Raw genomic sequence first — 72,089 nt, 5'->3', positions numbered from 1 at the left:
GTCTGCTCTTCCCGTCAGGTGGCCAAAGTACTGGAACTTTAGCTTCAGCATCAGTCCTTCCAATGAATATTCAGGGTTGAGTCCCTTTAGGATGGACTGTGGTTTGATCTGTTTCTTATTGTGAGGCATATTTGCTCCCTCTAGAGAGCCCTTTACTTCTAGATGGAGAATTAGCACTTTCTACTGTTTCTTGATGAGCTTTTCTACAGTCTTGTCCTCAAGGAGAGTTAAACTTTAAGTAGATTTTGTGTTTCTGCAGTAGAGAGAACCTTCCCCTCATCATCCAGCCTCCTTTCCCTGATTCAGCCACTGGGATGTCTTTTGGACTTCTTTCCTGTTTTGAGAAGTTGGAGCCCAGTGGAAAGTGAGCCAGGCTGAACCTGGGTTCTACAGCAGAGGGTGCAGACCCCCATCATGAGCAGGGGGGCTCCTGGGAAGGAGGGAAGCTTGACTGCCCTCCACTCCCCAGCCATCAGTGTGCCCCTGCCCAGTTGTATTTCTCCTGAATACTCCCAGACTCTGAAAAGATTGCATTGGAAAAATTTCTTTACAGGTTCGTCCTTCTATTCTTGACAGGTGAACTTGCACTGACCTCCATGGGATTCTGCTTCTGGATGCTGGGCTAAGGCTGCCTTCTGCAAAAAACAGAGAATTGTTTCATTAATGACGCTGAAAGAGGCATCACCCTAATGCCTGATGTGCTAACAAGCGTTGGTTCTTGAAGGTGTTAATTTTCAAACTTCAGGGTGGAAAATGTTTTCATTTCCCCCAGAGATTCAACATTAGCCTTTTTTTTCCTTTGCCTAATCCTGATCTCAGTTCACATGTGGACTTTGGTCTAAATGAATAAATAAGCAATATATACATTTAAAAGTAAATACTTGTTTGATATTTCCCCTAGACTGTAATACTATATATTAAATACTATCTATATTAATATTATATACTATATATTAATACTATATACTATATATTGCACAAAATAGGTTTTTGATCTTAAAAACAGTGTTCCCTCTTTCATCTGTGAATAATAATGGCATGAATAGCTTTTATCACGTGTCTAAATGCCTTTTTATTTTAGGGTGAATTTGGTTTTTATTTATAATGTGCTGATCTTCATTGCTAATGTGTCCACATTTTTAAAAAAAATATTCTTTATTTTAAAGCAAAGGAAAAAAAGAAGATATGTAAATATGGACTTTTCCCTCTTTAATTCTTGGGTACATTTTGTTTGCCTAGAGTTACACTCAAACAGGAATTGCTTGACATCACCCATCTGCCAAGCATCTACTCTTCCAAAGGCAGCTGATTATTTCAAGTTCTTTTTATAAAAGCTAGAATATTCATTGGAAGGACTGACACTGAAGCTCCAGTACTCTGGCCACCTGATGTGAAGAGCTGATTCATTGGAAAAGACCCTGATGCTGGGAAAGATTGAGGGCAGGAGGAGAAGGGGGTGACAGAGGATGAGATGGTTGGATGGCATCACCAACTCAATGGACATGATTTTGAGCAAACTCTAGGAGATAGTGAAGGACAGGGAAGCCTGGCGTGCTGCAGTCCATGGGGTTGCAAAGAGTCGGACATGACTGAGCAACTGAACAACAACTTCTAAGATAAGGGGGAAGATGGGTACTAACATTCGGGGCAGATGGGGAGAAAAGTGATAGGATTAGGAATTTCAGAGCTTCCTCCAAGGGTTGTCAACCACAAATTGGCACTTGCCATCTACCTCTACAAGAATTACATCACATGCTGCTGCAGTTGCTGATTTTCAACATCCCCTGAAAGGACTTCAGAGCAGAGCAGAAATGAGGCACTCTGTGCTCAGCAGGAGTGAGGTGGCAGGGGAGGGGGTGCTGGGAGTGGGGGGAGCTGGGTGATGACTGGCAGGACAGGTCTTCAGATAAATATTTTCAGGAGCTCTTTTTTGTGAGGCCAACTCTTGTATCACCTTTTATCTACAAAAGCACTAAAACCCTTCATGGTGACAATTGCTCCTCGTGACTAGCAGAAACCTCCTGGGATGATACATGCTTGATTGCATGTACTCCCCCTTCACCAAAACCATATATATACTGCCCTTCCTCCCTGACCTTTGAAGCAGTTTCCCAGAGCCACCTGAGGTGCTGTCTCTTGGACTGCAGTCCTTATTTTGCTCCAAATAAAACTTAACTTGAAACGCTCGTGTTGTGCATATTTTTTAAGTTGATAGGGAGCAAAAGGAAGAAGTTTTGACAAATGAAAGTAAAGAAATTAAAACAAGAAGGAATGTTGGTGGTCAGGTGTTCCCATCTCATTTTAGCATGTTGGAAGCTGAGGATCAGAGTTGATCATTACTTACTCCAAGATTGCAACCACAGGTGATGGTCCAATCTGGAGTTCTATTCTACTCACGCACTATTTCAAAGCTTTGCCCCCCAACTCCACCCCCACCCAGTTTGGTTAGAATATGTTCCTGGAGCTACTGAGTATTCCTGCTGCTCACGACCCAGTCGAGTTCAATCCTGTTCAGTAATCACAGACTCAGTCTTATTGTGGTGCTCTCCTTAGTGCTGAGGGTGGGGGTTAGGCCAGCGGAGAGAACCAAGGCTTCAGACCAGCCAGATTCCACAGCTCACATCCCAATTCTACTGCCAACTGTTGAATCTTGGCCACATTTTAACTTCATGGTTTAGCCTCAGTCTTCATCTGGAATATGGGGATGGTCACCCTACTGTCCTGAAGGGCTACAGAGGGAATTAGAATGAACTTAAACAAAATGCTTAGCCTTCTGTGGTTACTCAATAAATAGTAGCTGCAACTACTATTACTTTCACCTCTAAGATGAAATAAAACATAGTCCTTGCCCTTGTAGGGAGCTTCCCTGATGGCTCAGCGGTAAAGAATCTGCCTGCATGCAGGAGAGGCAGATTCGATTCCTGGGTTGAGAAGATGCCCTGGAGAAGGAAATAACAACCTGCTCCATTACTCTTGCCTGGGAAATCCCCTGGACAGAGGAGCCTGCCGGGCTACATTCCATGGGTCGCAAAAGTGTGACACTACTGGGCAGCTAAACAAGACAACAACTGCCCTTCTAGGGCTGAGAGTCAAGAGAGAAGTGCCCTGGGCAATATGGCCCTAAGACATCTGCAATTGGGTTCCTGGGCCAGTTACCTGATTCGTTTGCAACTGGATTAGTTACAGCAGTCTTCTCAACCTAAACTAGTCTGTGGTGAGGAAATTACCTACACTTTCTATCAGAGATCCCAGGAGTGAAGGAGAGAAGAAAGAAGAGCCTGGAAATGTTGTAAATTAGACTTGATGCCCCGCAAATTTGTCTCATTAACCTGTAATCTGGTAGCTGGATAGCCCACTTATAAAACATGAGACATTTTTCCTGCTGATTCATGAACAAACCTCAAAATGGCAGAGATCCATCTGGAGCTTAGAAAGAATGTAACTACTTCCTCAAACCCTTTGTGTTGTGTGTATATCTTCCTGCTGTGCAAACACCCTGTTGAAAAAGCTAAATCATACTAAGAGTTTTCTTTTACATGACATACAGAACAATGCTTAATTTTTTTTTTTTTTTTTGGTCTATAACTTGGATGGAAATGACATGGAACTGATTTACAGTGGTTGAATTGGTCCCCAGTAAACATATGTTCCTGCCTAGAGCATAAAGCAAAGAAAACCACTTTTGTGCTTTTCACATTTTTAGTCTTACCAACCATTTCCTACTCTCTGAGTCTAAATAATACAGAAATACCTATGGGCAAGTCTACCTGTGGCTGGATGGGGAAGACCTCCACTGCACCTGGGGCCTACTTCCAGATCACAAGGCTGTCCATCAGAAGCACTATGCTGTATGCGCCTAGTCGTGTCCGACTCTTTGCGACTCCTTGGACTATAGCCCCCCAGGCTCCTCTGTCCAGGGATTTCCCAGGCAAGAATACTGGAGTGGGTTGCCATTTCCTTCTCCAGGGGATCTTCCTGGACCAGGAATGGAACCCACATTTCCTGCATTTACATGCAGAGTCTTTACCACTGTGCCACCAGGGAAGCCCACTTCCTTTTAGTATTTGCCTAGTATTTTATGGGGAGATGTGTCTCTATTCATCTTCCTGCCTGGCCCCAATGTCCACGCAATATTTACTGTCTTAAATGTTCATATCTTGAGTTTCCTAAGATCATCAGGAAGTTATGACCTGGTAGGTTTTAGGGACCACAGTGGTGATCCTTCCGAACCTGAACATGGCCAAGAGTCACTTTCTGGGAAGAAAACTACCTAGTGTTGAATTCGGTGGACTCATGCCCATGAATTACTTTGGAATCATCTGTTGGCGTTCCAGGAGGAGGACAGGATGAAATGGAACCCAAGCTCAGAGAAGGATTCTTTCACTTCTCCCAGGACCCTTCTTGCTTTTCACACGGGTGGACAGCCTTGGGCTACTATCACTCTGGGCTTCCCAGGGACTGGCTCTTATCTGAGATTGTTTTTCTTCTCCTAATTCCTGACCTTTCCAATTGACTTGAATTTGTTTCCCTTCTCAACCTTGCAACCACCCTCAGTCTTTTGAGGAGTGCTCACTAGGAAATGTTTGCTTTTCATTAACTCGTTCCTCTCTATTAGAGTCAACAGAAGGCAGAGGAGTGCAGCACACAGGGGTGTCTGTTCAGCTAACCTAAGCAGACTTCCCACTCCAGGCTCTGGGCAGCTCCGGTCAATGATGATGTAGAAAGTCAGAGTCATCTTAAGGCAGTGACAACATCACCACCGTTACATCATCACCACCATTACGTCACAAACCACAATGCAATGAACATGATGCAAACAATTGGGGATATGAAGACAGAGAACAGAGGCCAACTCTTAAGAGTCAATATATTTCTGACAAATAAAACAAGTACAATGGAATGAGTAATTAAATGCAGGTACAAAAATATCTTGTTTCAATTTGATTTTTATTCTTCTACAGAAACTCTGCAGATTGGAAGAATTCACTACATTACATTGAACAAAAATATGAAAGGAAATCCAACACCTAGAAATACCAGAGCCGACTTTTCCTTATAAAGAAAAAGAAGAATTCTATAAATAGCCGTTAAAAACTGGGTGAAGAAAGCAAAGAAATACGAATCTAGTGGGTTTTAGATTTCTTCTGTTTATGTCAAACAGCAAAAAAAAGAAAAGAATTGGAAAAAAAGAAAACAGTTTGATAACCCAGCATTGTAAATCAACTCTACTTTGATTTTAAAAAAAAGCATATTGAGGCAAAAGAATTGTGATAAAACAATGGCAAACTCTGCCATCTTTTTCTTTTATGAAGCGAAGTCGCTAAGTCGTGTCCAACTCTTTGCGACCCCATGGACTGTAGTCTACCAGGTTCCTCCATCCATGGCATTTTCCAGGCAAGAATACTGGAGTGGGTTGCCATTTCCTTCTCTATTTTCTTTTATATGTGAAGCCAATAGAAATATCACTGGTTATCTAAAGATTTAATATATTCCCAGGATATATTTCTTGAAAAAACAGTACTTGAAAATTCATTCCGCATGAAAAGGGGAACAAAATTAAATACTCAAGGTGAGGAAATCCTGTATAAAAAAAATTGTTTCTGAGCATTGAAACAGTTGAACATGGAACTAATTAAAAATATTTGTTGAAATAATAATTTAAAACCAACATTTATTTAGCACTGACAATGCCAGGCACTGTGCTAAGTATTTTCTACATGTTTGTTTATAAAACTTAATGCAGATGTCAAAAATTACTCTTTTTTTCTTTCTTTCTTTTATTGAAGTACACTTGATGTACAGTGTAGTGTTAGTTTCAGGTGTACGCAAAATGAATCAGTTTTCTTTTTCATATTCTTTATAGTTACTACAAGATAATGAATGTAGTTCCCTGTGCTACACAGTAGGTCCTGGTTGCTTAAAAATTACTCTACTAATAAATGATTTTTAATTTCAAAATAATAGCATAATGTAATCTGGGTCTAAATATTCAGATTTTATAACTAAAACCAGTCAGTGAGTGAAGAAGAGAATAAATATGATCAGCTCTGAAGATAAATATGATCAGCTCTTGATATGGAAAAGACATGGATTCAAAAGATACTGTTTCTTTTTTTTACTGACTTTGATCATTAATGGTATATTAGACAACATTCAGTAACAAAATTAGAAAAATTAAAAATTGTAAAAAAAATGACAAATTGGATAGAGTTTTTCTGGCAAAAATTGCAGAAAAAAAGAAATGATTAGCGTGTTAAATGTCTTTGTAAATCAAAAAAAGGAAGCCAGCAAATACATAGAAATAAAACAGAGGAGGAGGATCTGAACAGGAAATTGACAGCTATCATGTAAAAAATGTTAACATCATAAGTAATTTCAAAAAGCACAAATTAAAACAGCAGTGTCATGCCTCCTATGTTAAACCCATCAAATTGGCAAAAACTCAAAAGAAATCTAATCCCTGGGGTTAGCAGGATTGAGGGAGCAGGCCTTTAATATACCGCCAGCAGAAGTGTAAATGGGTAAATTGGTACTCTTGCGGAGGGGAATTTGGCAGCAAACATCAAAAGCTTTCTAAACACAGATACCTTTGGACTCAAGAATTCCGTTTCCAAAGGACGTGCTCAGAGGTGGCCACAGAGATTTAACTGCAAAGATGGGAAAGCTGTCCTCGTGCATGGAGCTTCTCCTTTGAAAGGAAGGATGATACTCAAGCCAGAACCAGGAAGAGGATGATAGCCGAAGATGAAAAGGCTGAGACTTTATGAGTGTTCCATCCTCTGCGGGGATGTAGCCCAGTGGCTCCTGGGAGCCACTCACTTCCGCTAAGCCTGGGCCCTGGGTTTGCAATGTATCTGTTATCACCCCTGAGTCTTTTCTAAAGCCTTGTTTCATCATTTCAAGTCATCTGCATCTCACTCCAGGCAACTAAGGGAGTCGCTACCCCACAGACTGTAGCCCACCAGGCTCCTCTGTCCATAGAATTCTCCAGGCAAGAACACTGGAGCGGGGTGTCATTCCCTTCTCCAGGGGATCTTCCTTCCCCAGGGATCCAACCCAGGTGTCCCGCATTGCAGGCACACTCTACCATCTGAGCCAGCATTCTCATAGGCCAGACCCCGATAAGTAATATTTCTAGTATGTACAAGAGATTGGGAAGGAGCTGAGGGTGACTTTCTCCATAACTTTCTTTTGTACAATTGTGTGGGGGGAAGAGAGGAAGAGGAAGCCAAGCACAGCTAATCCAGGGAGGTAAGGCTACCCGGGTCTGGGTCATCCTGTAAGGTGGGGGGCAGGTATCACAGTTTGGGCTAAACATTTTCCTTTTTTGATCACAAAGGGCCTCTGGGGACTCCGTCCAGCCAAGAGATGACAATGCATCCAGACACAGATCACTTTACAAGAAACATCTTTGACTAGGAGGTTAGCTTCGAGCTTTGTGTTATGAGCTTGAGTTTGCTGGTTCAACCTCAAGAAGGTCTGCCATGGTCCCAGGGCCATGAGTGGTGGGCTCGTAGGTCATCTGTCTTTCCAGAGACCAGCCCTGGACATGCGGAGCGCTAGGTGTGGGGACGCGGGGACTCAGCCTGGATGCAGCCCTCATGCTGGGGGAACAGATCCAATGATGACAGCTCAGGATGGTGGTCGTCCAGCCCTGGAGAATCACCTCAGAGCCTCAGTTGTTGTCACAAGTAGGGAAGTGTGCATCCCTCTTGGAGTGCCAGCCAAACCCCTGTGAACTTGAAAATACCTCTTGAGCACCCAAATAGCAGGTAAGTCAAACTAGAGATGGTCTTATTAGTTTCACCAAATAAAATGGTAAAAATGCAAGTTACCCCATGTCTGTCTAGATTTAGCAGTTTAACTGTCAGTTGTGTGAAAAGTAAATCCACTTCTGCATTTTCTCGGTACCACCTTTCTGCAATTTACTGGGAATAGAATTCGGAGAGGGTCTGGCATCGTCAGCCTTCTTACCCTCATCTCAGGAAAGGAGGGCTTCTTTCCTCCCAAAAACCAAGGCTCCCCAGGGACGTGCAGCTATTGTTCTTGCATTCTCTAATGGATGTGGGACAAGCCACTGCCTTTCTGACTCAGCTACTTTCAAAGAGAAGGAGAGAATGAGCTGGAAAAATTTGTGTGTATATATCCTTCTACTGCACCATCCCTAATGGCTAAATATTAGGATGCTGCAAGGTTGTACAAATGCTGAGAATGGAACCTAATCTCGGAGTCTTTGTTCTCAAAGCTGGGTGAGCAACAGCATCCTCTGGGATATTTTAAAAATACAGATTACTGGACCTCAGCCCCAGAATGTCTTACTCAGAAGCTCTGGAATGAGACCCTTGAATCTGCATTTCTAACCAAGTTCCTCCAGTATTCTGGCCTGGAGAACTGCATGGACTGTATAGCCCATGGGGTCACAAAGAGTTGGACACGACTAAATGAATTTCACTTTCCCAGGTGATGTTGATGATATTGGTTTGGGGGCCACACATTTTAATGCATCTTTTAGAGACAGATGGGAATTAAGAGAGAAGGTCTGTGATTTTTCAAATAGAGACACTTCAAGAAGCCGGGCTTCTCAGGTAGCTCAGTGGTAAAATATCTGCCTGCCAATGCAAGAGATGGGAGTTCTATCCCTGGGTCTGGAAGATGCCCTGGAGAAGGAAATGGCAACCCACTCCAGTGTTCTTACCTGGGAAATCCCATGGACACAGGAGCCTGAGGGGCTACAGTCCATGGGGTCGCAAAGAGTCAGTCATGACTGAGCTTCTGAAATGACAGTCAGAGTTCAGACTGAGCAACTGAATAGCAGGAAGCTGCTCCAATGCTAAGGAATCTAACTGTGTGTCTCTGACTTTAGCACCAAGGAGATGACCTTCTTAGAACCATAAATACTACTGCTGTGTTCTCCAGCAGGCAAAACTGCTATGACCTGGTACAGTACATCGCAGCAGCAGGCTGAGGCTACTGACATGGTCAGAAAGGAAGCAGAGACAGTCAGTAGTGGCCATGTCAGTTCTACATCCTCCCCACGCAGAGCCAAGTGTGTGGCTTGACAGACTAGGAATCAGGCAGCCAAAACCCTGAGCATGTGTGCTAAGTCGCTTCCGTCGTGTCCAACTCTTTATGACCCCTGGACTATAGCCCGCCAGGCTCCTCTGTCCATGGGGATTCTCCAGGCAAAAATACTGGAGTGGGTTGCCATGCCCTCCTCCGGGGGTATTCTCAAGCCAGGGATGGAACCCTCATCTCTTATGTCTTCTACATTGGCAAGCTGTCGTTGTTTGCAAATCTTTAAAGATGTATGGAGAAGGTTTCTCTTTCCATACAAGGGGGAAACAGAGCTATGGTCATCTGAGCAACAGCTGTGAGGAAAGGGTGCAGAAGATTTGAGGAAAGGGGTGAGAATAGGCAAAAGGGGTTTCCAGGCTTCTCCAGGCCCCAGGGTATGAGTTCCCTGGTCCTACCCAGCTCATTGGAAAGTGGATGAGTGGTCCTCTGTACCTCTACATGCTTCGCATTTTGATTTTGTTTACTTATCTCATCTTCCAGACTTGTCTCCTCCTCCTTCATTTCTTGGTCTCAGGGTGTCTACTAGACTGCCAGGCACACAGTAGATACTCAACAATTTTTAAGGATTTAAATGCGTCATAAAGAATCTCTGTGATTAGTATACCCAGTGAAAGACAAGGCCATTTCCTGGAAGAAGGTAAAGTATAGATCTGAGAGGCCTACTTCCTGGTTTTGCCGACAAGCGGGCTCCTACGCAGGCAAACTGTACTTAGTCCCACGAGGACCTCAGGGAGGGGGTGGGGGCCACACCCCAGGCTCAAACTGCACTGCAGACAAGAAAGTGGGGTGCCCACTCCCACAACTGCTCCATCCATTCACCAATGGGTGGGCATGTGCTTGTTTCGAGCTTTGGGCGATGATGAATGAAGCTGCTTTGAAAGGTCATGGGTTTGTGTAGACACGAGCATTTCTTCTGGGCACGTGCCTAGGAGAGGAATGGATGGGAGGGGTGTTAAGTAGTATGCTTCACTTCACAAGAAACTTGTTTTCCAAAAGCCAGCCCCTCCCATTTCACATTCCTACCATCCACCTTGGAGGGTCCAAATGTTACTGAAAAAGTGAGCCTGTGATTTGCCTTGAGATTTTCTTCACTGTGTGTTGTGAAGAACAAAAGCTTTAAATGGTGAAGGCCAACATGTGAGTTTCTTTTCCTCTGTGATTTGTGCTTTTTGTGTCAAAAGTTTTCTCCCACTTTTTTTTTCCTGAAGTTTTGGTTTTAGCTCTTTCACTGAGTTCTATGATCCAGTTGGAGTTCATTTTTAAGTATGCTTGAAGTAAGGATTGATATTTATCTATCTGTCTATCAACAATCTAGCCATCCCTCAATCTACCTACTTGTTTACTGGAATGAGTGCATGCATGCTAAGTCACTTCACTCCTGTCTGACTCTGCGCAACTCTATGGACTGCAGCCTGTCAGGCTCCTCTGTCCATGGGATTTTCCAGGCAAGAATACTGGAGTGGTTGCCATGCCCTCCTTCAGGGGACCTTCCCGACCCAGAGATCAAACCCACGTCTCTTATGGCTCCTGCATTGGCAGGCAGGTTGTTTACCACTAGTGCCACCTGGGAAGCCCATTTATTGGCATATGGGTAGCTAATTGTTTCAGAGAAGGAAATGGCAACCCACTCCATTGTTCTTGCCTGGAGAATCCCAGGGACAGAGGAGCCTGGTGGGCTGCCTTCTATGGGGTCGCATAGAGTCAGACACAACTGAAGCAATTTAGCAGCAGCAGCAGCAGCAGCTAATTGTTTCAGCACCATTTATTGAGAAAATTATTTTCCCCTATGAGTTACCTTGTTGATTTTACTTAAAATCAGTTGGCCACCTCTACTGGGGTCTATTTCTGGATGTGCCTCTGTTTCACTGGTCTCTAATTCTACCGTTGCTACAGTCTTGTTCACTGTAGCTTGAGAGTCAATGTGGAAATCTAGCAGTCTCTGTCCTCCAGTTATGTTATTTCTTAAAAATTTTCTAGGCTATTCTAAGTCCTCTACATTTACACATAAAATTAAAATCAGCTTGTCAATTGCCACCAAAACTGCCTGATGTCAGTGTGCTTGAAATGGTATAAAGTCTCTATGTTGGTTTTGGTATCACGACGATCTCAGTAATATTGAGTCTTCTAACCCATGTCTTTCTCTCAGAAATGTTTTGTATTTTTTAATAACCTCATTGTTACCTTTATTTTACTTTTTTGGCCTCATTATGCAACATGTGAAACCAGGGATCAAACTTGCTCCCCCTGAGTTAAAACATAAAGTGTTAACCACTGAACCACCAGGGAAGTCCCAGTGTTTTGCATTTTTAAATGTAGAAGTCTTTCACATAATTCACTAAGTTTTCCTATCTTTGGGCTATTGCAAATGGCATTGCTTTTCATTTCAGTCTTAAATTAGACTGATATACTTTTAAATATATTCATATACATATGATTATTACATATATTTCTCTGTTTACTTATTAATGCATTCACCTCTCATTCCAGAAAGGCTTTAGGGAAGCTCTCAAGAATATATGAAATCAAACCAAGACTTAGGAGAAGAGATGGAGAAGAAACATCGGGTGGAGCCAGTTCAGTCCAGTTGTGTCCAACTCTTTGCGACCCCACAGGGGTCTGCAGCACACCAGGTTGCAGCACACCAGGCTTCCCTGTCCATCACCAACTCCTGGAGCCTACTCAAACTCATGTCCATCAAGTCGGTGATGCCATCCAACCATCTCATCCTCTGTCGTCCCCTTCTCCTCCCACCTTCAATCTTTCCCAGCATCAGGATCTTTTCCAATGAATCACTTCTTTGCATCAGGTGGCCAAAGTATTGAAATTTCAGTTTCAACATCAGTCCTTCCAATGAATATTCAGGACTGATTTCCTTTAGGATGGACTAGTTGGATCTCTTTGCCATCCAAGGGACTCTCAAAGGTCTTCTCCAACACCACAGTTCAAAAGTATCAATTCTTCAGAGCTCAGCTTTCTTTATAGTCCAACTTTCACATCCATACATGACTACTGGAAAAACCACAGCTTTGACTAGACAGATCTTTGCTGATAAAGTAATGTCTCTGCTTTTTAATATGCTGTCTAGTTTGGTCATAGCTTTTCTTACGAGGAGCAAGCATCTTTCAATTTCATGGCTGCAGGCACCATCTACAGTGATTTTGGAGCCCCCCAAAAATAAAGTCTCTCACTGTTTCCATTGTTTCCCCATCTATTTGCCATGAAGTGATGAAACTAGATGCCATGATCTTAGTTTTCTGAATGTTGAGTTTTAAGCCAACTTTTTCACTTTTCTCTTTCACTTTCATCAAGAGGCTCTTTAGTTCTTCTTCACTTTCTGCCATAAGGGTGGTGTCATCTGCATATCTGAGGTTATTGATATTTCTCCCAGCAATCTTGATTTCAGCTGGTGCTTCATTCAGCCTGGCATTCTGCATGATGTACTCTGCATATAAGTTAAATGAGCAGGGTGACAATATACAGCCTTGATGTATTCCTTTCCCAATTTTGAACCAGTCTGTTGTTCCATGTCTGGTTCTAACTGTTGCTTCTTGACCTGCATACAGATTTCTCAAGAGGCAGGTAAAGTGGTCTGGTGTCCCCATCTCTTTAAGAATTTTCCAGTTTGTTGTGATCCACACAGTCAAAGGCTTTGGAACAGTCAATAAAGCAAAAGTAAATGTTTTTCTGGAACTCTCATGCTTTTTCGATGATCCAGCAGATGTTGGCAATTTGATCTCTGGTTCCTCTGCCTTTTCTAAATCCAGCTTGAGCATCTGGAATTTCACAGGCATGAAGCTAATATGCATACATGTTATACTGTGTAACATGTATGGTATATTTGTATTGGTATATTTGCTTGTTCCAAAAGGAAAAGTGAATCTGATTATTGTATAATTTAGAGCATTCTTAAGTAGCCCTCTTAAACCAACTATCCCCAGGAAGCACAACCATTTCCTATACTTTTCTCCAATAGGCCCTCAAAAACAGGATAGAACACATTTAATAGAACAAATAAAATCCTCAACATTGTCTTTATGGAAAGTATGTTGAGTTTTGACGTGCCATCCTTATGTCACTTAAAATACAGCCTAGCAATGCTGAAAACCACCCTCTCCAAGACAATTCCATTTGGGTGCAACCACACGTAACTGAGTTCATCGTGGACTCCTTACCCTCAGAAACCACCTGAGATCATAAATATTTGCTGTTTTAAGTTTAGGCAGTTTATTGTGCATAAATAGATAATGAATACAGATTTTGGTCCCAAGCTACCATTTAGTGCTTACTTCACGTCAGGCATTTTACTAAGCACTATGTAAATATTACCTAATTTTTTTTAAAAAAGAAACAACTTTTAATTTTATATGGGATTAGGACAGAGGAGCCTGGTGGGATAGAATCCATGGGGTCTCAAAGAGTTGAACACAACTAAGCGACTAAGCATGCACGCATAGCTGATTAACAATGTTGTGATAGTTTCAGGTGGACAGCAAAGGGACTCAGCCATACATATACATGTACTTATTCTTCCCTAAATTCCAATCCTATCCAAGCTGCCACATAACATTGAGCAGCGTTCCCTGTGCTATACAGTAGTTCCTTGTTCTTATCCATTTCAGATATAGTAGTGTGTACATGTCGATCCCAAACTCCCTTACATTCCTTTCTCCTCATTCTTCTCCCCTGGCAACCATACATTCATTCTCTACGTCTGCGAGTCTGTTTCTGTTTTGTAAATAATTTCTAATTATTACCTAGCTTAATCCTTATGTAACACGATGAGGAAGGAACCATCATTGGACCAGTTTACAAGTCAGGAAATTGAGGGCCAGGAGTACTTGTGCTAAGTCAATCCAGGATGTTTGAGTCCAAACTTTGGGGTCTTATTAGCTATTCTGCCTTCTCACTTATCTCCTCCAACTGGATCTTGCCAGTGGGTCCTTGATGGTATCTTTCTCACTGGGGACCATATTGCCTCCCAGAGGAGGAAAATAGGTTCTTGTAAAGTATGAAAATAATCTTAAATACCTCAGTGGTCTGTGGTTCTTCAAACTTCCAACCTCCCTCATGAAATTTTGTTCCTTACACAATTTAATTTCTTTTGGTGGGGGGAATTTAAATGAAGAAATTTATTCTTAAGGGATCAATAAGGACAAAAATATTGAGAAAGCATGCTTCATGACAAAGACCACCTCAGATATCTTCTCAAGGGCCCTTAGCCTCAGAATAAAAACCTTCCTTGCACACAGCAGATTCTTATTTAACACTGTTTGATGGATGGATTCTCACATACACGAGGCAAATCTACTTTGAAAATAACCACTACAGAAATAAATGACACAAGCCAGAGGGATGCTCTGGACACCACGGTAAGGCAAGTTCTCAGCAAAGACCAAAGGTACAGACACCCCTGTAGACAACACTCTTGGGAGTGAGGTTCAGAGCCAGCCAAGGTGAGTACCACCTGTGAGGAACTGTGAGGGAGAATATTAGTCTACTCTTTTCGATTCCTTGGCGACTGACCTTATTATGCCTGGGCAACATGCCTGACTGCACTTGCTAATCTGTGGATTTCTAAAAGCAGATAATGAGTCCAGACATCTGGAGCTCAAAATGAAACAAGCTAATGGTTTTCAGGAATTGCAGCAGGTGTTTGACAGGTCATCGATGGGGACCTGGCTCCCTCTCGCTATGTCTGGGGTAGAGCCCATGTGCTCAGTCTGACTGATCCATGGGCACATTCGTCCATTTACTCCCAAACTGAGAGCCATTCCGTTGGCAACCCTCCAGTCTGAGGTAAGGCAGAAAAGTGATGGCTGAGGCTTCCATCACTTCCCTACTAAGTGGGGTCCCTTCCCATCCTTCCCTACTAAGCATACAGATAAGTTCAGGGTTACAGAAATCTTAGAAAGATGCTAACAGAGGCTCAGCAAGGCTGACACCACTGCCCTGCAGGACTCAGCTGGTCTGTTACAGAGATGGACTGGGGACCCCGGGGACTGACACTCGACCCAGGGAGTTTCCCATCAGCCCATGCCATCTCCCCAGGAAGCCTGCTCTCTGAAGCTCATCTCTGGAGCCCCGAGCGTGAAGGAAAACAGTTATTTTCTCCTGGAAAGTTCATGGCTTCTCCCTCATTCTCTCTCCCTCTTCCCCACCCAACTTCTGTCTGGTTTGAGTTTACTGTCAAAACACACCCAGTCAAATTACTTGTCTGCAGTCGGTTCTGCTGGCCTTGGTGTATCCACAGGAGAGCTGCTAACGACCGTCCTTCCTGCCTGGGCTTCACTCGTCCTCAGAAGGAACTGTTCATTATCCTGCTCTGACGGCAGCCTGGACCGTCTGGAAGCAGTCAGTCAGGATTCCGGCCGCAGAGCTACAGTCCCGGCACCTTCCGTTGGGTCAGATCTCCCCAGGAGCAGCTCTCAGCTCTCGGGGGCCTGTGGACCTGTGGTCCTTCAAGCCAGGCTCCTCGGAGCTTGTGTTGGGACGGGGGAGTAGGTGGGAGACATTTCTGTCTGTAGATGACTTCCCACCAGGGCCAGCTACACAATTTTTAGGGTCCTGTCCAAAATAAAAATTGGGGGCCCTTTGTTCTAAAGGAAAAAAAAAAGTCCTTTCTCCTGAAGTATCTCTCTTGACTTGTCATAGTGTGATTGGCTATTTGTTGTTTAGTCACTAAGTCATGTCTGACTCTTTGTGACCCCATGGACTGTAGCCTGCCAGGCTCCTCTGTCCATGGGATTCTTCCCCCCATCTCATCTCCATGGCCACCACTCAGCCCAGACCCCCGCCTCTCTCTCCTGGGTCGCTGCAGTAACCTCTCACTGGGCTCCTTGCTTCCAGGCTTCCCCCACCCCCAATATTCTCCTTGAGCACCATAGTGAGAGTGATGCAGTTTTCAAATATAAGTCATAACACACCACTCCTCTGTTTAAAATCTGCCAGTGATGATTTCTGGGAGCCCATGGGCTTTCTATGACCTACAAGACCCTGCGTGGTTTGACACCATGTGCCCCTCACCACCATCCCCCAGCAGCCCATCTCCTGACAGTCTCCTCCTTCCTTTGGCTCCAGCTACACTGGCCACCTTGCTGTCCATCAATTATGCCTGACACCCTTGCTCGAGGACCTTCACAGTGGCTATTGACTCTGCATAAATCCCCCTTCCCTTTGCCCTCCCAACACCTCTTTCACATCTTTGCTCACATAGCACCCTCTCAATGAGACCTGGTTTTTTTCCTAAAATTGCAGTCTGCCAGCTCCCCTGCCCACCTGGTCTCTGCATTTCCCCTCAGCTGTGCTCCACTATTTCCCCATCTCCAACATACTGTATACTTAACTTACTAAACATTTTAACTCCTTATTATCTGTTTTCCTCCTTTAGAGTATCAGCTCCATGGGGGCAGGGATTTTCCCAAACACCTGTGTGCCTGGCACACAGTCCATCTTTCATCATTCTTAATGTGTCAGGGAGTATTTGAAAGCTCCTGCTGTTAGAAAATGTTGTAAAGGGAAAGATGGTGGAGGGCTCCTGGGAGCATGTGCTTCTCTCTCTCTCTCTCTTGATTAAACTTGCCTTTGGGCAATCTGGCTGCTCCACAGTCAAGGATAATTGATACGCCCCACTTCACTGCCTGAGGGTGCGACTTCAGATTATATTTCTTCCGTGTCCAGGTTACGACTCCCAGAGCTTATACCACAGATTGAAAGAAGGGCATTTTTTCTCTCCCTCCCATGGTTAAGTCCCCAAACCATGAAGAAATCTGCCTGCCGTAGAGGACTCTGTGCTGCTCACAAACGCCTCATCGGTAAGAAACCCAGTCCTGGACTGGGAGGTCCGTGGAGTGGAAGGGTCCTGTCTCTGGCTGGTGCAGAGCTGTTGCTCTCAGCGTTTGACGAAGAGTCGCGCACATTTTGGGTGATCCTCGGGAGCTGATCTAGGCTTCCAACACTGTAGCTCTTTTATAATATAAGGCATAAATGCAAACAAGTGCCAAAAAAATGGCATATGCTTCCCCAAAAGTGTAGTCTTTATTCCAGGAAGCCGAGTGAAGTGAAAGTGTTAGTCCCTCAGTCGTGTCTGACTCTTTGCAACCCCATGGACTATATAGCCCGCCAGCCTCCTCTGTCCATGAGATTTCCCAGGCAAGAATACTGGAATGGGTGGCATTCCCTTCTCCAGGGGATCTTCCCAACCCAGGGATCCAACCCAGGTCTTCTATACTGCAGGGAGATTCTTTACCATCTGAACTGCTATGGAAGCCCAGAGCAGAAGATATTTCACCATGACACCTGAGCTTTCTTCTTGGGGTCATCTAGATCCTTATTATTAAGCTAGGGGTCACTAGACAAGAGTGCCCTCGCTTACAATAATTTCTCTTCCAAGAGCTCTCTTCCAAGAGCTCATTTTCTGACAACTGGCCCCAATAGGACAACCTCAGCCCATTGAATGGGTTATAATAACTTTGGACCTCACATCAAAAGAGCTAAGAGCATCCCCTTTCCCCTCCCAGAAAGTCCTCTTACCAGAGTAGGGATGGTTCTATTCACCCACAAGAATGGGACACCCCCAGCCAGCCCAGCCAAAATATTCTGTAATTGATTGCCCGGGTATTCTGGTAACCTCTGCAGTACAAAAGAGACTAGTCAAGGTGTCTTACTATCTCTGCACCCTTACAAAGGGGAACTATCCCATAAGAGGGAAAGCTTTTCAACTCTGGGTTCATTCTCCTAAGCTTATGACCAGAGAGGAAAGACACATTAGGTTGTTAGCAACTAGAATTTAATTCTTATGTATGCTGTGTCCCAGGGGCTGGTTCAATAACACACCTATTTCCACTGAATTTGTGTTTGTTTGTTTTTTTTCTCGAAATAAATATGAACTCTCTTGGTCTCTATCAATCTAGAAAGGCACCAATTACATCTAAAATGCTATTTTCTATCCATGATTTGGTGCAGTTGCCAAACGGAAGGTTTTTTTTCACCCAGAGCCATTTTGCTCACTCATCAGGATGGAAACAAGAAAAGGGAACATTCCAGGGCACAAGCCTTAAATCCCTTGAGAGCATCTCAGAGTGTGCCATGCCAGCCTTTGCTGGGATCTGATAAGCTCCTTGCATGCAACGTTCAGGCACTTTTTAAACACCCAAGTTGAAATGATCCCACCCCAGTAGGCTGCTTGAGTAATTTTTACATCAGCACTTCTAGGCACTGCTTCCCCGACTAACCTCAGCCCTGGGACAGAGACCACATACTCTTTTAGGACCCTCCCTCCCCAAATCTTTTTCAGAACTCCAATAAAGATCTCTTTTTCTTATTTATTTTTATTGAAGCATAATTGATTTACAGGGTTCCCAAGTGGCACTAGTGGCAAAGAACCCATCTGCCAATGTAGGAGATATAAGAGACCTGGGTTCGATCCCTGGGTCAGGAAGATTACCCTGGAGGAAGAAATGGCAACCCACTACAGTATTCTTGCCTGGAGAATCCCTTGGACAAAGGAGCCTGGTGGGCTACAGTCCATGGGGTCGAAAAGAGTCGGACACGACTGAAGCAACTGAGCACAGCACAGTGCCTGGATAGTTGATTTATGATATTGTTAATTCCTGTTATACAGCAAAGCGATTTGGTTATACATTTGTGTACATTCTTTTTTTTAATGTTCTTTTCCATTTTGGTTTATCATAGGATTTTTCTTTCTCATTACAATTGTCATTTAATACATTAATTTAAAATTATATCTATTACTACATTGTGGGGCTTCCCTGGTAGCTCAGACAGTAAAGAGACTGCCTGCAGTGCAGGAGACCTGAGTTTGATCCCTGGGTCAGGAAGATCCCCTGGAGGAGGGCATGGCAACCTACTCCAGAATTCTTGCCTAGACAATTCTATGACCAGAGGAGCCTGGTGGGCTATAGTCCATTGGGCCGTAAAGAGTTGGACATGACTGAGCAACTAACTGCATTGCGTTGCAGCTTTTAAAATAGTTTAGTAACAGTATCTATACTATTGTAATTCATTTTATGTTTTAATCTTATCTACTCTATTTTAGGACTTCCCTGGTGGCTCAGAGGTTAAAGCGTCTGCCTCCAATGCGGGAGACCTGGGTTTGATCCCTGGGTCGGGAAGATCCCCTGGAGAAGGAAATGGCAAACCACTCCAGTATTCTTGCCTGGAGAATCCCATGGACGGAGGAGCCTGGTAGGCTATAGTCCATGGGGTCGCAAAGAGTCGGACACGACTGAGCGACTTCCCTTTATTCTATTTTATGTCTCTAAAAGTACTCTTCTGAGAAAGACTGCATGGACTTTGAAGCTCCTAGAAAACAGGGATGGTGTTTTGTTTCTATTATGACTCAGTCCCAAGGATGGGTACCAAAGGTAGCTGTTGAGCTACTATCTGTCAGAAGAATAAATGGCTGAATGGCGCTGCTATCTTAATTTTTCAAGGCTGAAAATTAATCTAGAAGTTGAAAATTGTTGGAAACATAGAGTAGCTAAAGTAGGTTTTAAAAAGACTAAGACATGACCATATTTGACCACTTCATGCATTTTGACTTGTCAGCATCATAGAATTTCTTTATTGGAGCATATATACAATGTTTCGTTAGTTTCTGTTGTTCAGCAAAGTGAATCAGCTATAAGTATACACCTGTCTCCTCCCTCTGTAGCCTCCTTCCCACCCACCTGCCATCCAACCCTCTAAGTCATCACAGAGCACTATGCTGAGTTCCTATGTGATACAGCAAAAAGTGACTTTGCACTGGTTTCTTTTCTCTAACTCTTGTTCATCCTCAGTGGGAAGAGGGAAGAGGGGGAAGGAGCAAGTCAGAGGGACCCAGAGGTGCCCTGTAAGTCCCAAATGGTGATTTACCCACTCTAAAACCCAGGAGCAAGAGGGGTGGCTTGCCCCCCTAAAAGGACCCAGGGCACCTCCGGATTTTTAAACGTAGGTGCCTACCCTCAGGAGCTTATTCTCAGTGAGGGAAGCAGACCATACATAGGACAAATAACAGCTGAGAGTTTCACTAGCAACAGGAACCAAAGTGAAGTGAAACTGAAAGTCGCTCAGTCGTGTCCGATTCTTTGCGACCCCATGGGCTATAGAGTTCATGGAATTCTCCAGGCCAGAACACTGGAGTGGGTAGCTGTTCCCTTCTCCAGGGGATCTTCCCAATGCAAGGATCGAATCCAGGTCTCTTGCATTGCAGGTGGATTCTTTACCAGCTGAGCCACAAGGGAAGCCCAAGAATACTGGAGTAGGTTGCCTATCCCTTCTCCAGGGGTCTTCCAGACCCAGGAATCGAACCGGGGTCTCCTGCATTGCAGGCGGATTCTTTACCAACTGAGCTATCAGGGAAGCTCCAAGACATAGATATAAGACAGAGAGTAAGACATTAGGCTTTGAACCCCGGTTTTCAGACAAATCCTAGTGATTCAATGATATATTTCCTTAAGAATGTTTTTGTAACTTTCAAAAGATATTTGTTTCCTCCTTAACCCTGGATGACACACAATACCCTCTTCTCCTTTCTCCAGATTTTGACACCATCATTCCATCCCATGCCGAGCTACAGTAGGAGCTTTGCTGGGGCAAATTCAACTCTGGAACATTCTTTACCACAAATCACAGCTGCCACCAGGACTGCCCCTGCCAACTCCCCCGGGCTCCCCTACAACAACATTCCATCTTCAGGACCCTGCCAGAACAGTGCCAATCAAGAGTGGAAAGATGTACCAAGAAATATTGGAGACACAACAGAAAAACAGGTGTTCCCAAACATCCCCCACGAGCCTGCACTGAGGCATATCGAACAACCCAGGGAAAAACACATGGGATAAAGGGTCATTTGTTAAAACCTGGCCATAAATCCCACAGGACAATGCCACATTGTCAGGCTGCCTCCTCACAACAATTCCCCGCTGATAACACTGGTATGTATGTGGCTTGGAGAAGCCCCAGTGAAGACAACCCTGATGCCCTGGAATATTCGGCGAGCTCAGGCTTGCCAAGTCCATCTTATGAGGTGAGTCATAAAGCTCGACAGCTTTATTTTTTTACTCCCTGCAGCCTGGATTGTGTCAGCTCTAGCGTAAGCTTAGGAGTCTCTCTTGTTATCTGATTTGAGGGGACTATGAGCTTCATCCAAGTCCACTCCTCCATCTTCTCATGTCCTTCCATCAGAGCAGAGGGACGAGCTAATTAAAACCAGAATCCTATGAGAACAGGAGTATTCATGGAAGTTATCACCCAAAAATTCTAGGCTTAGAAAAGACTGGGAATTATTCGGCATAAACATCACTAAGCACAGATAAGCAAGGAGACCTGTGGTTGGTTCTTAATGTCCCTCACCTCCCTTATCCATGCCCTTTCACTCCAAAGCTGACCTGTGTATCCTAGAGGATGCTGTAGAAATAAGGACGTGTGACTTCTGAGAGCTAGCCAAAGAAGACTTCACAGCTTGGCTGAGGTTCCTCAGGTCACCTGCACTCGAGGAATCTGGTCCCTATGTCCTGAGGACACTCCAGCAGCCCCAGAGAGGACTTCACATGGCTGAGGACTAAGGTCTCTGACTGTGGGCAGTGCCAGTCACAGTAGTGAGCTGTCTGGAGAAGACGTCTTCCCGTCTCCATGGAGCCTTTCAACGAGCAGAGTTGGAGACCCTGGGCTGGACGGCCAAGCAAGGACCTCTGAATTTCTGAGCCCAGAGATTTTGAGATCTTACATGTTCGTTATTTTAAGGCACTAAGCCTGGAGCAATTTATAACACAGCCATACTTAATATAATACCCAGAACAGGAACGGGACAGGTACAAAATGACAACAGTAAAGGATTATCTTTCTGATTAAAGTGCATCCTTGTTTCCAAGACCCACAAGGCTTCACATTGATGGAATAGGTTCTGACGAGGTCTGACGCTCACTGCACACCAGCTGGTTGCCTCCTATTAATTTCCCAAGCGCTCCTCACCTTCTCCCCCCTCCAAAGATGTTTATCATCCCACTCTACAATCTGACTGGCACTCTGTCCCCCTGTGCTAAGTCGCTTCAGTCATGTCCGACTCTTGGCAACCCCATAAACTGTAGCCTGCCAGGCTCCTCTGTCCATGGGATTCTCCAGGCAAGAGTACTGGAGTGGGTTGCCACACCCTCCTCCAGGTTATCTTCCAGACCCAGGGATCAAACCTGCATCTCTTACATCTCCTGCATCGGCAGGTGGGTTCTTTACTACTAGTACCACCTGGGAAGGCCCAGCCCTCTCTGCCCCCAGCACTTCACAAAGGTGAACGCTTCTTGTTGGTCAGCTCTCAGCTCAAAAGTCACTTTGGAGAGGTTACCAGGTCACCAATACAGAGGAAGTCCCTCCCTCTCCTCCTCCCTGCATTGCTACCCTCTCTCTGCCAAACATCTCACAGGGGATGCTCTTCCCAGCATGGCCACGCTCTGAGTTTATCTCACACAGCCCTGTGATAACTTGGTTATGGTATTTCCCCAACAGATACAAGTTTCACAAAAGTGCTTTGTTCATCTTGTTTTCTTCTGAATCCCTAGAAGTCAGAAAGGGAAAAACAAATCGCATATTATGCATTTACATGGAATCTAGAAAGATGGTATTCATGTACCTATTTGTAGGGCAGCAGTGGAGATGCAGTCTTAGAGAACAGACTGTGGATTCAGTGGGGGAAGGACAGGGTGGGATGAACTGAGAGAGTAGCATTGAAACATAGACATTACAATATGTAAAATAGATAGCCAGGGGGAATTCAATGTATGACCCAGAGAGCTCAAATCAGATGCTCTGTGACAACCTAGAGGGGTGGGATGGGATGGAGGGGTGGGAGGGAGGTTCCAGAGGGAGGGGACCTATGTATACCTATGGCTGATTCATGTTGATATATGGCAGAGACCAAGACAAAATTATAAAGTGATTATCTTCCAATTAACAATAAACAAATTTTTAAAATACTAATAAAAAACCATTTTAAAAAGATGTTGCTAAAGCATTCAACAATATTTGTAAAAAGAGGAATGAAGACTAGTCATTGGGAAAGGAGAAAGACAAGAAGAGAAAGGGAAGGAAGGAGGGACAGAGGAACGACAGGAAGGAAGCTGAAGGAGGGAGCCATGTCTTTGAAGTCTTTACGAAAAATAGTAGCCCCTCTTCTAATTAACATACCTCAAAGGAACGCCTACTTTGCACAGACAAGTCTTGTGCAAGCTGCTGAGGACGGAAAGTAGCCACACACCTTGCCCTTCAAGGAGAACTTGACCTTGAATTAACTTATCAGAATCCCTTTCAGTGGCTTGGAAGTCAAGAGCCAAGGAAGGCGAGAAATCTGAAAGGGGAGGTGCACAGGCGTGGGAGCGGTGGGCGGGACTTTGGGGGGCAGGGCGTCTCCACAGGTTGCCAGGAGCTGAGAAAAGTACAGAGGGACGAGTCCAGAAAGAGTTCCGGCCAGATTTGCAAATGATTTCCCGATTTTCTGTAGAACCAGCCAGAAGCACAGAGTTGAGCCAAGCACCTATAGTCTTTGAACAAGTCAATGCTTCATGGGCACCTCTGAAAAATGAGACCTTTTGTTTTTGGTCTCTGAACAGGGGCTGAAAAGGCCACATCCTCTGAGTCCTCAGTGAGAATGCGCTTCTGCTCACAGCCCCTAAAAGCCCCTTATTCTCTAACTGCCTCCTTCATCCTTGGATGGAACCAGGTGGTTCCATCAGGTGGCTGAGCAAGGAAAAGAGATGCTTCTAAGCGGCGTGTCAGGTCCTTCTGAAGGGAACAGAACAAGTGACATTGTTTGAATCATAAGAAAATCTAGAGAAAAATCTCAATGGGACCTCTGGCCCACAACACCCCAGAGTTCTGGGTCAGTATCACCCACTCATTTGTCTCTGTGATTGTTTCTGTAATCATTTCACTTATTTGTGTAACAGCAGGAAGGAAAGATCTGGTCCACTTGGACTTGTTTCCCATCCTGGACAGGCTTGTATATATCACTTACAGAACCAGTCCAACAAAATGCATCTTTAGGGTCTAAATCCCAGAAGGGAGAGGCTGCGGTGGAAAAGACATCCGAAGAATGAAGTCCTGAAGTGAATTTCAAGAAAGGAAACTTTGGGCCAAAGATGAAAGGCCTTCTTAACTGGGAAAATCTATTAGAATATGTAATACTCTCTAAAGAACAGAAGCCCCATTCCTTACATTATTTAACACAAGGGAGAACAAAGGGCTGGAGAACCTACATTGATCCTGCTTCAGCCCCTGAGAGCATAGGAAAGATGACCTAATGGTGATTTCCTATTGCTAATTGACACGATCATTTGAATCTGAAAACATTAGAAAGTAATGAACAGGACTCTCCCCGTGGCAGGAGGGCAAGTGGGTGGCGCCTTTGGCATTTCTGAAGCTCTTGGTAGAGGGAAGAGAACATCTAAGCAATTCCGCACGCCACTGGATGGGATCAAGCTGGACAGCCACGGTGTCCAGAAGAGGGTCCCCGTGCCCAAGTGCCAGAGCCCAGAGCCAGCCCACAGCTCCTCCTAAATGCAGTCAGACTCAGAGCGCCTAAGAAACAAATCTTCCCAGAGATAAGAAAACAGAAGGGGAAATGTTTAGTCTTGTCTTTCAAAAAGCCCCAGCCCAAGCTTTATTCCTGTCTCGGGGGCAGAGCTAAAGTGGCATCTGACAGCAGACACGCACGCCACGGGATTATGGCACAGCTAGGGACCTCTCCGGAGTCACGGAATCTCAGGCCTGGAGGGAGCCTCTGGCTTTACCTAACAGTGCACCTCCTCCTCGCTTGAAGGGAGCCGTGTCCCAGAACGGAGCCGGAATCCAGGGAACTACTGGGAATGGCACCAGAGCTGGGTACTGGTACTCACCTGAGGCTGGAGTTTAGTGAAAGAAAGGGCCTCAGAAACATTGGGAAGGAGGAAGAAATCACGGCAAATGTTAGCAGAATTTGAATAACGTGAGGCTCCTGTAAAACATTCCTCATTTGTATGCAGACTGCATCACACTTCTTCTAGCCCAAGACTAAAGTAGATGCACTCTGAAGGTTGAGTTCTTCTGTGGGGTGAAGAGGACCTGGGAGGCACAATTTGGGGCAGGGAAGGGTGGTGGAGGGTGGGGGAGTTACGATCTGGGACCATGCATTTTCCATCTGAAAATGGAAACAGAGTACCGACTTGCAAAGTTTAAAGAGTGGATATGAATGAGGGCTTTCACGACCTAAGGTGGGGACAAAACCCTGGGGCCTTTGGTGACAGTGGTGATAATCCACACCTATCAGATAGAAGCTACCTTCCTTCTGCTTTGGGTCCTCAGAGGGGCAGGGCTGCCTCAGTCACCAAGGGGAGAGTGACTGGCCCAAGTGCTCGGGCCAGCAGGGTAAGAGCTGGGCTTTTGCTTGGGTGGAAGAAATCACAAATGTTGATTTGTGAGCAGCGAAACAATCCCTGATGGCTCAGACAGTAAAGAGTCTGCCTGCAATGCAGGAGACCCGGCTTCAATCTCTGGGTCGAGAAGATCCCCTGGAAGAGGAAATGGCAACCCGCTCCAGTATTCTTGCCTGGGAAATCCCATGGACAGAGGAGCCTGGTGGGCTACTGTCCATGGGGTCTCAGAGAGTCGGACACAAATGAACCACTAACGCGTTTACTTTGACTTGGAGGCTGAGGTCTGCACAGCAGCATTAGACCTCCTCAGGCCCCCTGCCCCCTCCAGGGCTTGCTCATTTTCACCAAAAAGCAGGAACCACTGAGGGTCCCCTTGCAGGCCCCAGGGCACCAGGCTGAGCCTCCCAGGCATCTCTGTTGGAGCCAGGGCCGCCTCTGGGCTACAGGCTTTGAAGGGAGGCTGGGCGGGTGCAGGAAGATCTCCTTCCTTCGGAGGCTTCAGCAGGGGGGAGGGGTGCGGACCAAGGCTCCCCCCTCCCTCGCCCAGGGGGATTAAGGATGCTCCATTGTCCCTGGCCCCCTGGCCCCAGCATTTGCATACATCAAGTCCCTGAGCTGGCCCAGTGATGCAGGCTGCACCTGCTGCCCGGGGTTCCCAGGCTGCCGCCAGTCAGAACTTGCAGGTGATCCCTTTGGGTCCTTACAGATTGGGGTCCAGGCTTGGGGTGGAAAAGTGATGGAGAAGGGAAGCTGACACACGGTACACGCATGTCCCTCCGGACGGCTGCAAGTGGTCAGGGGTCTGGGAAAGCCCGGGCTTTGAATCAGGGGAGCTCTTTTCAACAGGCCTTTATGTGAAGAGCCCTCCAACCTCCTAAGCCTCATTGAACTTGAAAAGCTACAAGCTCCCTTTCTTTCCGGAGACCCTCTGGCCTCTTCCCTTATCTCTTTCATCGAAGCCATTGTTAGGGGCTGCATTAGTGGGAATTGGGATCCCCCCTCCCCATCCCAAGAAGGCCGTATCACATCCCAGATGTTAAGAGCTGTAGAACAAAGGTCTGAGCCATCCGGAGAGGGTGGGGGAGACCAGGTCACAACTCAGGGGATTCAGGACCCCACCAGTGCTTTCCCATGTAAGTAACATTTTTCAGATAACAAATTGCTTAAAAATACAGAAAGTACATTATTGCTCAGAATGACAATTTCCATTTGACAGGTGATGAAACTGAGGCTGGTCAACAATGTCCACCATGGGTACGTCTTGGACCAAAGCCTCGGAACTCAGACTCTGGGTCCCGCGTTCTCCTGCCACGTGGCACCGCGTGTGCAAAACACCAGGGGAAAGAATTTTAGGACAAAATCACATCTGGTTTTGTGCTGAAACAGGACTGAGTCACCGGACTTAATACACCTGTGATGTATCATTTGGTCTCAGGGTATTTTTCTAGCAAATCAAGGAAAAGAATTTAATGAGCAGGGGAGGTTTGTGGGGCTGGAAGCTGGACACCAGGGCTCCCGGTAAGCTGCTCCCAAAGAATCATTAGCAAATGAATGGCTTATTCAAGTGCCCCTAGGGACTGGATTGGGGCCGCTGGGTCTCCCAAGGAAGCCCCACCAGCTGGCCCCCAGCCTGTCCCCTCCCTTCCCCCACTCTCTCTTTCCTTCTGGAGCCCCGGGCACTCCGCCATCCTTAACATTTGTTCTCCAAAATCAGGAAAGGTCAGAACACCAACTGCTGGCAGTTGTTGGCCAATTGACCTCATTTTAATGTCGTTGGCTTTTAGCCCACTGTTATCTCTCACAATGATTTGCATTCAAAATAAAAAAAAAAAAATCTAGTTAATTTACATAGAGCAAATTCACCCTTAAGGGTTTCCCTGGTGGCTCAGATGGTAAAGAATCTGCCTGCAAAGCAGAAGTCATGGGTTCGATCCCTGGGTGGGGAAGATCCCCTGGAGGAGGGCATGGCAACCCATTCCAGTATTCTTGCCTGGAGAATCCCATGGACCAAGGAGCCTGGTGGGCTACAGTCCATGGGGTCCCAGAGAGTTGGACACGACTGAAGAGACTGAACATGCACACATGCACCCTTTTAAAATGGACAGTTCTAGGAGTTTCAAGACATCATACCATGTTGTAACCAGCACCACTATCAAGACATAGAACAGCTCCATCACCCCCTAAAATTCCTCCCTACCCATTGGTAGTCAACCCCACTCCCACCCACTGGGACCATTCTTTTGTCTTTTCGAGAATGTCATAAAAATGGAGTCACATTGATGTAGCCTGTAGAGTCAGGCTGCTTCTGTTTTTAGCATGATGCTTGGGAGATTTACCATGCCCTTGTGTGGATCAAATCTGCATTCCTTTTTTTCTTGGTGAATAAGATTCCATTGCAAGGAAAGACTGTTGCTCAGTGGCTAAGTCATGTCTGACTCTACGACCCCATGGACTGAAGCACTCCAGGATGCCCTGTCCTTCACTATCTCCCGGAGTTTGCTCAAACTCATATCCATTGAGTCAGCGATGCTATCTAAACTTCTCACTCTCTGTTGCCGCCCCCTTTCTCCTTCTGCCTTCAATCTTTCCCAGAATTGGGTTTTTTCCAATGAGAATTCCTTTCCAATGGAAGGACAACATGTGGTTACTCATTCATCAGTTGAAGGACATTTGGATTGTGACCAGTTTTGAGAAATTTTGAATCAAGTGTCTGTAGTCATTTGCATACAGGTTTTTGTGTGAACATATATTTATTTCTCTTGGGTAAACTCCCAGATATGGGATTGCTCATCATAAGGTTGGTGTATATTTAACTTTACAGAAACTGCCAAGTTCCATCTCCAAGGGGCCTGAGTAACACTGTAGTGTTCCTGCAGTGTTGTGAGAGTTCCAGTTGCTCCACAATCTAGCGTTGTTCCTTATTATTATTGTTTGCCCACCTAACAGGTGTGCAATAGTATATCATTGTGGTTTTAATGTGTATTTCTCTAATGACTAATGATATTGCTTTGTGTATGTCTGTGTACTTTAAGATCTTACTTATCTTTTCAGAGCAGTTTAGGCTCACAGCACAATTGAGAAGTTACAGAGATTTTGTACATCCCCTCTGTTCCTACCCCTCTTCTCTCAACATCCCCCAACAGAGTGGCACATTTGTTAAATTTGTTACTGTTGATGAACCTACAATGACATGACACTGTTTCCCAAAGTCTGCAGTTTACAGTAGGGTTCATACCTGGTGCTGTATATTCTGCAGGTTTGGACAAATGTATTAAGTGCCATTCATAGTGTTTTCACTGCCCTGAACATCCTCTGTGCTCTGTCTCCATAGCTGTGCCTTTTCCAGACTGTAATGTAGTTGGAATTAAACATATACAGCCTTTTCAGACTGGTTTCTTACACTTAGTGACATGCACTTCAAGTTCCTCCATATCTTTTCATGGCTTGATAGCGCATTTCTTTTTAGTGCTGAATAATATTTCATTATCTGCATGGGCCACAGCTTATTTATCTTTTTTCCCACCTCATCTAAGCTGCATCTTGGCTGCTTCCAAATTTTTCTTAAGTTTTCATTATGGAAAGTTTAGAGCAAATCAAAAAGTAGACAGAAGACTATAGTGAACTCACTGTATCTATTACCTAACTTATCAATACGTGCCCAATCTTGTTTCATCTTTACCCATATTCATTTCTCCCCAGTCCTAGAACAATTTGAAACAAATTCTAGACATGAATCATTTATAAATATTTCAGTATCTACCTCCAGAGATAGGATTTTTTAAAGCGTAATCATAATACCACTCTCACTTTTAAAAATGCACAATAAATCCTTAATATATCAAAGGTTTTATGGCATTCATATTTTTTCAATTGTCTTATGCAGCTTTTTAAAGTGAAGTTTGAGTGTTGGTCCGTTTGGTTGATTTGTCTCCCTAGGTTCAAAGATTCTCCTTTCAAATCTTTCTTTCTTCTCACAGACTTGGATTGAAGAGACTAGGATATTTGATGTATAGAATTTCTGCTAGTCTAGATTTTGCAGTTTCAGGCACTTTGGAATGTCCCATAGTGTCTTTAACAGGAACCATGCATTTTGTGTAAACAGGCAGTTAGATCCAGAGGGGGTAAATTTAAACTGCACCCACATTAATTCATGAGTGTTTGCAAAATGGTGACAGTCAAATTCTCCATTCATTCGTTAGCTGAAATACTTCTTAACATATCACTGCTTCCTTAGTGCTACATGTCATATGGGCTTCCCATGTGGCACTAGTGGTGAAGACCCCGCCTGACAATGCAGGAGACATAAGAGATGCGGGTTCAGTCCCTGGGTCAGGAAGAACCCCTGGAGGAAGGCATGGCAACCCACTCCAGTATTCTTGCCTGGGATATCCCATGGACAGAGGAGCCTGGCGGGCTACAGTCCATGGGGTCACAAGGAATCCAACACAACTGAAATGACTAAGCATGCCTGTATGCTCAGGCTCTCCTATGAGGTCTTCAGATGTTCTGATGCTCCGCCCACAAGCCTGAGAGCCCCAGGTATCAGAAGCTCAACAGAAAAACCCCTCACATGACACTGTATCCACAGGCAGCCAGCAGAGGGGAGAGGGTGATGCTAGGTTAGAGGGAGAGAGGTTTCTCTCTGTGACCTGAACCAATAGGTTGACGGAATAGGTTGACCTGAATCAAAAGGTTGACCTGAATAGGACTAATAGGTGGATAGTAATATCACAATGGTGTGATCACTCACCAAGAGCCAGACATCCTGGAATGTGAGGTGAAGTAGGCCTTAGGAAGCATCACTACAAACAAAAGCTAGTAGAGGTGATGGAATTCCAGTTGAGCTCTTTAAAATCCTGAAAGTGCTACATTCAATATGCCAGCAAATTTGGAAAACTCAGCAGTGGCCACAGGACTGGAAAAGGTCAGTTTTCATTCCAATCCCAAAGAAAGGCAATGCCAAAGAATACTCAAACTACCACACAATTGCACTCATCTCACAAGCTAGGAAAGTAATGCTCAAAATTCTCCAAGCCAGGCTTCAACAGTAAGTGAACTGTGAACTTCCAGATGTTCAAGCTGGATTTAGAAAAGGCAGAGGAACCAGAGATTAAATTACCAACATCCGATGGATCATCGAAAAAGCAAGAGAGTTCCAGAAAAACATCTTCTTCTGCTTTATTGACTATGCCAAAGCCTTTGACTGTGTGGATCGCAACAAACTGTGGAAAATTCTTAAAGGGATGGGAGTACCATACCACCTTACCCGCCTCCTGAGAAATCTATATGCAGGTCAAGAAGCAACAGTTAGAACTGGACATGGAACAACCGACTGGTTCCAAATAAGGAAAAGAGTATGTCAAGGCTGTATATTGTCACCCTGCTTATTTAACTTATATGCAGAGTACATCTTGATGCACTGGGTGAAGCACAAGCTGGAATCAAGATTGCTGGGAGAAATATCAATAACCTCAGATATGCAAATGATACCACACTTATGGCAGAAAGTGAAGAGGAACTAAAGAACTCTTGATGAAAGTGAAAGGAGAGTGAAAAAATTGTCCTAAAACTCAACATTCAGAAAACTAAGATCATGGCATCTGGTCCCATCACTTCATGGGAAATAGATGGGGAAACAGTGGAAACAGTGACAGACTTTATTTTCTTGGGCTCCAAAATCACTGCAGATGGTGACTGCAGCCATGAAACTAAAAGATGCTTGCTCCTTGGAAGAAAAGCTATGATCAACCTAGACAGCATATTAAAAAGCAGAGACATTACTTTGCCAACAAAAGTCCGTCTAGTCAAAGCTTTGATTTTTCCAGTAGTCATGTATGGATGTGAGAATTGGACTATAAAGAAAGCTGAGCACTGAAGAATTGATGCTTTTGAACTGTGGTATTGGAGAAGACTCTTGAGAGTCCCTTGGCCAGCAAGGAGATCCAACCAGTCCATCCTAAAGGAAATCAGTCCTGAATATTCATTGGAAGAACTGATGCTGAAGCTGAAACTCCAATACTTCGGCCACCTGATGCAAAGAACTGACACATTTGAAAAGACCCTGATGCTGGGAAAGATTGAAGACAGGAGGAGAAGGGGATGACAGAGGATGAGATGGTTGGATGGCATCACTGACTCAACAGGCATGAATATGAGTAAGCTCTGGGAGTTCGTGATGGACAGGGAAGCCCAGCATACTGCAGTCCATGGGATCGCAAAGAGCCGTACATGACTGAGTGACCAAACTGAACTGAACTAAATAGATGACCTGATTTCATACCCCCTAGTCTTGAGGAGTTAAGAATCTCTCCCATTCTGACTGAAGGCACCCCAACAGGACCCATTTCACAGATGAAAATAAACGAGGCTTGGAGATGTTAAGTGTTTCTTCCTCCCCATCGTAGCAGCTTGCTGCTCCCTGGGAAAACTGAAATTCCCACAGTGGACAGGGTGTCTCAGCCCAGAAGTTGCCTTCTTTGTTAATTCCTGCTTTTCTTCCCCCAAACCTCCAGAGAGCACTACTGCTATGTCCAAGATCCTAAGGGAATGGTGAAGTGAATTGTCTGTCTGATGCCTGGTTGTCTCTGAAACACCAGCATGGAGCTTAAGACTAACGTTGCTAATGTGCACCTGTGCACACACCCACATCACACCTGTGCATGCACATCTGTGCACTGGGTGGATTCTCACCTGTGTCTGAGTCCTGCATCGGGCCATGGCCCCTGACTTGCTGTTTGTATTCCTTTACCTTGAACGTTCTTTTCGGTTCCTTTCAAGACAATCTACTCAAAGCCTCCTTGGTCTGCTGACAGCCAATCTGCCTCGGTGCCCCTTCTTGTACCTGGAAGGTCTTCCCAGATACATACCTTCTCATTCTCTAGGTGCTATTTTGAAGCACCACCTCCTCCAGGAAGCCTTCTTCTCCTAATCACAGGGATGGTGTGTGAACCCTGAGCTTCACCCCTGCTGGGGCTTGGCCGAACTGGAAACTTCTATTCATTTCTTTAATTTTGCCTCACTGGACCAGCCCAGACTTCATAAACTCCTGTCACTAGTTAGAGAAATGAGGTGTCTCATGTATGCCTTTCAGCAAGAACTCAGGATTTGTTCAAATCGGACCATTAAAACAAGGTCATTCCAAAAGAAAAAAAAAAAAACCCTCAGGTGTTGAAGCAAACCATTTCCGGCCACAGAGTCAACTATAGCTGTTCAGGTATAAATGATGCCAGATTCAGTTCAGACTCATGGAAAATTTTTTATTCTGTAGGATTTGTTTTAATCTTTTTTTGTGTGTGTGTGCTGCAGTTCAAGGGCAGGGGGACGAGGGGAAAAGAAGAAAAACACAGGAAATATAAAGGATCCTGGAATTTGAAATGTACAGAGAAGACAAGTAACTTCCCCAAATCAAAGCAGAAGGTAGTGGCTGGAAGTTCAATTAAATGGACCACCTGCAGCAAACGGGGACCAGAGGAAAAATAGCCCGTTGGCACAAAGAGAAACCGCACATTTCTAAAAGCTTCTGTCAGTGGGTCGTTAAACCTGCGGTGCTGCTACGTTTCAGGTTTGGCTGTTTTGGCAATGGGGGCAGGAAAGACGCCAAAGCATGTGCACCCGGGCTGAATGCTCACTGTGCAATTCCTGGCAGACACCTCTACTCGCACGCAGAAGAGCTGGGAAGAAGCACTTGTGCCAGTGGGAAGCCAGTGGCACTTCCCCAGCTAAGCTGCTCACACACGCTGGTTCACTTTCAGGGACCCCAGAGCAGTCTCCACGCCAGTCAAAATATTCTCAAGATGAAAGAGAAATAGGACCAACTGTTGGCTATTTCCATCCAGGAGCAAAAATGATCTATGCTTCCTGGTTTATGATATGGTTGCTGTCCTGTGTTCACACTTGGGGGTGGATATTATCCTTATTCTACAAGGGAGGCAGCAGAACCTCCCAGAGTGTAAATTGTTTTCCAATGAATGATACTTAAAAACAATAATGCCTAGTGTTTACTCAACACTTTCTATATACCCGACACTCTGCTAAGAACTTAATCTATGTGATGCCATTTGTCAGTCATGAAATTGCCCTTCTTGGTCCTTGAATCTCCTTCCTCAGCTCCCTGGTCATCACAGGACTGCCATCTGACCTCTTGGGTGGTTTCTGTTCACATTTCAAATAAAAGTCAAAGTCCAAAGTTTGCCATCATCATGACGTCCAGCTCTTACCTGTTCTGAGGACTCTGTATTTCGCTCCTCCCTCTCTTCTCAAGCAGGCTAACCCGCACATCATACTAACTACTAGTACTAACTACTAACTACTACACGGTAACTACTAACTACTAGTGTCAACTCTGCTTCTGTATCTCAGGATAAACATTACTTTTTACAGAGGTCTTTCCTAACCATCCTGTCTAAATCAGGTTTCTCTTTTGTAGTGTAGCGTAGTGTTAGTCGCTCAGTAGTGTCCTACTCTTTGTGACGCTATGGACTGTAGCCCGCCAGGCTCCTCTGTCCATGGGATTTCCTAGGTAAGAATACTGGAGTGGGTTCCCATTTCCTTCTCTAGGGGGTCTTCCTGTCCCAGGGATCAAGCCTGGGTCTCTTGTGTCTCCTGCATTGGCAGGCGAATTCTTTACCACTGAGCCACCTGGGAAGCCCACAGATCTGTGAATAAAGAACCAGTGGTTGGTGGAAGAGTCTTGACTACACCAGAGTCCTTCTGCCTGGCATGCTGTACCCCAAATCCTTCTTTTCCTGCTTTGCTCATTCCCTCACACCATCATCTCTGGTGGTCATCTTGAGAGGAACACTGACCTGTGTCAAGGTCAAAAGCCAGCTGAGGAAGCCATGCAATCAATCTTCTCCCTTCCTTCTTGTCTTCTCTATCTCTGATTGCTCATTGGCTACACCCAGTCAGAAGACAGTGCTGTAGCCCATACCGACCAGCCTCCTGGGACAGAAGTGAGAGTGTATAATGGTAGAGAAAATGCATCTGGAAAGGTGGAGGATAGGCTGCTTCTAAGAATGGTCCCAATTCTTCACTCTCTGTGTATCTTTACTCTTTGTAATTTGATTTTGCAGCTCTGCCCATCAAAATGTTGAGTCTATTTCTTTATTCCTTGGATCTGGGCTAATTTGATTTCTTTTGACTCTAAGATATGATGGAAGGGATGCTGTGTCATTTCCGTGCCTAAGAGACCTCACACTCTCACATGGTCTCTCAGACCACTGCCTGTCACTTGAGAACCAGCCTTGATAACTAGCTGGGAGAGAGGAGACTGTTTCCCATTGCGTGCGTGCGTGCGTGCATGCTAATTCACTTCAGTCGTGTCCAACTCTTTTCAACCCTTTCACTGTAGCCCACCAGGCTCCTCTATCTGTGGAATTTTCCAAGCAAAAATACTGGAGTGGGTTGCCATTCCCTCCTCCAAGGGATGTTCCCTACCCAGGGATTGAACCAAAGTCTCTTACATCTCCTGCATTGGCAGGAGGCTTCTTTAACACTAGCACCATCTGGGAAGCCCCACTGGATGTTGTCAAAGATGTGCTGGTCCCAGCTCACAAGACAACTGACCATGCTTGCAAAAGTGACCCCAGCCAAGACTAGAATGGCCCACTCGAGCCCAGCTCAAACTGTTGCCCTTCAGAATCGCATGCTAAATACTACTGATTTCATTAAATGCTGAGTTTGGGATAGTTTGTTATTTAGCAGGATAGTCCTAGATTACTTATCAGGCACACTGGCATAGGGATCAAAGAATATTTGTTAAATTCATGAATGGCCTTTCTTCATTTCCTATCTTGACATAATTTTACAATATTTACTTTCACCAAAAAATACAACCATATTAGGCTTCACCATTATGTCACTTTTTGTGGGTGTTTGAAAATTATTTTAATAGTGGCAATGCTTTCCCTACAAGGACATGAAGACAAGGTTCAGAGTCTGGACTTGTTAGGTACATTCCCATCCTCCCTCTACACTTACAGTGAGATGATTACTGATTTATGGAAATAGATATATTTCTGAAGATGATAAATAAGAAGAATTCTAGATAAGGAAATGAGCTTTGAGGCATGCTTGCAGATAATTTCTCAGAGAGAGCAGAAAGAGGAGTGACCACAGGAGAGAGATGGCTTTCAGATGTTTGTTCCTTTTTTATCTGTTGCTTTGACTCACCTGGTGTCTGGGCTGAAGGGATCTTCCTGTTGACTTCATCACTCACTCCATTTCCTAGGGGCTGACAGAATCTAGCGTCGTGAATCTTACATTCAGATGGAGAGATGAAAGCAGAAGAACTGAAGGGATGGCATGAAATGTATCTGGCCCTCTTATCTATAAGAAGTCTCAGCTTTAATCTGTGCAAGGAAAAAAGAGCTCAGAATCCATCCTTTCCTCTCATTCTTCACTTCAGGTCCTCGCATGCAGGAGTGTAAGATTCTCTCCCGGGCCTGGAGAGAGAGGTTGCCTCTGAACCCAGCCAAAGTGTCTGGATGAAAAATGAAGCAATTGAGTCAATCATTCACATGCTGGGTCTCCATGCCAAACATCTGGACATTTGGAACATCTGGGCAATTAACCATTGTTTGGTTTTCATCGAGAAATTCTGGCAGATGGAGCCCCAACCAAAGACGTGGAGAGGCTGCGGATAAATTCATCATTCCAGTTTTCTGGAGTCCAACCTCGGAAGGTCTGTGGTTGGACTTGAATGTTCAGCTTGAAAAGGAACTCACGTGAGATCTAGTGTAAATGTTTTAATTTACAGGTAAAGAAGCAGAAGTCCAGAGAAGGGAGGTGTCTTGACTCAGAGCACACAACTACTTGAATCACCCAGAGGTAGACTCCAGGTATCTGGATGTCCTCTGTACTTACCTGTGTTTCTCTACTTTACACCTTGTTGAGACACAAGTTGTGAGAGTTGGACTATAAAGAAAACTGAGAGCTGAAGAATTGATACTTTTGAACTGTGGTGTTGTAGAAGACTCTTGAGAATCCCTTGGACTACAAGGAGATCCAACCAGTCCATCCTAAAGGAGATCAGTCCTGGGTGTTCACTGGAAGGACTGATGTTGAAGCTGAAACTCCAATACTTTGGCCACCTGATGTGAAGAGCTGACTCATTGGAAAAGACCCTGATGCTGAGAAAGATTGAGGGCAGGATAAGAAGGGGACGACAGAGGATGAGATGGCTGTATTGCATCATCGACTGGATGGACATGGGTTTGGGTGGACTCAGGGAGTTGGTGATGGACAGGGAGGCCTGGCGTGCTGCGATTCATGGGGTTGCAAAGAGTCGGACACGACTGAGCGACTGAACTGAACTGAACTGAACTGAGAGACAAGAAAAAAGTTTTAACCTGTATGCATGATCAGTTGCTCAGTCGTGTCCAACTCTCTGCGACCACACTAACTGTAGCCCACCAGGCTCCTCTGTCCATGGGATTCTCCAGGCAAGAATACTGGAATGGGCTACCATTTCCTTCTCCAGGGTATCTTCCCAACCCAGGGACCGAATCCACATCTCTTGTGTCTCCTGTGCTGGCAGGCAGATTCTTTGCCACTGAGCCACCTGGGAAGCCCATAACAACAGGAGCTATGGCAAACAGAGCAGCACACTGTATCCTTAACTACACATGAAATGAAGTGATGAAATGAAGTGATGCAAATGACAAAGCTGGCACTTTTCCCTGCATTTATTCTTTCAAACATTTATTGAGCACCACCTGCATGCCAGATACTGAACTAGGGATACATGTGTACCAATACATTTTCATTCCAACAGTAGATACATCTCCTCTGCATCAGTCAGCTTTAGCTAAACCATGTTGCAATAACAACATAATCACAAGTAACCATGGCTTGAAACACAAAGATTTCATTTCAACTCATGTTACATATCCCAGCTCTGTTCTGTGTCATCCTCCTTACTTCAGGATCCAGGATAATAAAGTAACCAAGGGCAATATGTCCTGTTGTTCAGCTGCTAAATTGTGTCCAACTCTCTGACCTCATGGACTGCAGCATGCCAGGCTTCCCTGTCCTTCACTATCTCCCAGAATTTGCTCAGACTTATGGCCATTGAGTTGATCATGCCACCCAACTATCTCTTTTTTTTTTTTTTAGTTGGGGGTTAATTACTTTACAATATTGTAATCGTTTTTGCCATACATTGACATGAATCAGCCATGGGTTTACATGAGTTCCCCTTCCTGGACCCCCCACCCACCTCCCTCCCCATCCCATCCCTCTGGGCCATCCCATTGCCCCGGCCCTGAGCCCTTGTCTCATGCATCGAACATGGAATGGTGTTCTGTTTCACATATGATAATATACATGTTTCAATGCTATTCGCCCAGAACGTCCCACCCTTACCTTCTCCCTCAGAGTCCATAAAATTGTTCTATGCATCTGTGTCTCTTATTCTGTCTCACATAAAGGGTTATCGTTACCATCTTTCAAATTCCATATATATACATTAGTATACTGTATTGTTGTTTTTCTTTCTGGCTTACTTCACTCTGTATAATGGGCTCCAGTTTCATCCATCTCAGTAGAACCGATTCAAATGTATTTTTTTTAATGGCTGAGTAATATTCCATTGTGTATATGTACCACAGCTTCCTTATCCATTCGTCTGCTGATGGACATCTAGGTTGCTTCCATGTCCAGGCTATTGTAAACAGTGCTGCGATGAACATTGGGGTACACGTGTCTCTTTCAATTCTGGATTCCTCGGTGTATATGCCCAGCAGTGGGATTGCTGGGTCATATGGCAGTTCTATTCCCAGTTTTTTAAGGAATCTCCACACTGTTCTCCATAGTGGCTGTACTAGTTTGCATTCCCACCAACAGTGTAAGAGGGTTCCCTTTTCTCCACACCCTCTCCAGCATTTATTGCTTGTAGACTTTTGGATAGCAGCCATTCTGACTGGTGTGAAATGATACCTCATTGTGGTTTTGATTTGCATTTCTCTAATAATGAGTGATGTTGAGCATCTTTTCATGTGTTTGTTAGCCATCTGTATGTCTTCTTTGGAGAAATGTCTGTTTAGTTCTTTGGCCCATTTTTTGATTGGGTCGTTTATTTTTCTGGAATTCAGCTGCAGAAGTTGCTTGTATATTTTTGAGATTAATTGTTTGTCTGTTGCTTCGTTTGCTATTATTTTCTCCCATTCTGAAGGCTGTCTTTTCACCTTGCTTATAGTTTCCTTTGTTGTGCAAAAGCTTTTAATTTTAATTAGGTCCCATTTGTTTATTTTTGCTTTTATTTCCAATATTCTGGGAGGTGGGTCATGGAGGATCCTGCTGTGATTTATGCCACCCAACTATCTCATCCTCTGTTACTCCCTTCTCCTCCTGCCTTCAATCTTTTCCAGCATCAGGGTCTTTTCCAATAAGTTGGCTCTTCGCATCAGGTGGCCAAAGTATTGTGTGTCTTGTGCATAGAGTTTACGTGACAGCCACTATAACAGGCCTTAGAGACCTGAGTTCTTGGGCAAAGTGGAAACAAGAATAGTATGGAAAGAGTAACCCAGAGACAGAAAGGGAAGCCATTGTTAAGAGCTCTGCAAAGATGATTTCATTAGTTACAACTATAGGAACAGAAAAGTGACAGGCTTGCATTTCAAACAAGGGAAAAAAGAACCATTGTTTTGTGTGAGCCGAGCTGGGTATTGGATTCTGAATTCTTTGCTATATCCTCTGGCAAGAATTCAGCTGGCCTCTTACTTCTTCCTGTCAAACCCTGAAATGGACTACAGCCTTTGAACTAAAATGCCGTCCACCCAACCCAAGACTCAGACAGCTCAGAAAAAGTTCACTGTTCAACCTGCCCATTTTAAATCGCTCTTGCCCTGGGCTATTTTAAATCATCTCTCCACCACCACCCTGGAATACATTAGACAACTTTATTGCCACATTCCTTGCCAATTTAATTTTTGTAAATCATATTCTAGCGCTTAAATTTTCTCATGGAGCTGAGTGATTTTTTTTTTCTCGTGTGAGCTGTTGAATCAAACCATTGGGTCCAGGGCTCACAGGAATGTCTGCACTGCATCCTTAAAAGGAGATGGGAGCCATTGTTAACTGATCTCCTTGGAGCATTTCGGTGCCTTTGGACACTGCTCATAATAATCACAACTGGTGTGATGATCTGACATGGGTGATTCTGTGGAATCTGAAACACTGCATGCCCAGGGTCTGTCCAGGGGCCTTCCCAGGTGGTGCTAATGGTAAAGAAACTGCCTGCCAATGCAAGAGACTTAAGAGACGCAGCTTCAACCCGGGATTGGGCAGATTCCCCGGAGGAAGACATGGTAACCAACTTCAATATTCTTGCCTAGAGAATCTCATGGACAGAGGAGCCTGGCGGGCTACAGTCCATGGGGTCGCAAAGAGTCGGACATGACTGAAGTGACTTAGCACAGCACAGCACAATATCTGTCCAAATGAAAATAGAGAAACTGGCAAAGAGGGATGGGTGAGAATATTTTTGCTCACTCTAATGTAATGTTAGAACCATTTGAGCAGAGTTATTTTTAAGCACCAAATGCAGGGTAAATGCTCATTGAAGGTCTCTCTCCTATTTATAATTTTATTTCAAAAAGGTCTTTGAAAAATTATAAAAGTCATGGTAAGTATGGTAAATGTGAACATGGAAGATGTTATAAATGTAGAAAAATCATAAAAAGAAAAATTCAAAACCCTACTATCTAATAATGACTATTGTGCCTCTTAGGTATACAAGGTTGCTCAGTCGTACCCGACTCTTTCCAATTCCATGGACTGTAGCTCACCAGGCTCCTCTGTCTATGGGATTCTCCAGACAAGAATACTGGAGTGGGTTGCCATTCCCTTCTCCAGGGGATCTTCCCAATCCAGGGATCGAGCCCTCGTCTCCTGTGTTTCTTGCATTGCTGGCGGATTCTTTACCACTGTGCCACCATTGTGACTCTTAGGTATAATTACCTTAAGTTAATCACTCTCCCTATATATGTATATGTGCATTTTTGATATTTCTTTTTCATAGGCTTCCCACCTTGCCCTGTTTTTCTTCCCCTAATTTTGCTTTTTAAAAAATTCTTTTGGTCAAGAGAAGGAAATTGCAATTTACTCCAATATTCTTGCCTAAGAAATTCCATGGACAGAGTCTGAGCCTGGTTGGCTACAGTCCGTGGGGTCAAAAGATTCAGACAAAACTGAGCAACTGACAACACACAGACAAGGGGAAGGAGTGTTAGTTATAGTTATCTGCTGGCTTTTCTTCCCCTGGATTATCCCTCATTCCACTCCCAGGGCAACTGCTTGGCCCTGGCTCATTTGTGCACCAGAAGTCTTATTTTCTTGCTCTGGTGAGAAATTTTAACCTCTTTCTGTCTCCCACACTGTCGACTTGACTAGTTAAGAGGTTTTTTTTGGAGACTCCTATGGAATGCCAGCAGCCATTTCATTTGCACCTACAACAGTTGTAAAAATGTTTGTTTGGAGAAGCATGTGATAAATATAGTAAATAGCAGAGGACTGAAAGAAAAGGAATGGAGATAATTAAGTGACTTGGTGTGAGGTATTGATTCATGAAGGACAATTGAAAATATTAATACAAACCACATTGCTTTCCTGAAGACCAAGTGAAAGAGGAGGATTGATGAAGCGATAACTGCTAATAGAACAAACAACCAAAAGGAAAGACATCTGTGGGTAGTACCAAGGGTATAATTCCAAATTTTCAGATGGAATTTAACAAAGAAACACATAGGATAAATATCAGGAGAAAGTTCTAGTTGGTGGGAGGCCAGGAGAATGGCTCTCGAAGGCATGGGTCAGCTGCCACAGACCTGAAATTCTGGGAATAAATAAAACCCGTGAATGCTTATGACAAAGCATCACACAGAGACCAAGCGTGTGTGACGTATCAGTGCATACGTGCTCAGTCATGTCCAACTCTTTGTGATCCCATGGATGGTAACCTGCCAGGCTCCTCTGTCCAGGGTATTTCCCAGTCAAGAATACTGGAGTGGGTTGCCATTTCCTCCTCCAAGGGATCTCCCCAACCCAGGGATTGAACCTATGTCTCTTTTGTCTCCTGTGTCATAGTCAGATCCTTTACCACTGAGCCACTGGGAAGCCCCAGCATATGTGAGGGGTTCTCGAAATATTTCTCTCACCTTGCTTTTTATTCACTGTGGCTCTGAACAAAGAAACAAGGAAAAATGAATAATGGAAAAAAGACGTGATAATGGGGTTTTTCTGATGCATGCAAACAATGTCAGCCCTTTGTTTTTGTCTTTAAGAAATACCAGTCTATAGAGAACAGTGCCTGGTGCTCACAAAGGGCTGGAAGTTTCTGGTCTCTGTTCCCACCAGACAGACCAAAAACAAACAAACAAAAATCATTATTCACAGGGCAATGGGTAATAAACTCAGGGAGTTGCCTCAGTAGTTGAGAATAATTCCATGGAGCACTACTCTAGGCCTGCAAAGTAAATCCTAAAAGGATCAAAGTGTTTGTATCCTTATACCTAAATTCGTTGGATCCCAGAACAAAGCTCAAAAATATTTACAGAAGCACAAAAATATATATCTAACAACGTAAAGTTTCAGTATTTGGGTATCCAGTCAATTAATGCATGGGTTTAGCAACCTTGCGGAGCATAATATAATACATGAAAAAAAATTGTATTTGTATATACAAAAAATCAGTCTAGAGGGTTAGAAATCAACTAGTATTTTAGTTTATTAAAGACTAAACTAGGATGGGGAAAACAAGGAGAGGCTGCTCAAAGGGTACAAACTTGCCTTTATAAGTTGAATCAATTCTATTGTATAGCATGGTGATTAGAGCTAAGGATACTGTATGAAATACTGGAAAATTACTGAGTACATCTTTTTTTTTTTTTTTTTACTAATTTTTTAAGCTGATATGTTGTATTTTCATTTTTATTTGGTTCAATAATTTTTTTTTTTTTTGGCCTCAGGGGACATGGAATCTTAGTTCCCTGACCAGGGATTGAACTCCACACCCCCTGCATTGGAAATTTGGAATCTTATCCACTGGACCATCAGGGAAGTCCTCTGAGTACGTGGTAAATGTTCCCACCACAGAAAAGAAATGGCAACTATGTGACATGATGGAGGTGATAGCTAATGCTATAGTGGTCATCATTTTGCAATATATAAATGCATCAAGTCATCATACTGTGCATCTTAAACTTACACAATGTTGAATGTCAAATATATCTCAATAAACCTGGAGGGGGAAAAAGGTTGAGCTAGTGATCATCATAAATCTATGGTACTATCTGTTTTATCGGTGCATAGAGATAGTGAGAGTCATGATAGGTAATCATAAAGATGGCAGTTAGACCCAGAGAACCGGTAGCAGTTAAAACATTCAATCAGCCTTCAAGAGTCATAGAATCTTTAGTTCCTCCCTGAAGGACATAGATAGAAGTATCTGATGCACATTTCTGAGCTGTTTTACCTATGCTAAAGCTGCCACCTAATGGAAAAAGGTGATGACGAGACTGTAGCCATGACATAAGCTTCCCCATTGTACACAACTCTGAGAACTGGCCTCAAGGAAATGAGGGCAAACCGACCCCAGAACTGAAGATCAGATACTGTTAGTTGCTCAGTTGTGTCCAACTCTGCAACCCCATGAACTGTAACCCGCCTGGCTCTTCTGTCCATGAAATTCTCAAGGCAAGAATACTGGAGTGAATTGCCATTCCCTTCTCCAAGGGGTCTTCCCAAACCAGGGATCGGATGCCAGTCTCCCACATCGTGGGCAGAATCTTTATCATCTAAGCCATCAGGGAAGCTTGGAACTGAAGATTAACACTGCTTAAAACAACCAAGATAACATTGATCAGACCACCACATGACCCATTCCAAGATGATTGTCAGAGCTGACCCTGCTGTTTTGCACATAGCACCCCTGCTTGTAGACCCCTGAAATGCTCCTTTAAAACCTTTTGTTCCCTGATGGACAACAAGGAGTTGGTTCTTTGGGACATGAATCCACCTTTTTTTCCAGGATTGCCAGCTTCCTCAATAAAGCTGTCTCTCCTTTTACCCACCACCTGTCTCTCTGTACTGGATTCTTAAGCAATAAACAGCCCAACCTGAGTTCAGTAACATTTTATCCGTAGCATTTACCAATTTATAACAAGATTATTCATCTTCATTTGGTCACTGCATTATACATGCTTCACAAATGCAGAATTTTTGGTCAATTTTCATTTTTCACTACTGTATAACTGATGCCTGGACTCATGCTTGGCATATAGCAAGCCTCGGTAATAGCAGTTAAATAGGTATACATTTGAATATGCATGGCAGTGTCTGGCAACTCATTTGCCAAATTAGTTCATGATTCATTGCAACTCAAGTCAAATTTCAAATATCGTCCTTCACTGAAGTTAAGAAGTGGATGCTAAGATGCATATGGACAAGTAAAGCAGCACAACCAGCAGAGATTTGGAAGCTCTGGGAAGGAGGATCTGCTCTTTCATTGATTAAGATTTATTATAAAGTTATGTTAATAAAGTCATGGTAGTAATCTAGGAACAGGTAAAACAGTGGGGTAGAGATCACAGAAAAAAGGCAACCACACGTGAATGTGATAAAAGGCTGAGGGATTGCATAACAAATGGGTAAGAAAACGATGCAATGTTCAATAAGCAGCACCAAAAAATTGGCCATTTATAGGCAAGAAAATGAAATTACTTCATGTGGTGCACAAAATTAAATTCCAGCTGAACAGATAAGTGAAACATGACAATGTAAATGATAAAATGTTTCAAAGGAGAAGTAAGAGAATATCATCATAGCTTAGGATAGAGCAGGGTTCCTCAGTGGAGAGGAAATATCACAAACCATGAAAGGAAATACTTCTATTAATTTCATTATTTTTAAATGTAAGTATTTCCATATGATAATACGCAAAAAGAAATACAATGTAACAAATGTGTATTGTTTACAGATTAGGCAAATATATTTCAACCCATGTAACTGACAAGTATTGTCCAGAAAATATATTTTTAATTCTACAAATTAATTTAAAAATACTAAAAAATACCAAAACGAAATGAACATTTAACAAAGAGAAAATCTAAATGGTCAATAAGCATGTGAAAAAAATACCACTGTCACTTATAACCAAGAGAATGAAAGCTAAAACAAGCAAAACTGATGTACTATTTCACCCCTAATAGAAAGGCACAAATTAGAACGTGTGAAATTCTAATTGACAAAGACATGGGAAAAGACAAATCCTGCTACTTTGCTGATAGAGGTATGTTATAAATTTGTCAAACTACTTTGAAGAACCATTTGGCAATGTCTGTTAAGACTAAAGCTCTAAGTCTGTGAGATTTAGAGAATGAACTTATGGTTGCAGTGTTGAGGGTGGTGGATTGAGGAAGAGAAAGTTAGGGAGTTTGGGATGGGCGTGTACACACTGCTATATTTAAAACCAACAAGAACCTACTGTATAGCACAAGGAACTCTGCTCATTGTTATGGGGCAGCCTGGATGGGAGGGGAGTTTGGGGGACAATGGATGCATGTGTATATATGGCTGAGTCTCTTGACTGTGCAGCTGAACTATCACAACATTGTTAATTGGCTATACCCCCAAACAAAATCAAAAGTTTTGTTTTTTTTTAAAAAAGACCAAAGCTATATAATCCCTAAAACTCTGTGATTTCATTACCTACAAAACTCTGGAGCAGAGGTATATGGAGATAAAGAATATTTGTAGCAGTGTTGTCTATGAAAGCAGAAAGTGAAAATACCTCAATGTACATCAGTGGAAGAATTGATCAGTTGTGTTACATCCACAGAACCCCATGTAGCAACCTGATTTAGTCCTATACACACAGTATGGGATGGAGAGACCAACTCAGGGGAGGGAGATACAAGATGACATTTTTACAGACAGTTTAAATCCACACTCAATAGTATATATTATCTATGGAAATTTACATGTACAGTAATATGAATGAGGAGGACAGAGGTTGTGTCTGGTAGAGGAAGGTTGGGAAGATGTACAGGACAAGAGTACAGGGAAGGCTCCAGCAGTATTTACAACATTTCATTTCTTAAAAGTAATAACGTGAAGCAAATGTGACAAAATGTAGACACATTAAATTTGGATACTGGTTATCTATGTGCTTGTTCGTTTCCATATTGCATAATAAAAACATATTTGCCAAAAATGGTGTCATTATTTTCCATTTTCCCCTGAAGCATGCCAATTTAATACTCATATCTTCATAAAATTTAATGTGCCTTCTAGAAGCTCTTTTTTTTTTTGCCTATGTCTCATCACTTCGTCTCTGTGCTCATTAAGATGTGGTTGCCAAGTAAGTCAGTAAGGTTGGGAAAATCAAATGTTAATGTGGCACTGAAAAAGCTTGCAGCTTTTTTTTTTTACTGGTTTTCTCCTGTGCTAGCATGCACCTTCCGCAAAAAGACTGGTTATTGCTAAGCACTTTAATCAGTATGTAAATGAATAGTCATGCTATTAAACAAAGTTTAAAGAAATAAAAGCACGTAAGTAGAGATTAGTATCTTCTTCTGTCGTATTTTAACTTCTCGTGGATTGTGCTTCTCCTCTCGTCCCCTCCCCTTTTCCTTCTCTCTCAAACATAAAAGCAGAACTGTTCTTCCCTCACTGAAGTTTTTATTTATTTTTTAATTTTTTTTTTATTGAAGTAGAGTTGATTTACAATGCTACGTTAATTCCTGCTGTACAGCAAAGTGACTCAGATACACATACACGCTCTTGTTTATATTCTTTTCCACTATGGTTTATCACAGAACAATGGGTATAGTTCCCTGTGCTACCTACACAGTAGGATGTTTTTGTCTGTCCATCCTATATGTAATAGCTTGCCTCTGCTAATTCCAAGCTCCTAATCCTTCCTTCCCTACCCAACCCCCTCCCTCTTGGCAACCACACATCTGCTGTCTGTCTGTGAGTCTGTTTCTGCTTCTTAAATAAGTTCGTTTGTGTCCTATTTTAGATTCCACATATAAGTAATATCATATGGTATTTGTCTCTGTCTTTCTGACTTAATTCACTTAGTATGATCATCTCTAGGTCCATCCATGTTGCTGCTAACGGCATTATTTCGTTCTTTTTACGGCTGAGCGCTATTCCGTTGTGTATATGTACCACGCCATCCTTATCATTCATCTGTTGATGGACATTTAGGTTGTTTCCACATCTCATCTTTCTTGCTCTTCACCTGGGTTTTTAAAGGCTTACATTCTCTTTCTGTCTCTCCTATCAACCCCACATCTCTGCAACCGAGCCCTTGGCCAGAACTTTCCTTGCAATCATTTCTGGTTTAAATCACAAAGGTTTAGCTTTCTATTAGGTGCAACTGATGCTTTGCTCTCCTTTCTTTAAGTGTTCATGTATTTAATTGCAATCAATATGAAGACATTTATATACAGATAACTCTAATATTGCTACCCACTGCAGCTCAGACTGTAAATAGATTCCCCAAAGTAGATTTTTCCTTCAAATTTTCATCATTAATGACTGCTTTCCAATCAGATTTTTTTAAGTTACTTATTCAATGTGTTAATATTTTCCTCATTCTTTCTGAAGAAATATTACACAAAATGAAAAAGAATCTGACAGTTCTTTTTTAAAAACTGTATCTTTAAGATATTATCCCAATTTTTATTCCTCCACACTCAGTCATTTCAGTCGTGTCCAACTCTTTGCGATCCCATGGACTGTGGCCCACTAGGTTACTCTGTCCATGGGATTACCCAGGCAAGAATACTGGAGTGGATTGCCATGCCCTCCTCCAGAGGATCTTCCTGACCCAGGGATCGAACCTGCATCTCCTGCATTGCCAGGTGGATTCTTTACCACTGAGCCACTTGGGAAGCCTATCGTTAAAGTTTTTTTTTCAATTTAAACCACAATAATGCTCATCACAAAAAAATTGGAAAACACAAAAAAGAAAAATCTCTAGGAAGAGCTAGCTACTGTTGATAGTTTCTGATGTACTTCCTTTCACTTTAATATATATCTTATACCGTTTTTTCAAATACAATTTAGATTATCTAGTGCAGACCTCAGTTATATCAATAATTTTAAAACTATGTGTTCTCTTTACAAAAGTAATACAAGCTAATTGTCAAAATATGAGAAAAGAAAAATACAAAGAAAAAATAATCACACATATATCTACTAGAGAAAACCATCTAACTAAAATGTTAGGTTTATGTGTAGCCTTTTTTAAAAAATTTTGCCTTGTGTGTGTGTGTGTTTGCTAGTGGAGATCCTGTTGCCTGTACTAATTTCTATGTGCAGATGAGAGGAGTGGTTACAGTTCCTAGACAGAAGACATGGAAAGAATGCTTTAATAACAGATGTCTGCCTTTGGGAGGTTTCTGACTCATTCCTAATTTTAAAAAACCTCAGTGACTCATTATTCAATATGGGTTTCTTTGATTAACTGCTTTTAATTAAAAATTAATATTGCATCTAAAAAAATCAAAACACAAAATGTATACAAAAGAATGTGAGTCTCTTATACATGAATTTCCTTAGTACCTTTCCCGGAAGTAACCACACTGGTCAACTTAAGTCTCCCAGAAACTCTCTGCATACAGTAGAACAGACATTTATTATTTTCCACATACTATATAGATATATGCTATGATTTTTAATAATATCCATATTATTATCCATTTTTCACATATGGGGCAATGTTGTCTATACCATGCTACACTGTGATTTTTCTGTTGTTGTTGAAACATTTGAAAATTCTCTTTTTATATATTGGTTCATATGTATCAATCTGCTTCCTGTTCATGGCTGCATACAGGTATAATGTATTTATTTGCTCAGCCCCTTAATGGACATAAAGTTGTCTCCTATTTTTGCAATGACAAGCCATGTGGCGATGAACACTTGAGTATAAATCTCTCCAAACCCAAGGGCAGGCTGTTATGACATGCAGAATTGCTGGGTCAATGACTATTTTAAACTTATATATATCAGCAAGTTGGGCTTCAAACTGGTTACAATTTACCAGCCTTTTGGGAGAGGGACCATTTCTTTACAGGAACCCATATACTCCATTACAAAGCTTTATGTACATTTGTCAACATCGTAAGTGGAAAACAGTTTTTCATTTCTAAAGATGTGAATTTCTAAACTGTGTGTAATCAAAAATGATTATCTTCTCACCCATTTATCATTGAAAAGACTGATGCTGAAGCTGAAGCTCCAATACTTTGGCCACCTGATGTGAAGAGTTGACCCACTGGAAAAGACCCTGATGCTGGGAAAGATTGAGGTGGGAAGGAGAAGGATGAGATGGTTGGATGGCATCACCAACTCGATGGACATGAGTTTGAGCAAACTCCAGGAGAGAGTGAAGGATGGGGAAGCCTGGTGTGCTGCAGTCCATGGGATCACAAAGAGTCAGACATGATTAAAGGACTGAACAACAAAATTTATCAGCTATCAGTCTTTCTTTCTTTGTGAATATTCTGTTTATACTCTCTCCCAATTTCTTCCTATTGAACAGTGGATAACTTTTCTTTGTTCGTAAAAATTACTCACATATTTAGGAAATGTAACCTCTGTAATATTTGTCACAAAACCTTTTGCAGGAGCTGATGGCTTTTAACTTTGCCTTTGATTATTTTTTCATTCAAAACCATTTCTTTTCATATATCCAGTTTTATTCATCTTTTTCAAAGTTTATGGATTTCACATTGCTTAAAAAAGCCTTCTTCATTATATTATTACTTTTTAAATTTTCATTATTCAGAATTTTATTATTTAAAATTTTTTCCATCAAGAGAGTAAATTTTTCTTTTTTTCCCCTTTGTTTTAAAATTCTTATTTTATATTGGCGCATCGCTGATTAACAATGTTGTGTTAGTGTCGGGTGTATAGCAAAATGATTCAGTTACATATGCACATGTATATGGCCCACTTGTCAGGAAAAGTTCATAGACAGTTGTTAACAAATGCTGAGTGATTAAACAAGGGACAGTGGGGACAGTTGTGGCAATGAATAGTAGCAGGCTGGTTTTTTTGTGTGTTTGTTTATTTTGGTGTGTGTGCTTGTGTGTGTTGATTTATCCTGTGGTTGGATCACAAAGATGTTCAGGATATGTGATGTATCGACTTTCTCAGAATTCATTTGTGCAAGCTGCGTGTTGTGTGCATGGCTCCCTGGCTCAGGTCCTTGTATTAAATGGGGCCCCAAAGGCCCCAGACAGAGCAGGAATGCTGAGTCTCCAGCCACACACTCACCCTCATCGGCTTTCCTGCTCCCAAACTCAGCTTGTGTGATAGACCTCCTGAGTTCACAGCAAATCTACTCCTTTGGTGTGAACTTCATACACATGTCACGGCCCACCCTCCCACCAAGCTGTGGACCAATGATGAGTCCCCCTTTTACACCGTCAGTCTTGGAGAGGTAAAGTAACTCCTTCAAGCCACATGGCTGGTAGGTGGTGGAATGAATACATAAACTCTAGTTTTTTAACTCTGAAAACCACAAGCTTTCCACTGAAATCTGTTACCCATAATTAAAGCAGCTCTGAGTCTTACTCTTCCAGGCTGAATATGTAAGTAGCACAGATTCTCCAGAAAACTCAGGGCCAACGTCCTCCTTGGGGACACTCTTTTTAGTAGAAGCAAAACAACCTAGAATAAAGCATCGCTCCTGCCGTGGAATCTTCACAGATAAAAGCCATCCTCTGACCCACGAACCCAACCCACACAGACGATGCTGCTTGTGTTCAGGCCAGCGCTGGACTGCAAATTCCTCTCTAAACTTCACTCACAGCTGCAGTCCTTGAATGTGTTCAGAAGCACACCACCTGTTCAAAAATTCGGCCTGACTCTGTCCTGTGTCCTGCATCTGGACCCACGAGCTCAAGCATGCAGCTCATTGCAAAAAGAGGCCAAGTGTAGAGATTTAATACTTGAGAAGGCTGACAAGCACCAAGAGGAGAACATGGTCCCCTAAGCTTAAGAGAAGTGTTTCCCAAAGTGTGGTCCCTGGACCAGCAGTGTCAGCATCACCTGGGAATTTGTACAAAATTGAGAGTCCACAAACCCAACCAAGACCTGCTAATCAAAAGTTCTGGGGGCCCAGCAATCTGGGGTTTCCTAAGCCCTCCAGCTGAGCCTGACACATGATCAAGTTAGAGAACTACTAGTTTCAAGTATATTTGTCACAGCTTGGTCAAGTATATTTGTCACAGGGTATGTGAAGGGGCAGGAGGAGGTGTGGTTAATTATGTCAGTGCTTCTCTATTCTAGGGGAAAAAATCACACAAATATCCAGTCTTCTTTCTCATGAAGCATCATTGCTACACATGAATCAATGCTCCATTGCTGTTTTAAATAATTTTTTAAATAAAAATACAATTTTTATTTCATAAAATAAACTAGAATAAAATCATATGTAATATTTTGTTGTTGTTTAGCCAATAAGTCACGTCTGACTCTTCTGCGATCCCACAGACCATAGTCCCGCTAATATCCTCTGTGCATGGGATTCTCCAGGCAAGAATACTGGAGTGGGTTGCCATTTCCTCCTCCAGGGGATCTTCCTGAGACAGGGATTGAACTCCTATCTCCTGTGTCTGCTGCATTACCTGGGAAGTCCAACATAATATTTAAATAAATCTAATTAATTAAAAAATTTTAATGTTTCCCAAAGCAAGGAAAATCAACTTACATGGATAGGGAGGCCATTTCAGCCCAAGGTGGGATTCTTGAGAGGTGAAGAGCTTTATAATGACTTTGGATCACCCAAGATTGGAAAACCACTGCCTCATCTTGTTTCAAAAACTGCTGGAAGATTCTAGGGACTTGACATCATTGCTTTCTGGACCACAGACTTAGACTTAAGAATAGGTGGGAGCAATGAGGCTGGGGTCCATTCTAACAGGACCCTCAGCCCCAAGAAGACTGGCAGATCCAGCAGGCAGCCCCCTATCTGTTTCATGAACCCCTGGAGAGAGCCAGCCTGCGGACACACACACATCTCCCCACATGAGGACACACACACATCTCCCCACATGAAGATGAAACCAAGAGCCGTCTGCCTGGCTCTTGTCACCGGCAGACCTGACAGCTTTATATCCTCAGTGGAGGGGGGAGCTGAAAGGAGGTGCCATGAGTGTATCTAGGTGACAAGGAGGGAAGATGGATATTTTTATAGAGGAAGAAATACACTGAACAAGGGAAATGAGATGGGAAGACCATAAAGGTCTCAGGTTGGCAAAACCAATTAGTAGATGTTTACAGAAGATAACCCCCCGAGGTCAGATAGGATGTGCTTTGATGTCAATACTCTTGAGTTTGAAAAATGGATTAGCATCCTCCACCCCATGTGCAATGGAGAGACCCAGTCCCCTTCTGCTGGAGCCCCTGGCCAGCTGTGCCCCCTCGGGCAGGTGATTTAAAGTCTCAGGCATTTCTTTCCTAATCTGTGAAAGGAGAGGATTATGTGGGATCACCCTAAAGGTCCCTTCCAGCTCTGACATGCCAAGAAATCCCCTTTGACTTCTGGAAATTTGGGGGGACATTTCAGGGCTCTATTATCCGTAATTCAGTTACTTGGGATTTTCTGTGCAGTCTACGAAATTCCTTCACTGAGTTTAGAGGGAAAGAGTTTCTCCTCTTTTCTACATCTAGTGTGCTTCAGCCACTTGGAAACAGAAATCATTTAAATCTAAATGACAACAGACTCCAGGAAATCTCCCTCAGGGATGTTCCCAGCTGTCTGATGAGGTCTGCCTTAATGTGAGCCATTGGTCCAAACGCCAAAATCCAGAAGCTATGATGTCAGGTCCAAAGTATTGTTATCTGATTGACAGGTTTTCAAAATTTTTGAACGTGTTCTCACAGATGCTCTTGTCAAAAGTACAATAGATGAGAATTTGGGGAAATCCAGGGAAATTAAAAAGGAATTCTGGAGGGAGCATTGATATCTCGAACTCCTCTGGAATAAAGTGGAGTCCAGGTAAACCAATATTGTAAGATTCAGACAGATAAAGTAAACTTACCCAAAGTGACACAAAAGTGGAGCTGGGGTCTGCCTATAGACAAAGGAAGGGCTGTTTCTATCACTTCTACTCTTTCTGCTGTGATTGAAATCAGCAGCTCTCATTCACTCAACCCCTCCCAAGTCCCAGTCACTATGCCAGCCAGTGATGTAACCTATTTCAACGAACGCTGTCAACAACTGTGAATGGATGTCTTCAGGGCTGGTTTAACGCTCAGCCCTCCATGTATGTTTATATATAAATATGCAAGCAGAAATAAAAAGCTCTGCTCTGTAGCTTTTGCCAGTTTTCATGGTGTAAAGACTGCCACCAATGACCACTTTCAAGCTACCAGTATTACATCACTGAGTGCTGACTTGGGAAAAGTGTTAGTCATTCAGTCGTCTCCAACTCTTTTTGACCTCATGGACAGTAGCCTGTCAGGCTCCTCTGTCCATTGGATTCTCAAGGCAACAATACTGCATTCCCAACCCAGAGATGGAACATGGGTCTCCTGCACTGCAGGCAGATTCTTTTCCATCTGATTTACCTGGGAAGCCCATTATGTGGAAAGTATCTATCAAACTTATTTATTTTTTAAGTCACTATTTTTAAAAAATTATGTATTCATTTATTTTGGCTGTGCTGGGTGTTCTTTGTGGTACTCGGGCTTAGTTGCCCCTCAGCATGTGGGATCTTAGCTTCCCAACCAGGGATCGAACCTGTGTCCCATGCAGTGGGAGGCAGATCTTAACCACCGAATCGCCAGGGAAGTCCCCATGTATCACATTTAAATGTCTGGGCTCACATATGAAGGAACTACATGGAAATTAACATTGATAGAAGCCACAAAACTAAAATCTTTCACTTACATAAATTTGGATGTTATTTGTATAAAATGCCATGTTAACTAATTTTTCTAAAAGAAGAGTCAATTTTATTTAAATCTCAGAATTTAAGATGTTAGTACAATAAATACAGCCTTTCATTTTTCTCTAGGAAAATCATAGTACCAAAACACTGCAGTATTAGGATTATAAACATAAGAATATAATTTAATAGTTATTACTTCTTGATATTTTCCCCGAGATTTGTCTTTTATTTTAAAAAAAGATTTAATTTACACTGTTTCACCCCTTAGAAAGGGGAAATCATAGTATCCTGGAAAACACTGTGTAAAGTTCATTGTTTTTATGACTATTCAATTTTATTTTGCCAAAAATAGATCATTTTCAGGAAAAAAGCATAAAAATAAATAGAAATAAAATAAATATTTGTGCATAGCTCATACTAAGCAATAGATCTATCTTGTAATTTCTTTTTTTTAAGCTATTAATATATTAAGGATATCTATCAGATAGTTTAAAATTTGTATATAATAGGCCATTTCGGATTTCTTAAACATAATGGAAGGAAATCAAAAAGTATAGCAACATTATTTCAATAAGACAAAAATCAACTCAAAAATAGTAAAAACAGCTAAAAGAAAGAAAGGACAAGTAAATAAAACACAGAAGTTCATAAGAGAAAGGAAATGCCTCTGGTGATATAAATATACAATTTGCAGTCCTTCATACCCATGGAGGCACTGACAATAAATCAACTAAACTCAATATTTTCAAAACATGTCAACCAAATGAATCATTGACTCATACTTTTTCATTAAAGTCACAGTAGTTCTGGTTTATGGCACAGCAGTTTTTTAAAAATACATTCTCAAAGGTTAAAGATAAGAATTTGGTGGGAATTACTGTAGGAGGTTTCTCATTTTCATTTCCTGGCAAAACAGAACGGCATCGTTTTAGAAATGGAGAAAACGCACTCAAGTGTGGTTCTCAAATTTTAGCAGCGTGAGAGTCAAACTCGGACAGCTGGGCCCCAGCCAGGGAGAGTCTCTGATGCAGAGGGTCTGGGTGGGGTCCCCAGTGTACATCTCTTAACAAGGTTCAGGAGCGGGGGGCAATGTGGGCGCTGCTGGCCCGGGGACCACACTTTGAGAACTGCTTCTCTGGAGCCTCTCCTTCTGATTTGTGGGCATCCCCCAGGGCCAAATTTGATGCGGGAACCTGATTTCCAGCCTGACTTCATCCTGCTGCTTCTACCAGCAGGAGTTGTCTGTGAAGATCACAGTCTTTGGAACTTAAGCCTTGCTAATGATGAGAGGCTCCTCTAGACGCCCCTGTGCAAAAGAAAAATATACATTCACTAATTAGCTGTAATTGGATGGACCTGTTAGCAATAAAGTCTGCACTAGGAGATTTAAAGAAAATCTGACTTTTTTTTTTTAACTCAACCAACGCAAGCAAACTGGAATATAGCCCAAGAAGGTCTTCAAAATTAGAATCAGAAAATAACTGTCAAGTTTAACTTGACACTTGACAAAATTTTTAAATCATTTAATCTAAGTAGTTAGCCAAAACAGCGTAAGACAATAATAGGCCTTTCTTATAAATCACGTTGCTTTACCATGTATAGAACGTGTTTAATTATCAAAAGCTTGCACGGTGCTTACCATGGCCAGACATCATCCAAAGTGCTCTGCAGAGAAAACCTGACTGAATTCTCTATGAAAGAGGCATTATTCTTCTTGGTACAGAGAAGTGAATTGCCAAGACCACACAGCTGGTTAGGAGCAACCGAGGGATTTGAACCCAGATAGTGTGAGCCCAGCATTTATGCTCCTAGCCACCAAGCTCTGATCCTTGATAACTGACTCACGTAAGACAATCATGAAGGCAGGAGGAGGAAAGGGGTGACAGAGGATGAGATGGTTGGATGGCATCATCGACTCAATGGACATGAGTTTGAGCAAACTCTGGGAGATGGTGTAGGATAGGGAAGCCTAGTGCGCTACAGTCCGTGGGGTCGCAAAGAGTCGGACACAACTGCACGAATGAATAGCAGCAAAGACAATCTTATGTTTAAAACCTGGCTATACCTCAGACTCAGAGAAGGCAATGGCACCCCACTCCAGCACTCTTGCCTGGAAAATCCCGTGGACGGAGGAGCCTGGTAGGCTGCAGTCCATGGGGTCACTAAGAGTTGGACACGACTGAGCGACTTCACTTTCATTTTTCACTTTCATGCATTGGAGAAGGAAATGGCAACCCACTCCAGTGTTCTTGCCTGGAGAATCCCAGGGACAGCAGAGCCTGGTGGGCTGCCGTCTGTGGGGTCACACAGAGTCAGACGTGACTGAAGCAACTTAGCAGCAGCAGCAGCAGCATACCTCAGACTCACCTTGGGGGCATCTAAAATGTGCTAATACCTGGAGCTTCCCCAATCAACTGAATCAAAATCTTTGCAGGAGGGGCCCAAGCATTGGTAGGTTTTAAAGGCCTCCTCAGATGATGCTCAGAGAAGGCAGTGGCATCCCACTCCAGTACTCTTGCCTGGAAAATCCCATGGACAGAGGAGCCTGGTAGGCTGCAGTCCATGGGGTCGCTAAGAGTCAGACACGACTGAGCGACTTCACTTTCATTTTTCACTTTCATGCATTGGAGAAGGAAATGGCAACCCACTCCAGTGTTTTTGCCTGGAGAATCCCAGGGACAGCAGACCCTGGTGGGCTGCCGCCTATGGGGTTGCACAGAGTCGGACACGACTGAAGTGACTTAGCAGCAGATGATGCTAGAAACAGCCAGGATTGAGTATATTTCGATACAATGGCAGCTGACAGTGCTTGTCCCTCACGTCTGCTTTTTCTTAGGAAGCAGCTGGGGGAACGGCATCTCTGAAGGCTGTTCTATACGCCCCAGGGAGGGGAACTCCAAAGAGGGTTGAGACCTAATGCTTTTCTACAGGGATGTGGCTCCAAAGAGCCAGACCTAAGAAAGACACTATAAACATGAGTTCTACTTAGACTCTTGATTAGTCTCCCTGTGGCTTTGGGATACTGTTGATCAGACCTTGTTGCACTGACAACCATTCTCATCCTGTGCTTTCAGTTGATATCCCTTCTTGTTTTCTACATTAGAAAACAACTTGGTGGCTCAGATGGTAAAGAATCTGCCGGCAATGCAGGAGACGCAGGTTGGATCCCTGGGTTAGGAAGATCCCCTGAAAGAGGAAATGACAACCCACTCCAGCATTCTTGCCTGGGAAATCCCATGGACAGAGGAGCCTGGCAGAGTACAAATGCCATGGAGTCACAAAGAATTGGACACGACTTAGTGACTAAGACTTTATCACACACACCTCGATTTTTCACCTTGGAACTTCAGCCCTAATCCCTCCGTGCCTTGGGTGTCACTTGGTGGGGGAGCATCTGTCCCTTAAGATTTCAGGGAAAACTTAAGATGAATGATGGTACAACCAGCCAGCCTGGTGAGGATTTGAGACTCACATCTAGAAAAAACTGCGGTTGACACTGATATGAGGAAAAGGCTGGCCTCCGGGTTACATAGCTTCCCTTTGAAACATCCTTCCTGTTTTCTTTAAGCGTGTGATGGCGCCAGATCCACATTAAAACGAAAGTAACCACAGGCTTTAATACCAATTAGGTGAGATTACGGAGGAAATGATTACTAAGAATTAAATAGTCAAAAAAAAAAAAATAATGGCAATGCTAATAGTGCAGTATTGGCACAAATTAGCACTCAATAATTGCCCGTAAGGGCAGCCTGATCCATGTGGGTAATAGTGGCAGCTCTTGTCATCACATGTAGACATGCCCACCTCATCTCACCCTCCCAGCCACTGCCAATCATCCTGTTTATCATCAAAGGAGACAAACCTGGGAGCCAAGGACCTCTCTCCAGCACACGGCACAAAGCAGGGGCAGAGCCATGATTTGAACCCAGCTCTGATGCTAAATCAGGACCAGATACATAACTTATGGGGCCCCTTGTTTAAAAATGAATGAAGAACTTCAAAATGTCAGCAGAAGAGCATTAAACCAGGCTCAGTCCTTCAAAGTATGGGGTCTGTGTGACTGGTCCTTGCTGCTCAAAGTGGGCTCAGAGCCAGCATCTGGAGAGTTAACTAGAGATGCAGACACTCAGCCCCACCACCCGCTCGAGGACCCACTGAATCACAGTCTGCATCTTGATTAGACTCCCATGGGGGGATCTGAGTGCCCTTTAAAATTGAAGAGGCATCGCTGAGCCCTCCCAGCCCTTGCTTGCCTTCATCAGGCAAATTTCCAGAGCACTGGAGTCAGGTGGCCCTGGAGGAGGGCATGGCAGCCCACTCCAGTATTCTTGCCTGGAGAATCCCGTGGACAGAGGACCTGACGGGCTACAGTCCATGGGGTAGCAAAGGGTCAGACACGACTGAAGTGAATTAGCACGCACACATGGAGTCAGGTAGACTATCTCCCCACCACTCCAGGGTGCACATATGACCATGTCTTTTATTTCTCCAGGTACTTGAACATATACAATCTTCACAGGAAGCCATGCCTTCCCTTCCACCTCAGGAAAGTCTGGCTGGCTCCCAAGAGCCCCACAGCTGACAGGTAAAACCCTCTGATAGAGGCAGGTCCACAGCTGCAAGGATGTTCCTGTTGGTTTACATCCCTAGTGGATCCTAAGTTGGGCTCATTGAGTTGTTCTTTTTGTTCCTGGGCCCCTGATCAAAACTTTGCCCAGGGTGCACTGCCAAGCAGCCCTCATAGACACCCCTTCCTCCACAGGGCAGAACCCTGTGGGTCCCCGGCATGCTTTGCTGGCAGTAAACTTATGTAGGATCATTGTAATCCACCAGTGGATCTTCCCAGGTAGCTCAGCAGTAAAGAATCCTCCTGCCATTGGTTCAGTCCCTGGGTGGGGACAATCCCCTGCAGAAGGGAATGGCTACCCACTCCAGTATTCTTGCCTGGGGAATCCCATGGACAGAGGAGCCTGGCAGGCTACAGTTCATGGGGTTGCAAAGAGTCGACACAATTGAGCAACTAAACAACAATCCACTGGGGAGACTCTGGCAACACTGAATATCCAAATGTTAGGAATCTTGATCCATTTTCTCCCCGTAAGCTCCTGTGACAAGCAGAAAAAGGACCCCCAAGGAAGTCCACATGCTTGTCCCCAGAACCTGTGACTATGTTACCCCGTGGTCCAAGCCACAGTCTGCTGGGCTGTCCTGCTTGCAGTGGGATCTCTGCCAAGAAGCCCTTGGCCTAGGCCTGCTCTGCCCTCTTCCTGACCTGCACACCCTGTGCTCACTGCTTGTTGATGGGCTTCCCGAAAGCAGGGCAGGAAGTGGGTGTTAAAACACCCACAGTCCAGGCTGGATGCAGGGCAGGGGGCAGACATCTGTCTACAGGAATGGCCAGCACCTCACGGCTTCCACACAAGGACAATCAGTGATGCAGATGCTGTACCTGGATTTGATCATGGTTGATTGAAAAGGTTACAGCATGTGGCTTTAGATCTTGTTCCAAAGGCAGTAAATTTCACCTGGCACGCAGCAGGTTGCCGTAAACAGCCGCAGATGGAGCCCTTCAGGGATGCTCCTCTTCTTCAAGCAACCCCAGAGGTAGGAGTATTTTATGAGAGGGTAGCACACAGCGGAGGATGGATGCAAGCTCTTCTCCAGAGCAGCGGGTCTCCCATCTGTTGCTCTCAGAGTCTCCTCATGGACCCTGTTCTGCTGGGTGGGAATGGTGACCTTTGTATTCAAAATACCCCGCAAGGAAGGGGCGGCGCTTGATCAGAATATTTACAGCCCAAGGTGGCCCTTGTCCAGGGTCTCTGGAGGATGACTCCGTTCCCAGAGGGGCTTTGCGTCCAGCAGCCCCAGATAGAAGACAGGGTTTGGAGAGGGATGAAGAGAGTCTAGGAAGCAGACAAGGAGAAGGAGTGCTGCCTGTCTCCACAAAGCCCAGATTGCAGCCTGCAGGGGACTCATCGGACTAGATGTCAGGAGCTCTGCTATTTCCTTTCCGGGGCTGTGTGCTGGGGGCAGAAGAAATATCCTGGAAGAAATTAGCCAGAGGGATTCTCTCCCGGCAGGAAAGGGTGTACAAGCTTCAGAAAGTCGGGTGCTCCAAGAAGAGCAGCCAAAAGAGAGCTTTTCTGGAAATCTAGGACTCCGAGATGCTTCTGTGGTCCTTCTGTAAACACCGTGAGTACCTTATCATCATGTAAACTGTGTATATGTGTGTGTACTCCGTCAGTCATGTCCAACTCTTTGTGACCCCATGGACTGCAGCCTTCCAGGCTCCTCTGTCCATGGGATTCTCCAGGCAAGAATACTGGAGTGTGTTGCCTTTTCCTACTCCAGGGGACTCTTCCCAACCAAGACCAATCCCACGTCTCTTATATCTCCCGCACTGGCAGGTGGATTCTTTACCACTAGTGCTACCTAGGATGTTTAAACTATGCATGCACAGCAGGAAAAGCTTAACTTTTGAAAGCCATGGATTCTGTGGCACATTCACAAAAGTATGAGAGATGAGACAGTCGAGTGGTTGAAAAAAAAACCACGGGACACATTTTCTGACTGGAAAGGAGCTATGAGGTTTGAGATGAATGCTCCTGACCTCACAGCAAGAACCCTGGTCCTATTGACAGAAATGGGAAAATTGGGAAACCAGTGCAGGGAAAATCTCCCATCCCTAACAGGTTGAGTCAAGTTAAATTCAAGGTGAATCTCCTCAGTGTTTCTCTCATGGAAGATGTCTGACAGAGAGCAACCATAAGACACCTGTGGGCGTTCAAAGGAGAAAACATCTTTTGAGGTTAAGGCATCGTTCACGGCACACAGGACAGCCTTCTCCCACGGGGCTTTCTCAGGTGGCATTACCTGGTGACTATGCACGTTCAAGTTCAAGGTTGGGGCTCCCAGTCTTCCAGGGTCAGAAACTTTCAGCATCCTGAGGTTGAGGAGAAGATGCCTGAATCAAGTTCATGTCTTTTCCCCTAATCAGAGCTTTTCTTGACAGTTTATGATGCTCAAACAATTTATGGCTGAAACAGCCTCCTTCTGAATCCTCTTCACATTGCACTTTAGCCAGAAATTACAAGAGGGTACCAATCCTCATAAGAAATTATTGAATGACTTTCTGTTGCTGTTGTTTAGTCATTAGGTTGTGTTTGACTCTTTTGCGACTCCATGGACTAGTAGCCCGCAAGGCTACTTGCTCCATGGAATTTTCCAGGCAAGAATACTGGAATGAGTTGCCATATCCTCCTCCAGGGGATCTTCCCAACCCAGGGATCGAACCTGTGTCTCCTGGCTTGGCAGGTGGATGCTTTACACCAAGCCACCATGACTTACTTCTGATGAAATAGTAGGTTTACACCAGAATATGTAGGGGGCAGCTGACCCTCTTGGAACAAAAATTCCCATTTAAACACCAATTTAAGATACATTATTTTTAAACAAAATGGCCAAGAACTGGGGACCTCTACAGTTTGAAGAAAGATTACAGGTTTATTACAAAGGATGAGACAATCTTGAAGAAGCAGTGCCAGTTAGCAGTAAGAAAAGTCAGACCTAGGAGAGAGTTTTGAAAGAAAATATTGTTTTTAAAAATAATTGTGCTCTAGAAGAGATCATCTCTCTAAAATGCTCTTAGATAATGGTCCCCTACCATTTCCACTGAATTCTTTCCTCCCTAATTTGAAATATTACAGCTTGGAAATACCCAATAAAGCACCCAACTTGGGCTTCAGGTCATGAATTTGATGATGGCTTCAACATTCCTCTACTAGCTGCCCAATAATAAGAAATGGATGATGCCCATGACAAGTAATGTGCTGGAAAAAAAATGAGGGGGTGGGGAGGAGGAGGAAAGGGTCTAAATCTCACAAGAAATTCTAGAACATTCTCTAAGCATTTTGTTCCAAAGTCTTTTTTGTTTTTTGGCTGTGCTAGGTCTTCACTGCTGCACAGGCTAGTCTCTAGTTGAGGCGAGTGGGGCTACTCTCTAGTTGTGGTGCACAGGCTTCTCACTGCGTTGGCTTCTCTTGTTGCAGAACATGGGCTCTAGGGCATGAGGTCTCAGTAGTTGTGGTTCCCAGACTCTAGAGCACAGTCTCAATAGTTGTGGTACATGCGCTTCAGTTGCTTTGGGGTATGTGGGATCTTCCCAGACTAGGGATCAAACCTGTGTCTCCTGCATTGGCAGGTGGATTTTTTTTTTTTTTTAATCACTGAACCACCAGGAAAGTCCTGTTCCAAAGTCTTGAACTATGTTGCCCCCCAGCATCACAGGATCACCAATATTGTGCTAAGGGTGACCTCTCCCATAGACAGAAAAAGGATTCATTGAAACATGAAAATTTTTAAAATAAATATATAAGTGATTCTCCCCTAGGAAATCAGACTCAGGGTTGGAACATTCCTTTGGCTTAGCACATAAGCAGTTATCCTTTTAGCCCTAAAACACCAGTGAAATTAGGAAGTGCCTGAGTTCCACAGCAGACTAAACAGGATAAGAGATTTTTTTAAAAGTTAAAGGAAAAAAACACAAAAAGCCTGAAAAGGGGAGAGAAAAATGGACAGCGAATCCCTCAAGTTGACTAATTCCTCACTACGTGAGCTCAGATAGCCACCCTGACCTTCACATGCTACACGGGACAGCAGCGTGAGTCAGGTGGTTGACTGTGAACTCCTTCAAGCTTTCTTTTTTAAATTATCGTCTTCAATTTTAAAAAGCAAATGGAAAAATGTCTATTTTGATGAGCCACGACATTATGTTTTTGAAAGTCAGCTGAAGGATGATTAGACAGTACAGTAAATGCTGTTAAATGCACTGAACCCTAGACTGTGGTTTGCATTGCTTTCTTTTCTGTGTGGGCTTTTAGTTTTGGTTTTGAGAGACTTTGCTTGTTTGGAGGAATGAACATCACTGTTTTATTCTGGGGGGAAGATCTTGACAGCATCTGATGGTGTTTCTTCCCGCCCCCCAAACTGACTTAAATACTAAGATTTGGTGCTTATGAGTTTATGCAAATGAATGTTGTGCAGTCACTAAGTTTAGTCGGACTCTTTGTGACCCCATCGACTGCAACACATAGAATGCATCATAGAATCACACTCAGATCTCAGAGTTTTCCATCTCCTCTCAGACCCAAGACAGCTCAGGCAGACAAAAATGTGACTTCCCCAGTCATGTTTACTGGCGTGTCTGGGATCCGCTGGCAGAGTTTTATTCCGTAGGTTTGGATGGAGGTTTGAAAATCTGTATGTTTAATATATGTCCAAGATGGTTTGAGGGCTTCCCTGATAACTCAGACCATAAAGAATCTGCCCGCAGTACAGAAGACTGGTGTTCAATCCCTGGGTTGGGAAGATCCTCCGGAAAAGGAAATGACTACCCACTCCAGAATTCTTGCCTGGAGAATCCCATGGACAGAGGAACCTGGTGGGATACAGCCCATGGGGTCACACAGAGTCAGACACAATTTAGCGGCTGAGTGTGCAAGATAAGTTTTATAAACAGGCAAGTTCGGGGAATGCTGGGCTTCAACTTAACTCTCACTGTAGCTGCAGTTACTGAATGATACATATGCGCCGCTCATTATCAGAAACCCAGGTGGTGTGGTTGTACAGCCTAAACGTTTAAGGTCCTCTCACAAATGGAAGGCATTATTTTTGGTCCACAGCCCAACCCGGGAGCACACGCTGATCTCCCCAGATAATTAGGAGAATGACTAGTCAAGTTCCCATCCCGCCTTGGAGAAACAGGAATCAGGCACCGACTTGTTGGGGGGAATTGAATCCATGCTGGGGTGCTGGCTTACTGCCTTTGCCCCTCGACTGACTCCAGAATAAAGGAGCCTGTTGCCACAAGCAGACAGTTCAGGTACCAGCTGCTCCTGGGGACTGGCAGAGGCAAAAGCGACCTCATTATGCAATTATCCATAATTAGGAGCTCATTACTATTTTATCATCCGGGAGCCAGCACCCACCTGCATAGGGCTGTCGCGGGGACCAGCAAAGCAGTGAAAACAGAGCCTTGCTTTTTCTCTAAGGACGTGACATCTAAAGTCAGCAGTTCCAACCTGCCCAGGGGGTGAGTTTGCACCGACATGCAGACCAATGCGGCCAGCACGGGCCAACTGCTTCAGTTATGCACACATCTTCGACCTTGGGTCGCCTCAAGTTGTGTGGGTGGTAGATGGATGATACAAACGAAGGTGAATGGAAACTAGCATCTGTTCAGAACAAGCCTCCTTAAGTTAGAAATGAGGACTTGGGTGCGGACAAGTCTGACATACAGACTTGCTCACTTTCTCTGTAAAAGAAATCCTCTAAAGTACCTCCTGGACCTATATGCAGAGTGAGGACTCTGTCTTTATCATTATTTTACCTCCCAGCACCCAGCACCTGGGAAACCCTGGGATTGTTCTGCGTGGACTGGTAGAAAAGGTTCTCAGCATTATTTTGAGTGAGACCAGATGATGTGTGGGACTCTCATATAGGATAGGGATGAACTTGTTTATGTTTTCAAAAGGTACACACACATCTATACATATGAAATAAAGAAAAGAGTGAATGTTCCTTAGTGCTTCTATATAATGGTGGCTCAAGTGGGAAAGAATCTGCTGCCAATGCAAGAGATGCAGGAGATGTAGGTTCGATCCTGTGATGGGAAGATCCCCTGGAGGAGGAAATGGCAACCCACTCCAGTATTCTTGCCTAGAGAATCCCACGGACAGAGGGGCCTGGCGGGCTCCAGTCCATGGGGTGACAAAGAGTCGGACACAACTGAGCAAGTAACACACTTTATTTCTGTTATTATTACACCAGCTCCACCTCAGATCTTCAGGCACTCAATCCTAGAGGTTGGGAAACCCCTGCTTTAGGTGTTACCTCACTGGGTGAAATAAAGTGGAATGAGTAGTGTGGTGATATTCTTTCCTTGGGAGGGAGGGCATTGGACCTCAGAGGAGCGGTCAGAGGCAATGTGTATACAGAGGTGGTGACGGAGCTAACCAAGTCTGCAGGAATAGAAAAGAGCAAACAGTTCCCGAGGTGCTGAGGCTTTCACACTCCCGGGTGCTCCATCTGCCCTTTGCCATAAAAACGACAGAGTTGGTGAAGGGTCTGCACCCCTTGTTAGCTGTTAGCAATAACAACAATGATGAAAGACCTCAAAGGCAATTTTTGTCACTGAGAACTGAATTTCTCTCCCTCCGCTGAAGCTTAAATTCATCCTTAATGGCTGACAAGTCCTGAACCAAGGAGGTCATGTTTCCAGTCAACATTTCCTGAACCCATGAGATATCAGTGGTTTCCCCCCATAAATCTGGAGGCTGGAGTCCAACAAGTCTAGTGGGTGGAGGCAGAATCCACGCTCCATCACACTATCTTCAGTTTATCTTTTGGAAGCAGATGTAGGCTGCAAGCCCACCTCTCGTAACTACCCAACAGGATGCAATATAAGCAGAGCTCATCTATGGGAGCTTTAGCAGGGAAAATCCTGTTAGTTTTTGATCTTCTCCTCTTCCAGAAATTCTGACAATTGCTGGAAACCATTATCTACTTACCAGGGTTTAAATGTTGCTTAGATCTCCTAGGTTACTTTTAAGCGAAGATCCAGTTAAAAAGAGAGAACAAAGGAAGTTTGTTTGTTTGTTCCAAACAAATAAATTGGTTAGAATAGTCCTAAAAGACCCTGTGTGTTGCATTTTGGTCAAGGGAAGGCCTTTAATTACAACTCCTGCTTCTAAAAGTCTCGGTGTAGATAGTGCTTTTCTAAATAGTCTGCTTATTGTGCTGCCTTTTCAACAGCACAGCAGTAGTTTGTGGAGAGCAATAGAGACTGAGAAAGAATGCTAACATTTATTGAGCACCACTTGTTTCCAGCATAGTGTGCTTTTTCATGTGGATTGTGATTTAACTCTCAGCGACCCTGTTTAGCAGAAATTGTCCCCATTTTACAGATAAAACCATCGCCTACAAGTGCTGGCACCAGCAGCATCATTATAAACTTATCTGGAGATCCTCAACTTGAGAACCATTGACTAAGACCTTGCTCAAGTCTATGATGGTTCTGCTTCATAACTTCATTCAATTTATTCGTTCAACAGATATTGATTGAGTTTCAACTCTGTTTTAAGCACTGTGTTAATTTCCAAATACAGCCGTTATCAAGAAATCCATTTCTTTCTCTTACAGGACGTTTCATCTTTGGGAGAGAGACAAATATTAAACATGTTTATATGAATACATGCATCATTTTAAAATTGTCATAAATGTTATGAAGGGTTTCAGGGTGCAACAAAAGTCAACAAGAGAGCTTTCATCTGGGTCCCCAAGGTTGGGAAATGGAACGTGGAGAGAGATGCTAGAGAGACAAGAGGTCTCATGGAAAGAACAAGTATAGAGAGCGCTGAGGTTGACAGGCCTCATGTGAGAACAGAGAAGGCCAGTGGGTCCTATCCCTGGGTCAGAAATATCCCCTGGAGAAGAGCATGGCGACCCACTTCAGTACTTTTGCCTAGGAAATCCCATGGACAGAGGAGCCTGGTGGGCTACAGTTCATTGGGTCACAAAGCGTCGGACATAACTGAAGCGACTTAGCACGCATCTCAAATGCTTTACTGAAAGTAAAGAACAGAACCGTTGTCTGGGTCCAGAATGGCTGTAAGCATCAATTTGTCATGTTGGTGGTGGCAGGGCTAGCTGGGAGCTGGTGCTGCCCTAGCCAGCATCAAGAGAAAGGATTGTACCACATATCACCAGCCCAGGAGAAGCTCAAAATTCAAAGCACAGTGATACTCATTCAGCAGAAACAGTGCTTTGAATTGGAGAAAACAGAGAAGGCAATGGCACCCCACTCCAGTACTCTTGCCTGGAAAATCCCATGGACAGAGGAGTCTGGCAGGCTACAGTCCATGGGGTCGCTAAGAGTTGGACATGACTGAGCGACTTCACTTCCACTTTTTCCTTTCATGCACTAGAGAAGGAAATGGCAACCCACTCCAGTGTTCTTGACTGGAGAATCCCAGGGACGGCGGAGCCTGGTGGGCTGCCGTCTATGGGGTCGCACAGAGTCGGACACAACTGAAGCGACTTAGCAGCAGCAGCAGGAGGAGAAAAGTGTAAGTTGAACCATTGCAAGTTGAGGCACTCTGTGTTCTGAACACAGACACAGGAGTCTATTTCATAGAGGTTCTAGATTTTTGTTTAAACTGTCCCTTATTTATGAAAGGACTTCCCTGGTGGAGATGGTAAAGAATCTGCCTCCATTGCAGGAGACCAGGGTTCCATCCCTGGGTTGGGAAGATCCCCTGGAGAAGGGAATGGCTATCCACTTCAGTATTCTTGGCTGGAGAATCCCATGCACTAAGGAGCCTGATGGGCTACAGTTCACGGAGTCACAGAGAGTCAAACAACAACTAAGGGAATAACACTTTCACTTTCATTTATGGAAATCTAGATTCCCCCCTTTAATCCTACTACTGTGGTCTGCAATTAACTTTCTGATAAGAGTGTTTGCAGGAGTGTACAAATTCCATTGATACGATCAATCCCAGTGGGGGAGTTACTGAGTCAAAGGATTTTCACTTCGAAAGCAGCTGCACTGCTGTCCAAAAGATATACTATTACCAGAATTAAAAACATATCTGTTTCCTTGCATCTTTGATAACACTAGGAATTATTAAGCTTATAAATTTTTGCCAATCTGATAGGAGAAGTATGACAGCTCGTTGTTCAGTGTTATATTTATTCCACTGAGTGGGCAGTGTCCCATTGATCACTTTTTCCCCCCTATAAACTGCTGCTTTATATATCTTGCCCATTTTTCCACAGGGTCATTATTCAGCTTCTGATTGAGTTATACGAGTATTTTATGCATTAAGGAAATTAGTTCTTTATCATGCATTTTTTTTCTTTTACTTTCATATGCTTAGAAATTTTCTTGGAACATGTTTGAGGAACTTAACATAGAGAGCAAAAAGCAAAGAAAGAAGATAATTCGCTTTTCACTCATCATCATTACTATAATTTTTAAATCCTGTAACTGAATTACTCTTATAATTAAAAAGGCCACGTCCCTTTCTCTCTCTCTCTTGAGATATTTTACACCAATGAACAGAACACACACAATTTTTAACCAGAATGCAGTGGTCTCCTCTTTTTTTTTTCCCCATCTCTCTTCTTGTTGCTTTAGGCTCCCAAGTTGCCAGCTGAGAGCTCTTTAGAGATGGGAAAATGTAGTAAAATTCTTCCTCGGGCCACGCTGATGTTAATGGGTAACATTCGGGGCAGAGGCCTCCTCCGTTTCCACATCTGCAGCTTTGTACAGGCCTCACCTCTGAGAGGCCTGAAAGTGTGAAGCCAGCCAAGGCTTAATGTGTATTAACAACACAAAGAGCGCACGAGAGGAGACGCGGGGATGAGCTGCAATTTACTGAAGATTTACTAGGCCTCATGAAACTGCCCACCCATTTTTCTATCTCCTCTGCCCATGTCTAAAGAGGATGGCTTTGTGCACGGGTGATGGTCATTTAGAATCATCCAGCAACAAATTTCGCTGCTTAAAAAGCAGTGCTGACAGGAAGCACCACGTTGGAAAGAGTCCGTGCTCTGGACGCAGAACCTCAAATCTGGAAATATGGGAATGTGGGGGGCGCTCCAGCCACTCCAGTCGCCTCCCCTGGACTGTTTACCGGAGGAGGTGAGCACAGCTCCAGGGAAGGCGAGGTGCCTTCACAGAGCAGCCTGGAGTGTGCAAGGGTGCTTCAGGGTGTTGCATGAACTGCATTTTGGAAAACTGTTGCCCAAACCTTAAGACCCAATGGAGAGACTTTCCTGGTAGTCCAGTGGTTAAGAATCCACCTTGCACTGCAGAGGACACAGGTTCATTTCCTGGTCGGGAAACTAAGATCCCACACGCCTCTGGGCAACTAAGCCTGAATGCCCCTGGAGAGTCCATGCACTGCAATGAAAGATCCTGCAGGCCCCAAACTAAGGCCCAACACAGCTAAATAAATAAATAAATAGCTGGAATTTCTTAGAGGTGATCTTTAAAGAAAAAAAGAAGACTCGATGGAGCATGTCCAATAGCACTTTAAATCTCATCTCAGGAACACGAGATCTCTGTGGGGCCACACAACTATCAACATAGCTTCTCACTACTGTGCATGAAAAATAAAAGCTATTGGGGCTTAGTTTTCATTTAGCCACAGGCTTGCAGCTCATTAATAGTATGTCAGAAAATTCTCCTGGATTTCATTACTAGGAACTTCCCTCTGGGCTGTTTCATGTTGCTGGTTTTCTTGAGTCTCTGTTTGCCCATCTGTACAATGGGTTGATGCCGAAAGCTCAGGACAAAGTAAGACATTGGAGGGGGTAAGAAGTGGAGGCTTACGAATGTCCCCCCGTGGAAAATGGTCTCGCTTCTCCTGACTCCTCTTTGGAACTAAAAGTATGTGAAGGGAGGGCTTCATCCACCTTCATGAAATTCTCATGCTGCTTAGTGCAGATGTAATGTGAAAAAAAAAAAACAAAAACACATTCCTAAACTTAACAAGAAGAGGGAGGAATTATGTATTCTGCCAGTTTTACAAGTAGTAAGTGGGATTAATGGGATGCAGTCAGACCCGGGAGGCCCACAGCAGGAGTGTCCACAGGCAGGCCCCTTGAAATCAACACCAGGGTGGAAGAGGAATATACGCAGAGCCGATAGGATAGCCTATCTTCCCAAGGGCGATGCTTTCTTGGCCTTTGATGAAGAGTGTGGATGAAGTGGGAAGACAGGCAAACACCCCTCTAAGCCATGCTTGGTGGTTCTGGTGAATATCTAGGGCCAGCAGCAAAGGGTTTGAAAACATTTAGGGGACTTCCCTGGTGGTCCAGTGGTTATAATCCACCTTGCAATGCAGGGGATACAGGTTCCATCCCTGGTCAGGGAACTAGAGTCCACATGCAGTGGGGCAACTAATCCTGCACCCCACAACAAAGACTCAGTGCCACCAAGATCAGTTAAGTAATTAGTAAAATAAAATATGTGCTCAGTTGCTCCATGGACTCTTTGAGATCCCATGGACTGTGGCCCACCAGGCTCCTCTGCTATGGGATTTTTCAGGCAAGGATGCTGGAATGGGTTGTCATTTTCTCCTCCAGGGAATCTTTCTGACTCAGGGATTGAACCTGTATCTCCTACGTCTCCTGCGTTGACAAGTGGATTCTTTACCACTTGAACCACCTGGGAATATAAAATGACGTCACCTCTATTTGCAAATAAAGTGTTTGTTCTTCAGAAAACAAAAAACCCACATATTCAGGCTGTTTGTTTTCCCATCAATGTCATCATCATTTGTTTGATTGTGGATTACAGATGCACATCGGTCTTCATCTGTCATTGCCGAAATCTCTTTCTACTCATTGGGATCCTCCTCCATTCATACAAATTTAACCACAGCCATCTTGTCTGTAATTGTCTCAACTGGCAAAGAGCCTTTCTTTGGTGAGAAGAGCCATCCCAAACTCCTTGCTCGTCTATCCCTAAGGGCCCGGTACAAGCTCCGTGCTTTATCTCTTTCTTGTGGCTTTTATGCTCACAACATTAAAGGGACTCTCTCTCCTTTATGCAGGCAAATAAAAAGTAGATTTAGAGAACGAAGATGAAAAGGACACATTCCACTGATGGCGTACTTCAGAATCCAGCATCCTGGTTGTCAGACGCTGGCGGAGTTAAAAGTTGCACTGGGTCCTTGACGTCAGAAATTCAGATGAAAACATGAAATCGAGCATGTGCCCGTAAGGACTTGTAGTACATTAACATGAAGCTGTGTCATTGGCAGCTCTTGAAAAGGGATCCCCAGGCCTGCCTTTTAGCCCTGGTTAATGGGAAGAGGAGCTCAGAGCCACAGGCTTGCTGTTCACCCTTCATCTGGTTCCACTTAAAGAATATTTTCTCTGAAGCTAAAAGCAGGTAACAGAGCCTCCGCTGCACCATTCCTCTGGCAGATCAACTCTCCCCTCACCCGGGTCCAGCCACTCTCAGGAGATGTGTTTCAAGGGAAACTACAGGGGCTTTGCTTTTTTAAGATCTCCTGGAGGAGGAAATGGCAACCCACTCCTGTATTCTTGCCCGGGAGAGCCTGTGGACAGAGGAGCCTGACGGGCTGCAGTCCATGGAATCACAAAGAGTTGGACACGACTGAAGCAACTTAGCATGAGCCCTCCAAATGAGAAGCACTGAAGGGCGGGAGGGATGGAGTGCTCTTCAGAATAATCCTGACTTCAGAAGAGTCCCCAGTGAGGAAGGGAGGCAACCGGTCTGTTCCAGGACGGCCCCAGGTGCAAGCTGTGCATCAGAGGAGGCCCTCTGAGACACAGTCCTCGTCACACTCTGGACAGCATGGAAGTGGCTCCTTCCATTGTTACTGGAGAAGACAACACACCTGGATTCAGGTGATAGCCCAACCCTAGCTTCACTCTACAGCTTCCCTATAGCTCAGATGGTTAAGAATCTGCCTGCAATGCAGGAGACCTGGGTTTGATCCCTGGGTATGATCCCTGGGTCAAGAAGATCCTCTGGAGAAGGGAATGGCAACCCATGCCAGTATTCTTGCCTGGAGAATCCCATGGACCATGGAGCCTCACAGGCTATAGTCCATGGGATTGCAAATAGTTGAACATGACTGAGTGAATAAATACTACTACTAGCTCCACTAAAGTCTCACAAGCAATTGCACTGACATTTTCTTCCTCATCACAGACACACGCTCTCCTAGACTCCCTAACCACATGCCCTGCATCCCCTTAAGGTGACAACTGCCTGGCCCAAGCAGAGACCTCTGGCCTTGATTCCAACAAATTTACTTTTTTCTGCTCTTCCCACCACCCTTTCTTGTCCTTCCAAGATGGGCAACATTCCACTTTATCCCCTCCTATATTCCCTATGAGCTCACACTAACACTAGTACTTGACTAATCTTGGGAGTAAACCCCTTTTCAGGCATCTGCTAATCCAATAAAACCAAATCCATTGATTCTCCAGATGCCTTGCATCCTTCCTCCAAAGTCCCAAGTGATGTAAACACAGCCACCTGCCCAGAATCTCGTTGTGCAGTGAGCATAGCATGGACTTTGGAGGAGATGACCCTGAGCTTAAACACTAGCTCTGTCACTTGGCAGTTCTGGGCTATATTTTTCCCTTATATCACCATAAAAGAGGTGAGAATGAAAGGAAATAGTACAGAGGACCTGGGCTATTTTGCTAACAGCCACCAAGAGTATCCTCAGTCATCCTCACCACCCAGTAGTCCTGAATACTCATTGGAAGGACTGATGCTGATGCTGAAGCTCCAATACTTGGGCCACCTGATGCGAAGAGCCGACTCTTTGGAAAAGACCCTGATGCTGGGAAGGATTGAAGGCAGGAGGAAAAGGGGATGACAGGGGATGAGATGGTTGGATGGCATCACCGACTCGGTGGACAGGAGTTTGAGCAAACTCCTTGAGATGGTGAAGGACAGGGAAGCCTGGCATGCTGTAGTCCATGGGTTCATGAAGAGTCAGACACAATTTAGCAACTGAACAACAACAGCAACAACAAATTTTTATGTAATCTTCTGCTCTGCATCAGGGCTAGTGTTCTATGGCCACAAAAGTATGAAGGAGGTGATGGTATGTGACTTCTAAGGGGAGTTAAGAAAGGGCATTGC

Source organism: Giraffa tippelskirchi, chromosome 3 (assembly GCF_054371585.1).
Source record: "Giraffa tippelskirchi isolate mGirTip1 chromosome 3, T2T-mGirTip1v1.2.pri, whole genome shotgun sequence".
In the NCBI taxonomy this organism is placed as follows: Eukaryota; Metazoa; Chordata; class Mammalia; order Artiodactyla; family Giraffidae; genus Giraffa; species Giraffa tippelskirchi.
Note: the sequence above shows the minus strand (reverse complement) of the source record.